The following is a 72,089-nucleotide window of genomic DNA, read 5'->3' on the forward strand; positions in this document are numbered from 1 at the left end:
CTGTTAATGCCAGAGATTTGCTTTGCTTAAATGTCAAGAACAAAACCCGTCTGAAGACTAGGAAAGGTTAAAAAGGCAGTTTAAATCCAAATGAATGAAGTGTCTGCAGTAGAAGAAATAATAGGAAAAGAAGACCAAACTTAGGGAAACAAAAATGCTAAGGCTAAGTGAAAAAAAAAACCAAGATGTAAAAAGATGTTATAACAGTGGAATATGAACCTTAGAAATAAAATAAAATATATATCAATTAGCAAATTAGCCTGACATTGCACTTAAGCATTTGGGGCCCAGTCAGTATGGAATTAAAAAATAATAGCATTTAATTAATATTAGTCAAGATGGTACAACATGTATAATTGCTAATATAAGCATTATCATAGAATCGCGGAATCATAGAATAGTTAGGATTGGAAAGGACCTTAAGATCATCTAGTTCCAACACCTCTGCCATGGGCAGGCACACCACACACTAGATCATGTTGCCCAAGGCTCTGTCCAACCTGGCCTTGAACACTCCCAGGGATGGAGCATTTACCACTTCTTTGGACAACCTGTTCCAGTGCCTCACTGTCCTCACAGTAAAGAACTTCTTCCTTGTACCTAATCTGAACTTCCCTTGTTTAAGTTTTGACCTATTACCCCTCATCCTATCACTACAGTCTCTAATGAAAAGTCCCTCCCCAGCATCCCTATAGGCCCCCTTCAGATACTGGAAGGCTGCTATGAGGTCTCCACACAGCCTTCTCTTCTCCAGGCTGAACAGCACCAACTTTCTCAGCCTGTCTTCTTACGGGAGGTACTCCAGCTCCCTTATTGTCCTCATGGCCCTCCTTTGTAACTTTCTCCAACAGCTCCATGTCCTTCTTATGTTGAGGACAACAGAACTGTACACAGTATTCCAAATGGGGTTTCACAAGAGCAGAGTAGAGCGGCAGGATCACCTGCTTTGACTTTCTGGTCACGCTTCTTTTAAGGCAGCCCAGTATAAGGTCTCTTTCTGGGCGGCAAGCACACACTGCTGACTCATATTAAGTTTCTTATTGATCAACACCTGAAAAGCATATTAATCCTTCTTTTATTTGTTTGGTTTTTTAAAGTCCAGAAAGTCTTAAATAGATTCAGATTGTTCAGTACACATCCAAAAGTTGCAAGGATGGAATTGTCATCGTTTAAAGTTGTTTCCTGGGGGAAAAAAGGTGAATCAAAATTTCTTAGTTTGTAGCAGTTGTCTGGAAAAAAATCCTTTTTAGGTTTTCAGATGAATGGAATAGAGTATTACATCATAGCGCAGATAAATTTGTTTTACAAACTAGTCTGAGTACTCTTGCTAAGCAAGTTCATACGGACTTTGTGTGTTTAACATAGCTAAATATAAGGTCTTCTCTCTAGGAATTCACCTGTGTTAGCTGTACTTATGAAACAGGAGACCTTACTATGAGGTAATAATGTTGCCTAAAGTAATAATATTAAACTTTAGGGGAGTGAATCCCAAGATTTGGTTTTTTATAGTTCATGCAGTATTTTTAGAAAATAATTTTTCAGTAGGATTTAAATATTTCTAGCAGCCCAATAAAAAGGGATACTGCAAATCTGATCAGCACTCAGAAAAGTAGAACTCTGAGTAGGACAGGCAGCAAATACAGACTTCAAATTTTACTGCAGAAGTTATTCCGTGTCTTTTTCCTATGGCCTCTGTTGATCAATGTGAGTCACAGTTTCAAAGTTTAGTAACACTGTTAAATGCTGGCCACACCCAAACTTCAGATCTTTGCTGTTAATTTAGTTTTGTGGAAGCCTGTAAAGCTCACTGCATACAGCCTCCGAATATACTTTGCTGTCTTTGAAAGCTATGATGTTTTAATTAAAGCTTTAATATGTCTCTTTCTGTTGCTGCTTGCAACTCCTGCAAGAAGAAAAGGCTCAAAATCAATGCTGTATTTCAGATATACATTCTCACTTGCACTTGTCATTCCATATATGAAGACTTCCATGTAAACAAAGATGGAAGTGTATGAATATTATTTAAACATCTTGGGTTTTATAAAATCAATGTGAAAAAGAAAATTAACAAGTTGCAAAAGCAAGCATCTTAGTTCACTATATTTAGTTCAGGTTAATCTTATATTTTCTACTCACTAAAAAAGGTTCATCTTAAACTGTTCATAATTACTGATTTTCACCTTTTGTTGCTAAAAGTGTGCTGCTTATCTGTATTGAACTTCTGTAAATACAGAGCTCTTCTGGCTGTAATTTATGTTAATTTTACAGATTTCAAATAGAGTTTTCGTGTAATGGTGAGCCTGGGAGTAAATGTCATGCAAGCTGGATCAAAACTGGGAAACTCATAGGTGGAAAATGTTTTACAAAGAAAGATGCACCCCTGCAGGTCACTACAAGTATGTTATACTCTTACAGATGGAAGAATGGTTATTTCAAATAGTGCAGGGAAAGAGAGTGGAAACTAGGAATGGTGGCCAGGAACAAAACAAAAACAAAAACCAACCAACCAAAACAACAATAACAACAACAGCAAAAAGAAAAAAAAAAAAAGAAAAAGAAATAAAGTAGCTTTTTTCAAAATTAGCTAGGAGTTGAGATGTAAGATACAGTGTTTGAATACAAATCCAATCACACCTAATCTCCGCATTTGCCTGATCGGTGAAATCCAATTTCTTTTAGACTAAAATAGCTTTGTAAATCCCAAACATTAAAGAATATGCCCACTAGAAAAACAGAAATGATCCAGATGTCTAAAACAGAGATAAAAACAAAGCCATATGAAGAAAGTAATGGTTCTTCACAAAATTGAGCAATTGAACAACTTGGGGATTAGAGTTATGGACTTTTTAGTTTTCTATTTCACAAAGGAACTCACCCATAATGAATAGCACTGATTTAACAAAAGTTAATGAGTGGATAAAAGCTAGAGATGTCTATTTTGCATTACAAAACATTTTAACATTTTTTTCCTGGTTTGGAGCAAAACCAAATTAAACATTTAATGTTTCAGAAGTTTCCATTATATGAGGATATCATCACAAAAAAGGGCTACATTTTTTTGAAAATGAAATTTTCCCCTCTGTGTGTACTTTTCAGTTGTGCCTAACTTTTATTATGCCTACAGTATTTTATGGTATATAGTAGGAATCAAAATATTAAACTAATTTCTATATTTATATAGATCTCATTTAAGGACAGATGTCTTTCATTGAATTCTCTTTGAAACCTCTTACTATTTAGATTTGTGTATCTTGTGTTACATTAAAAAACTTTGTTGAAATTAATACATGAGGGTTTAAAAGTTTTCAGGATAAATGAAAGAAGTTTTACACAGTAGCATATGCTTGAATATTTCAGACTAAAACTTTCTAAATACTGAATTTATTTTTTTTTTAATATGAAAAAGAAAATATTTCCCTTGGGAAAAATCCCCAATATATATGGGAAAACAAGAAAAGTAAAAATCTGTACAAATATTATTAAGGGAGGAAAAGCTTTAGTTGGCCTCAGTGGAATTTCCTGACTGAAATTTTCAGTACATAGATCGGTCAAAATTAATTTATATTTGGATGCCTATAGCATCAATGGATGTTCTCTTTGGAATGTTCTCTATGTAGAAAAATGTATAACATATTCACATAACTAAGAAAAATGGTGACTTATCCCTCAGTGGAAAAGTTATGGTCCTGGTGCAACCATGTTAGTAAAATACCATTTTTACATTACTCACTGACGTGTTAAGTTACAGCTTTAAAAGGTACCATCATTTCAATCTCTGTGTAGATAGCAAAAAGCTAATCACGAGTTAAAAGTATTGGAATATTAATATCTGGCTGCACAAATCATAAATAACTTGACATCATAAGTTTAATGTTTTCCATAATTAATCCAATGGCTTAGATTATTTATCTCATGAGTCCCACAAGGAAAAGAAAGCTGAAATACCTGTATCATAATATTTCTCATAACTGATTAATGTTTGCCTTGGGAATTACATGATGTTCAGTGTATTTATTCTTTGCTACCTCTAATGCTAGGTATATTTTTCCATAAAAGACAAATGTACTCTTGGTCCCTTCATCAATACAGAAAGAGTAGGTAATATGAGTGTGTTACAAAAGTGTATAGTCATCCAGATGTATGCTATGTTTTCTATTTTCCAAATTAGTTTTCAGAGTCAATTGTGTTAACAGGAGAGCTAATATTTCAAGAAGAGTTTAAACAAACTGGTTTGTTAATTTTTCCCTGGGAATCAAGAGTGGGAAATAGGGAAATGGCAAATAAGAGCAATATAGAGCTAGTGATACTGTGCTGATAGAAGGAACTGAATTAACTTAAATGTGTCCCATTGATTTAAGATGTATGCGATGCATTATAAAATGTGCTCTTGCCCTGCATACGGCATTGGAAAACAAACTATGCATTTTATTGATGTAGTATCTTAAGACCTTGGTAAAAGCTTAGCAAGCTTATCTTTACTGTCTTGTGTGTATTTGCTCTAGATTAAAAAAAAAACACCCATAAAATAATTGTAGGAAATGGGTAAAATACATAAATGTGTAGTCTTCTGTTTTCTAATCTGTCGAACTTCCTGTGTTTTCCGATGCTCCCCTTGTGCATCATCTGCTGAATGCAGGCAGTGTTCGAAAAAGGGACTCAGGGAGCCCTGTTTCTGCACTTGTTTGGTCCCCTCTTGAGGAAAAAGAATAAGTGCTTCACCGCATCGCTAGGACATCATAGAAGTTCTTCACACTACAGGTTGGATGCAGCTACAGAGAACTCACACCGCGTGGCTTCCAAACCCATGGACAGACTCTGCAACATGCCCCAGAGAGTCTGGAATATGGTTGGTTAATGGGTACAGGCTTGTGACCAAATACAAAGCAAAAAGCATGAGAAAGAAAAAATTACATAGTGCTGCTTTTCTTCTAGTGTAATTATAAAGCAATACTTGATATTCCTCTTACTTATAGGTATTATTGTCACCCATACACATACTAAAAGTATGAGTAAAATGTTACTGAACCCTGATTAAAGTCCTTATTTCTGTTTTATTTTGTATTCTACTAAAAATAGAAAAGCAAAGTTAAGTTGACCAAAGTTATGTTGACCTTTGTCTCTTCCCTCACCTTAAAATTTTTAGAGCCTTGTTTTGAAATGTCACATTGCCTGTGTCTTATTTACTATTTTTATTATTGTCCTTTTCAGTCCTTTGACAATAAGGGTTGTGATTAGAGAAGAATAAAAACATGACAGCAAATCTAGACATTTCTTCCCAGCTACTTTACTTCTATGGTGAACTTGGTGTTGCTGCCCATCAAGGAAGGACTAGCAGGTAACTTATCTTGAGTTATGTGATGTGCCAGGGTGAATGTGGACATTACAGAAATAATGGCCAGATTGGTATGGGAGGACGTAAAACAGGCACTAAAAAATTTTCAGGTTAAACCTTTCAAAAATAATGTCAGGTACCATTGATACTAAGCAAGAAAGCAAGGAAGAAGAAGGCCTAAGAGAGTCATTGTTGGGCACTGCACAAATCATCCTGTTTGGATATCATATAATATTTTTAAACAATAGCATCCACGAGTCTCCTACACTATTGCTTTCCTTACTCTTAGGAGCTCACAGTAGAGCTAACATGCTAACTGCTAACACGCTAACATAGCTACTGCCACTGTAGTTGCACTGTCTGGCATGTGGTGATCAAGAGAGCTAGAGTTTAAATGTTTTCTTCAATGCACTGAGTTGAATGCTCCATTCCTCAAAGCTGTGAGTGAATTAATTGTCTCATCTCCCCACTCACAAGGCTATTGTTGCCTGTTTCGTCATTGTCATGTTTATATTTCCACTCAAGAAATCTTTCAGATCAGACTGTTGGTTAGTTTTAAATTCCATGGTCTTTCCTAAATATTACATCACTCAAATTTAGGTGTCACAGAAAGCAATGTAAGCATTGTTCCACTTACTGCAAATCAAAAGTATCCAAGGGGAAGATTAATATGTTCTATGGACTTGGAAATGTGATGTCACATGTTTTGACAAAGACAGAAAAAGCAGTAAGTCAAGACTGAGTATGGCAGTCCAGAGTAAGTATGCCATCAGAACTGGTAATTTAGGAAACTTTGGTGGTTTTTTTAACTCAATTTCATTTGCCTCTTGTCTACTTTTATTTCATTTATATGTATTATACTTTCAGCATGCAGTTTAAATTAGCTACTGAACATAGCACATTCCTGCTGCTGCTTTAGGCTGTCACCTGCCACAAGGCTGGGGATCTTTACAAATGCTAGTAAAACTGAATATGTTAGATTGGCCTGTATATATTATAATATCAGAAAGAGAAGAATGGTTTTCACTGGGCCTTTTACATGCACACCTTTTCTTCTCACTCCTCATTACTTCAGTGTCTCTTTTCCTTTAGTTTCAGTTGTACCTACATAAACACAGGAATCTCAAATATGAAAAGTAAATTCAAACACTTATTCCACCCTGGGATTAGGCATGACATTTGCCACAAGACTTGCTGTGTTATACCCTTTTTTCCAGCCATAGTTGGTCTTTCCTGTTGAGGCTGTAGGGTTTTTGTCACAGTTTTTTTTGCTTTCTGTTAGTAGAGCCCAGCTTTTGGGATTACCATTTTAGTCCATAGTAGCTCTTAGGTGTTGCCATAGTAAGTAAAATTACAGTCAGGAACAAATTATTCTCATTTTGATTTTTTCACTGGTTAAGAATTCGGATTCAGTGATATATTGCAGTACTTGTGATCTTGTTACTTTGTTCTACCTTTCTTCATCTCATTGTCATTTTGGTGAAAATAACTGGAGAAAAAGCCAGAAACTTTTGACTCATTTATTTGGACCTGTATGCTGAAATCAGGACAGGTTTGTAATTTTAAATATGCATTTCTTAGCATTTTCAAAGCTCTTGTTGGCTTTGGAAGGAATCTTTTCTATACACACTTGCTAACACACCTAGTCAAAATATTCATTTCACATTTACTGAATTTGTCTCCTACTTTTAATCCTTTGGGGAATTTCTAAACAAAAGTCGTGCAAGTAGTTTGAAACAAATACCTTTCCTAATATTAATATACATGCCTTCGAGGCCTCTAGGAGTTATTTACATCAACCAATGATATGAGCTTCTCTGTATAGCCTGAAAAATAAACCAAAACACAAATTGTATCCCACGCAGGATCTAGCCTCTTTCACATCTCACCACCTGGCTTACAAGGTTGTATATCTTTCAACTGAATCATATATGACAAGAGAAGCTGTTAAAGTTTCTTTGGCAGACTGTTTAGATGTAGCTGCCAATGAAAAGACATTAATAAATTAGCTATTGCAGCTGTGCTTGGATGTACCCAAGGCAGTTCCAATTTTACTATTACTCAAAAAATCAGGCAATTCATATTGTTCCCTGTTTGTGCTCTTGAGCTGGGCTCTTCAGGTTCATCTGGTTCCAGACTTAGCTTTAGTTTCTGTTTGGTTTAGGGACAGCCTTTTTTAGAGTGTGACAGAGCTGTTTATTGTGCGGTGTTGAGTAATAGGTTCATCAGATGTCAAGCTATAACAGTGCAGGGGTCTCAGAGTGACAGCAGTAGTTCGCAAACCAGTATTACACTACCCAGATATGGCTCAACAAATACACTTTTGCCTTGGATTTTCTAGTGTAATTCTAACAGCTTGTTTTTCTGTCTTGCCCAGCTGAAGAAGGTGATAGTGCTTCATGTATGTGTGATGAAGAATGCAGGTTAATCATATCCATTACGTCATATTTCAGTGACAGAAAGGCAATCTCTCTGCTGAAGTCGGTGTAATGTTTATATGTGTTGCCTACTTTTATCTGAGTTACTGCTTAAGTCACTGTAATGTTTATACACGTGTTGCCTACTTTTGTCTGAGTTACCTAAGTGCCACTTACATTAATTTTTTTTTTTTTTTGTGTGTGTGTGACCAAGTCTTTGAATGTCCTGCTAGAGAATGCAGAGATCACTGAAGTGAAAAGCTGGCACTGGTCAGCATTGTATTGTCATGGATGTTTCTGAGAGCTTTTGTGTTGTCTGTCAAAATGAATAATTATTAAGAGACGCATTAATCACCTATATCTGCTGATACATTAGGATAGATGCAACAAAAGCAGAAATGAGAAACATGTCATCATGATTTATCAGCAGATGCAGAAACAGTTCAGTGAAGCTTTTAAATACATGCACCAAAAACTTCTCTAGAAAGGATGTACTGCTTATTCATAATAATTTGACTAGAAAGACCTGTTGTATGATAGTCTTGAAATGCTGTTTCCTTATCTTTGTCATCCTACCCCTGGCAGGGCTGTTTCCTACAGGTTGTATTCCCATACTCTGTCCAATTTAATTCTGCCACCTTGATGACTGCTGAAAAATGCACTGCAGCACTGACTTAACACGAAATGCCAGTTAGTACCAAACTTAGTTCTGCCCAGTGTAACAATTTTTATCATCTTCCCTTATTGCCCTACATGCCTCCTTTCTCCTAGATGCTCTGCTGCATCTGCTTCTGATGCTGAAACAATAAGCACCAGCTATCACGAAGGAGAAACGTGACTGCTACTGCTGAATCCAGGACAGGAGTGAAAAGAAAAACCAAGATTCCTAGAATTATCCAGCTGTCATAGAATCTGACATAGCTCTTTCATATTTATAAAAATTTGCCTATACTTTTCATGCTATGAAGAACTAAATTTCAGATCCAATAAATGCACACAGCAAGCACAAAATCTGAGCATCAGTACATACAGTTTAGAAGTTCATGATTTACTTTACATGTGCTGTTAAAGACCTGATACTAGCTTTTTTGAGTGATTCAGTTTTGGGAGGATATTGGCTTTTTTTTTTCCTGCAAAAATCAGACCTTATTATTAGATGGGTTTTGCTTTCCAGTTTAGGCTGTAAGAAATGTTTATGATATGATCTGAAGCCCTAAAATTTTAATTATGCACTGAAAAATCAGTTGAAGTGCAAGCAAATATTTACAAGGATCCACAAATATCTTTGGTTTTGGTCTCATTTAAGATAAAGTATGTTTGCCTCTTGCTATCAAATCAAATCACTGATGCAGTAAGATGTTTAACTGCAGAAGTTCAAGAGACAAGTCATGTCATAACAGCTAGACTCATGCCAGGTTGAAGCAAGATGTGCTGTTTTGCTCCTTGGCAAACAATATTGGCAAACAATACCAAGCTCTGTACCAAGCTGAGTACAGAGTTTCTCCCTGTTAAGAATCACTGTTAACAGTTGCTACTTCTTATTGTGCAATACTATTACTGTATCTAAGAACAATTCTTCCTAGGTCCTTACTAGTTAAAAGTTCCAGGGATACCTCTAATATTTCCTGAATCTGCTTTCAAAGATCAATAAATAAAACTGGAAGTTTTCCTTAGTTGGGGGTGCTTTTCAGCTGATGGGTTGTTTTTTTTTGGTTTTTAATATGTTTTCTTTATGCTATCCTGAATAGTATAAATTTTCTTTTAAAGAACTCTGAGCACAATATTGGATAGTTCTATCATATTAATTTCAAGAAGAATGCAAAAGTAGAACAGGGCAAAACACAAATGTTCTCTTCTGCCTCAGAAATAAAAGTAATAAAGGTCTAAGGGCACTCTACTAATATTCTGATAACAAAGATTGAAGTCTTATTAATATTGACTTCATCTGTGGTTATACCACATTTGACACAATTATCTTGACAAATTACTATTAAATGGAACAGTCTCCTGTACAGATGTTTCTATACCAGCCTGTCTATTAGCCTGGCTATTTATACATTCTGCTGTGCATCTTTGTGATGGATTTCAAAAGAGCTAAATTGAATATTTTTGCCTAACTAGAGTAGGTTCTAGGAAATGTGGCTACTTGTCCTCAGAGTGCGACAGATGATACAAATCACCACAGTATGCCCTCCATTAACTTGAAACATTTGCCCTGATGTCCTCTGCAAAGACTTGGTGCATCAGAAAATTAATGTGCAAAGATTGTACCTGTTGCAAAGTTTTTCTTCACTTAGAAGTCTTTATAGGTCAAAAGAAAATAGATTTAAATGCTCTCTACTCAAATATAGTACTTAGAGTGCTACACAGTCAACCCCTGGTGGGTGCCTTTTACACCCTCCTGAGTGCCTTTCTTGAATTGATGTAATACTGACTCTCCTTGAAATTTTTTCATGTTATTGTAGTTGGGAGTAGCAGACTGCAATCACTGGTGGTGTTTAGTGGTTAAAACTACCTGCAAAAAAATGTTCAGAAAGTAGCATTTTTACAGGAAATATAATTGGGCTAAACATGGTTTTCTGCTGAAGTTCACAAGGTATGATTGCTGAATGCAATTATTTGATAAGGCACAAAAAAGAATAGGCAAATATCTAAAAATAAGTTCAAAGAAGTAAAGAATCAGAAGAAAGTATGAAATATTTATCGAGGTTTTTACACAAATGGAATGAAAAATATTAATCAACATAGATCATCCCAAATAAATACTCAAAAATGTTTGCAAGGATATAATTTGTCACAAAAATCAGACAGATGATACAAAAAAATCCTGGTTGTTTTTATTCAAAGGCCCTGTGCATGGAATCATCTAATTACTTGAAGCAACTGCAGCACAGCATATGTGAATATTATTTTCCTCTTTTTTTTTTTTCCAGAAGTATAAAGTTCTCTTAATACAGTTCCATTTCTCTTCTATAGCCTTGTTGTTTATATGCTTCAAACAAAGATCATAGTTCCTTTGTTAGGTTTTTTTACAAACATGAAAAACAAATGCAGTGTCTCTCCAAAGATGATGCAATTTAATCACATAATGAGAACAAGAGTAAAAGAAAATTTTAGAGATAAATAGATAATTTTTAGGAAAAGTTATCTGGAAGAAATGTAGGAACTAAAGAAGATAAACTAGGAGTAATCAGTAGGCGATTAATCTTATGTGCAAATATTTAACATAGTAATTGCAACATAGGAACCATCTTAAATAGGTTTAAGTATACTCTTTGTCACCATGAAGTATATGAAATAATAGGCTGAGAATTATACTATATATATAAAAAATGTGGTCCTAGTACTGAATCACTGTAAGATGAATTTGAAGGAACAGTTATAACTGAATTAAAAAAAATAGAATGTAGATTGTTTTTTAGAGTCCCAAGTTGAAATTTGCTGCTGCCAAATCATAGAATCAGCCATGTTTTCCACTTGTAAACTGAACAAATTTAAGCTGTTGAGTAGGAGACACATATATAACCCCATGATGATAATTGAAAGAGAATAGATTCACTTTAATGGGAAGTAATTGATAGCTGGGAGAAAATATCCTCATCAGTATTTCAAATGTAGGGCATAGAGAGAGTACTCTGTCTCATGGTAAGAGTTAATGTTCTTTATTTCCTGACTCTGTTCATTCTGATGTTCTAGAGTTTGGCTAACTTTATATGTACATCCATATGTACATACATATATACCATAATAAAAACATGTTGAATTTCATTATCCTTTCAAAGAAAAGCAGAGCAGGAATGTCATCTTAAGTTGACTTTGTTAAGAAATATTTACGTTCTGAGTCCCTAATTAACCCTGTTTTTTTAGGCAGTACTTGTTTGTGAATTGATGACAGTCCTATTCAACACAGAGTCAAAAATTCCATCCTTTGTGGGACTGACGTGATGAGAGAATGCACGTCACTGTGATGTGACAACAGGTCCTGTTCTCTAATTCACTACTAATTGGTCCTCACTGAGGTCAAGTTTCCTGTCAGTGCAGGACAGAGTAGAATATTCCATCTATCATTTCTTTATCAGCTTTTAAAATTCTTTTGACAACAAACCACTTCAGACCATTACCTCTAGCACAGAATTAACATCCTGCCAAGGTCCCATGTAGTCTTTACCAGTCTCATAACAGAATTTATTCCTTATTGCAGTCATTTCTCTCTATCCCAAAGATGAGTCAAAACTAATCCTGGTTTACCGCTGTTCCCCACCTCAGAGGAGAAATTGAGTCATTAAATCCACAGGGGGAAGAGAAACTAAGCATGAGTGAGAAGTGTGTAGGTTAAAAATGAAACTGAGAATTTTCCCAGGTGCATATTCCTTGTGAACAGTTGCAGTGTGTTTGTTTAAAGCACAAGACAATTTTATAGAACTCCTTAAAGTAAGGAGTCATCCCATGTAAAGGCAGTTGTCTACACTGAAGAGTAATATACAGCATAGCCACAATTTGACTTGTCAGTACTGTATCAGAATGTCTGTATAATTGCTACAATATGGACTTTGCACAATTTCAGTGCGTTGAATTTTTCTCATTTATTCTCAAACTAATCCTCCTTTAAATGTTCCCTTTCTGCTGATGTGAATTGAAGAATTCTTTAGTTAACACCATTAGCTTTTCATGGTATCTAAATCTCTTCTGCCATAAGCATCAATACTACAGTGCTGCTGTCTTCAAGCAGTTCTGCATCAGTGATTTTAGATGGAACACGACAGATACAGTAATGTTCTCCACGTAAATTGCTCTCTACATATAGGCAACAAGCAAAATAGCACAGAACATTCATTGCCCTGCGACTGAAAAAATTACAACTGTATTCATTGTATGCTGGTTCAAATGCCTGAACCAATCATCATATACAGCAGTTTTAGAGAATTTTAAAAGCCATGTTCTAAGTCACAATGTACTGACTTGCTCCCATGGGGTTCCTCGAAACAAGGATTTAAGTTGTAGGCAAATTTCTTCCTCTTTTTTTCTAATAGCATAGAATTGAAAACTGGCTAAATAACTTTGGGTTACAATCTGATTATTAGGCTGATGGTCTTCATTGTTACTTATGGCTATAATATGCAATATATATACTGACTTAACTATTCTAATTTTATGCATACATTCCAAATAAGCAAATTTAATTCAATGAAATGCATAAACTTACTGCAGAACCAAGTGTTATATTCCTTATAGAGTTGCAGCCATTCACTCCAGCCTTCTGGCTTATAGATCCAGCTAAAGATGGCAATGTTATCATCTGCAATTTGAATTCCATTTTTTCCCTTTTGGAAGAAATGGGTAGCTTTGCTACATATGTTAATGACAACATAATTTTTACCTTTACCCCCCTTTTTAGAAAACCTTATTCTTATAGCAAAGGATGTGTTTTAAAGCAATTGTCTCATTTTTAAAAAAGCTGTGTTATATACTGTGCATTAAATGTACTACAAAAAGTGGGATATTCTTGGTGTGTTTGTATGGTGGGTAGCTTAAGTTTGTTATACATATTTCTTTTTGCATCTTTTTGCATCTTTTTGATCAGTTTATCAGGAAAATGCAATTGAAGCTGCTACTATGTTTAAGAAAATTAAGACAGTTATGAAACATAAAGTATTTAACATTGAATGGAACGGCATTTTGTAAAAACTTACTGAAACTCAGTTAATGTAAGAATACTTAATATACTGTGTGTTGCTGAAGTTACTGCCAACTAATAATCAAGCAGTTTAGTAGCAGAGTTCTTTGAATCTCAATCTGCAAACAAGTTGTAAGAGAAAAGGCCTGCTTCAGGTTTTGGACAAACAGAAGGGGCAACTTAGTAATATCCCCCTCTGAAGTGACATCTCTTGTCTTTATGAAACTACATCCTTGTCAGATCAATTCTGACAAGAACTGTTACCTGTGATTGGTTGAGGTTCTTTGTGGGAACATTGGACACTCTGGCACAGAGTAGTGCAGGCTCCAGAATATTTATTTTCTATATGCTAAGAAATTATGGGATCTGAAAAGGAAAGAAGGAAAGTTTATTTGTACTTTATTTTAAAGGCTGCATTAATGGAGGTCACACTTCTAATCCTGTCAATTTTCTTCCTATCTCCTTCAGATGTTCACTCATTGGTACTTCATTCTCTTTCAGAAGTTTGTGTATGATTCCACTGTACTCTGATTATCTGCCTGCAACTCCCATTTTTTAAAAACATGCCATATTTTCCTCAAGAGCTGATTTCATATTTGACAGTATTCTAACTGTCAATTTTCAGCCTCTCTACTCCCTACCAGTACGTCACACTACTTTTACCCAGATTATCAATGTCGTTTCATACTTAAGCATGTGATTGCCCTCACTGTCTCAGTTATCTCTTATTCTTCATCTCTGTCCATCAGCTTTCATGAATCTCTCCTTTCTTAATTCCTGTACTTTATCAACTTTACTAGCACCTGCTGCTGCTGAAAATGTTTGTAGTGTTTGTAACTTTGAAATATTTTCCTTCGTTTACTGATGTTTTTCAAGTTAAAGAACTAAGATTATTTATTTTCTTCTATCTCCATATGACATTGCTGATTCCAAAATTTTGGCTTCCTCTGCAACACAGAGAGTCTCTAATCATATACAAGACACTTTTGCTGCTCAAATCTTCAGAGCTCATTATTTACAAGTATGTTCTCTGGGATATCTGCTTGCATTTCAGATGAGCACTCTAGAAATGACTGTCACAGTTCAAAGTGTTGATGATGCTCTAATCCAGAAAAGAGTAAAGATACTTTGAAGATTTAAATGATGGAAGATAACAACTGAATAGCCAGCCTTGTACTCAATCAGAGATGGCAACAGTGTAAGTCTTTCTGAATATGAAAATAAATGGCTCCTCTGACACAGTAAGGAAGAGCAAATTTTAGTGAGATGGAAGATGATGGGGATGGTCTAATTTAAGCAGTTATACCAGCATAACATTTCCAGCCACTTGAACCGGTGCAGGAGGGCAAGTTTTTTGTTTAAGAGTACACAAAAAGTGTAGCAGTCAAATCATGTGGAAGTCATATCCTAACAGTTCAAGATCAGTGGGAGCCATTTTTCTACCTGAGTAGATGGATTAGAGATTGCTTTCTTCACCCTGCTGTAGAAAAAGAATGTGAAGTATTTAGCCATTATTTCTCCAGGTGGACCTACAAAAATGTAAAACTGGAGATCTGTCCTGGTGTTGGCTGTAGCACTATGGAGGATGTCATAGTGATCCACAGATGACATACTGCAAAGCGCTTATGGGGAGGATTAAGAGTCCTCTTGGTTAAGCTGAGCTTCTCCTAATGGCTAAAATGTTTTGTGAAAGCACTAACAGAATTGTGGTTAAATGCTGCTTGTTCTGCAGGATGATATCTGTATGACATTGACTTTTCTATTCTGCTGTTCCAGTAAGGCATAGAACCACTAGTGAATGTCTAATAAGTAAAAGATGGGATGCATTTTGGCTATAAAGAGGTCATCAAAGACATTGACAAGAACAGGTTAAAGCAGATGAAACAGGTTTAAAACATGGGCTAGAACTGGGGGAGGAACTTTTAGGTACTGTGAACTGGTCATTTGATGAAAGCAAAGTTGGACAGGAGGTGGAGGCATTGTAGTAGTTACAGGAATCCAAGCTTATTTTTAGAGTACAGGCCCCTCACTTTTATCACAAGGGACATGGCTAGAAGGGAAGGATGTAAGATTTGTTGGGAAGTTTTATTTTCTAAATATAATTAAACTGCAATTTAAATCTAGCATAAAGTTTACTACTGCACAGTAACTTTTAAAAATATTTCTGCTCCAATCAAAAGTATGCTTACAGTTTATGCAATCACAAAATGCATTTACCTAATGGGTTAAACTTTATTTTACTATGCCAAGTCAACAGGCTATGAGTCAGGCACAGTGGAAGATACCTATATAACCTGCATATTGTATGATATTGCCTTTCAGGAACTTCAGAGACATGTATTCATGCTAACAGACTGAATGAAACAAAAGTCTTCTGTAGTTCTCCTTCTGACTTCTGTTCCTTGGAGGTAAGCACAGCTACCAGAAACGGAAAAAAAAGGAAGAACCAAACCCCAGCTGTCTGGTGTCATCTAAGCTGTTTGTGCAAGTGTGTTTCCTCTTTGATGTTCTTGGCAATGGCAACTAACCAGCTGGGACATATGTCAGCTTTTTTCCCGGGAACAGAGAGGAGGAGGAACATTCATACACAGACACTCTTGTCTCTGGTCTCTTTTGGGAAGCAGCAATTAACATCTGAGAGGTAATTAAATATGTCTTCCTAAATTGCATCTTGTCTATGGTTTGTGCCTTTATAAGCAGTATAACAAACCTTGATGAGCAGGGCTCATTTTAAGACCATAAGACCAGAGGCAATGATTTCATAAGGAAACAAATCATAACTCTGGACCTCTGGCCTAGGTGATGTAGGGCTAACTTTAAACATAGGCTAACCGGGTCAGATAGCAAACACCATGAAGCCATGGTAGCACCCACCATAGGTTTACCACCTGGATAATCTGTCAGCTTCATGATTTCTGGGGCTGTTGACTATTCTGTTATCAGTCACCTAAATAAGCTCACAGCTAGCATACCTGCTATGCTTACCCAAAACCCAGTCACATCTGTGACAGCAGCATAAATATGACTTTTGTCTGAGCTCGTGATTTTTTACTTTTTTTTTTCCTCATTTTTTTTTTTTTGTTGGTTGGTTGGTTGGTTGGGTTTTTCTTTAATTAAAAATAAAAGGCTGTAGCTGTAAACCTTTAAAGCTTGGACACTTTACTGAGACTTACATTAATGTGCTGCTTTGCATTCCACACTGTTTATAAGTTCAAGGTTATGGCTCTTAATTTTTTAATTCCTCTCTTAGAAATGTAGGGTTTATGAATTTATGCAGTTCTGAGAAAGTCAGAATGGCAGTAACTTTCCCAATGAACAGTTTTGTGCAGACTCTGTATCAAAATTTGTCAAGGCCATGTAGGGATGTTCAGTAGCAGTCACTTGTCGTTATCTTCTGTTTCCAAGAAATAAACATTACTGACCAAGTAAACAAAATGTTTTCTTCTCTTACATCTTTTGAATATAGAAATGCAAAATAGATAGTAGGCCTGCATGAAATAGTAGATACTGTAATCAATCTATTTGTACATCTCCTCTCCTTCTCTCATTTCTTAAACCCTAGCAAAGTTGTGCCATTGCATCTTGTTCCTCAGTTGTGTTATACCTTCTAATCTATCAAATTAATCAGGCATCCTAAAGTTTTTTGTCAATTTATCAATTGCATCAGACAAGAAGCATTGGACTAGCACACACCCATCACAAGTGCGCTGAAAATCAGTGGAAAGTAACCCTGTTTCCTGCAGCATTTTACACTGAGTGTCGTTAGCATCCTGTCGTTCGGTAAACAAAGTACTTTGTAATGTAGAATATATTAATTTGCTATAAGGTATTTCAAAATAAGGTGACATATTTCAAGACTTTTTTAGTGCCAACATTACAAATATGAAGAGACTGGTTTTTGATAGATTGAGCAGCACACAGCAAATCAGAAGTTACTTTTGGTGGTTGCTCCTTTAATGAGATGTATCACACAGCTTGGATAAATAATCTGCTGTGTGAAGCAATTTATCATGCCAGAATATACAGTATATTGTCATGGGCTTTTTTTTTCCTTTTCCTTTTCCTTTTTCTTTTTCTTTCTTTTTCTTTTTCTTTTTCTTTTTCTTTTTCTTTTTCTTTTTCTTTTTCTTTTTCTTTTTCTTTTTCTTTTTCTTTTTCTTTTTCTTTTTCTTTTTCTTTTTCTTTTTCTTTTTCTTTTTCTTTTTCTTTCTTTCTCTTTCTCTTTTTCTTTTTCTTTTTTTTTTTTTCTTTTCCTTTTTGATTCTCTGGTATTCTGATGAATTATTTGCAGCATTTCCCTTTCACTGCTGCTAGAATAATCAAGCTATGTTTCTTGAACATCAGTCTATCATTTTCATTGACTTCCTCCCTTGTCAAAGACACAGGGAGGAGGAAAAATACCCCACTGTTTAATTTCACAAGGCATTCTTTTATTTCCTTTGCTCCTTTGTTTCTTTGCTTTCTCTGCTTTCTTTGTTACAGCTTTTAACTTGCAGAAGATTTTCAAGTTTCTACACTTCAGTGTAAGCTAATGAAGTCTCATTATTTATTTATTTTTTAAATGAACTGTAGTTTCACCACCATGGTCCTCTGAGCTTTAGATGCTTTCTCATTGTTGCATCAATTAATCATCTTCAAGATTATATTTTTCTCTACATACAGAATATGCTTAAGAATTTTTTGTAGGGGTTTTTGGTTGGGTTTTTTACTTATTTATTTATTTATAAATGTTATTTTATTTTTGGCAAACAGAAAGCAACCGCTGCAAACTGACACAGGGGAAGTTCAGGTTAGATATAATGAAGAAGATCTTTACTGTGAGGATAGTGAGGCACTGGAGTGGGCTGCCCAGAGACATGGCAAATGCTCCATCCCTTGCAACGTTTAAGGCCAGGCTAGACAGAGCCTTGGGTGACAAGGGCAAATGCTCCATCCCTTGCAATGTTTAAGGCCAGGCTAGACAGAGCCTTGGGTGACATAGTCTAGTGTGAGGTGTCCCTGTCCATGGAAGGGTTTGGAACTAGATGATCTTAAGGTCCTTTCCAACCCAAACCATTCTATGATTCTATGACTTCAAGCATAATTACTGCAGAGTCCATGACCTATTTCAGCCTCATTTTCCTAGTTTAACAAAGTGGTAAAATCATTTCTTTATAAGCAGCTGTGGCTGAAACTATATATCTCTACTTGAAGAATTAAGATCATGATGTACATGTAAAAATTTTTTTATTTTAAATAAACATACCAAAGTCACAAGAACCAATCTGTAACAGGTTTCCTTACAACATGGTATCTTTAAAGTGTTTTTTGCTGATGTGTTAATTTCAGGAGAAATTAATTTATGTTTTAAATTAATGAACTTTACTGATCTCCTGGAACAGTTCTTACATCCAGCAGTGAAGTCAAAAAGATGTATCATTATTCCTTGGAAAAGTATACTACACATCTCTCTGGGTCGTTTCTGAAGCTCAGTTGCTTCCAGCTTACCCAAGCCTTGTAAAACCTTCATGAAAAACTCAAGGTCACCTCTGAGTGAAATTTCTTAGAGTTCAAACTATGTTTGTATGATCCTACTGAAGTTAGCAGGAGATATTTCAGTGAAATATAATAATACACTTACTAGTCTGTACGCACTCTAGATGTTTTCCCCATATTCATCTCCTATGTCCTTTGGAATGGTTCTCTTTCTAAGAATTGCATTAATATGTTCTAGCCTGACCAGATTAAGGTTTCACTTTTTTATAGGTAATTCTAACATTATTTTTTTTAGCTTTACTTATAAATATCTCACTTCATTGATAAAACTGATCTTTATATTCTGCTTAATGTTATAATTTTACGCATAAATTGTCACCCTTTCTTACACAGTTGTCAAGATATCAACCTATTCTCGAAAACACAGATACAGGACCTAAACACAGCTGTGGCACTGTGATAATTTTCTAACAGTTGAGGATATTTATCGATGGGCAAGTCAGACACATATTGCTTTCATAGTCTTGCAGGCAACAAAGACCAGTTTTACTTTTTTTTTTTTGCACTTTTAATATATATTCAAAATGATAAAATAATTGCTGAATTATGCAAATTATATGATAGACCAAAAAAACAAGTAGATTTTTATTTAATTGCCACCTTTTGCTGATTCAAGTATGTTAATCACAGAGAGTCCTAATAGTTCTAGCAGGCTTTAGTAATGTATTCAAGTAAAATGAATAAAATAATTAGATGTCTAAATATTGATTTAAAGTGCTCCAAGTATTAATGAAGTTTTGCTCTCTACTTAACATGGGTTAAACTGTAGTTTGGATACCTTCATCCTTTTGCATTGCTGCTTGAGACTGAGAAAACAGGATCTAATTTAAGCCCCATGAACAGAACTTTCAAAATGGTACACGGCCTAAGAGGAAACATTTTTCCATCAAATGTGAAATACTAGACCATGCAGTCCTACCCACAGAAGTGTGTTAGTTCAGTAACATAATAAAAAAGCCTATGCCATTGAATCCTCAACTGTGCAATTTACTAGAGGTAAATTTACTATATAGGTGTCTGGTATATAAATTAAGGGAGGTCTTTACATAAGGGAAGTCATGATTACATAAATTTGGACCAAAACCACCAGGTTTCCTTTCTCCTACCTTCTACCCCATTGAATTGGCATTTCCGAAAATACTCATTTATTTCTAGAAAAACAAACAAGTAAATCTGTGGGAGAGAGAGCAATTGTATATTTTTCCCTCCTCTTTTTTATAATGTTCTTTATAGAGGATCGCTTATTTTCCACTGTCTTTTAAGCTCATTTTGGATATTAGAATCTTAAAGAAAAAGGTGTTTACACGGTTGGAACACTTTGTGTAATTGCCTGTAATTCTGTGTTGTTCTTCCAGGCAATTAAAGAGTATATTTGCAACAACAGCTCCAACAAAACATACTGGATTTATTGTTTTCTGTATGCTAGTATGGTTAAGGGTAACTCAGCATAGCATATTCCTTTAGTGTCATGTACATTTTATACATTAATTTCTGTAGTTATGTCTCCATTAGCAAGTAGTGCAGTGCAGTCAGAGTGCATCTTCAGCACAAAACATTTGTTGCTCAGGACACAATGTACATTTTTATATATCTTTCAGTGTGATTTACTTTGAATACCCATTAGCATCTGAAGCATGTTAGGTGTGCTCCTGGACCATGACTTTCAGTTTGTTCCATTGAAAAGGAATTCAGATTTCTGCCTAACCTTACACTAAATAAAGGGGAGATGCTGTACAAGCACCATATAACTCACTGCATATTCCCTCTGACCTCTGTATGGGTCATGTAGGTTAGTTTGCCTATTTCATTATGCTTTTAATGCTGACATCACCATTTAGGGTTCAAATTGGTCCATTTGTATTAGAAATCTTGCCAACATGGACATACCCAGTTTTGAAGCGAGACTGAGGCCAACAAACTCTTTTGCTTTGGGCCATAATGCTAATTTCAAATGTGACTGTTACTTAGGCATCAATTTTCTGAACCGCAGTAAAAGTTAACACAGATAAAAATGCCTGTAGAAATACTCTTTCATAAACAACTTCTCTTTACATGCAACTTCCATGATTATTTTCTCACTTTGTAAACCACAGATTGAACTAAAGATTATGATAACAAATAGCAACCTTAGTGATCAGAAAAGAAAGTTTAAGAAAGGCTCTGTGGTTAGACAAAAGATGGTTGTTCAGGACACTATCTGATTGGAACACATTTTTACAGAAAGAGACTACAGACAGGAAATATAGTAGTATTATGATAGACACTATTCTGATCATACACTCAATATTTTGATATTAAAGTTCAAACTAAGAAGTCATTGTTGTGATTCAAAATCATTTGAAGTGCACTTCCGGGGATATCCATTTGTTTCTATCTACTTGATAATCCATATTTTTACAGCATAAATCACTGGTGTGCCTTAGTCTTTGTAAGAAGCACTAAAATTATGTACAGAAGGAAGTCTCGTTGACAGAATGTGGAGTTAGCTAAATACTTTTCGAGATGCTAGAAAAATAATTATCCCCCCAAAAGCTCTAATTTACAATATAACCTGTAAATATCTCTTTAATGAACAAATCACAAATCACGCTTAATGATCTTTGAAACATGAGCACCTATTGGTGATAGAAAAGACAAAAATTTAACAAATTTGAGCCAGCCAAAAACATTTTTATAAGTGACTCAAAATATATTCATAAGGCAACTAGAATTAAAATATGTAGAATACAGCTTACAATTAAAAAACAGAAAAACACTTTTAATATATATTCAAAATGATAAAATAATTGTTGAACTATGCAAATTTTATGATAGACCAAAAAAACAAGTAGATTTTTATTTAATTGCCGCCTTTTGCTGATTCAAGTATGTTAATCACAGGGAGTCCTAATAGTTCTAGCAGGCTTTAGTAATGTATTCAAGCAAAATGAATAAAATAATTAGATGTCTAAATATTGATTTAAAGTGCTCCAAGTATTAATGAAGTTTTGCTCTCTACTTAACATGGGTTAAACTGTAGTTTGGATACCTTCATCCTTTTGCATTGCTGCTTGAGGCTGAGAAAACAGGATCTAAACATGATACTGGAATTTCTTCAGCCTAGTGTAGAGAAAATATATCCTCATTGCCATGTTTTTTGCAGGATTCTTACTACTTTTCATTCCGGATAACCTCTATAGGATAATGGGCTGTAATTTTCAAAAGGTTCTACGTATTGCTTTATGGGTGTCAGTTTAGAAAAGTTTGGCATGCATATGCTGTTCAGTGAGGTGGGTGAAGAGTGGAAAAAGAGGTTCATGTTTGTGTTTGGTACTTGGACATGGCTCCAGGAGAAGGAGAAAGACTAAGACTGCTATCCCACCATGGACACTGGAAGACCGGACCCAAGAATTATTTACTTTTGTGTGACTGGGATTAGAGAGGTTCTGATACCTTCCAACTTAGCTCTGTGAACAAAATCCATTTTTTTCACTCATGTTTTTTATCGTTGTCCTATCTCCAACTTCAGTATATGACTGTGGCTAGTCACAGTAGCACTTCTAGTGCAGTCAGTGTCCTTGTCATTTTATGCTGCCTTCACTTCTGTGTTAAAATTATTCCTTTGCTATTCATTACTAGGATTTCATTATGGTACCATTTTTGGGAGTCAAGTTAGAGTATCTTTTGTCTGGAAATTTTGGCACTTGGATGCTTAGGAACCGGTAGCCCCAGTGACATGACTTCTTGAGATGATGGAAACTGGGAGAACGTTGATGCTTCATATAGGCTGCTTCCCATGTAGCCTGATCCCAGTGCAAATTTTGTGCCTTCAGTCCAAGAATACTGCCATGTTATACTGTGATGTCCATGCCCATGTTATCTCTACAATCAGTGAGAGGAACCAAATTTTCATTCTGATACAGTAGTATGAAAGGAATATTCCAATCGTATGTTATATTGATAACTAAATACTAAGATATCCTTACCAAAAATCTTGCATTGTGCTGATACCTTTGACATGAGGGATTTATGTTGCCCCAGAATCTTACCTGTTTCTACTTAACTTGAATTGAACACATTACCTCTTCTAAGCTAGATAATTTTGTATGAAGGTTATGAAGGCTTAGGGTTTTTTGTCTGCTTCACAGCGAAGAACTAATCTCATTTCATCCTTCCTTGAGGAAACAACTATTAGTAATTGTCAATCCAGGTGTCCTGGGCTCAGCTGTAGCAGTAATTTTTCTCCTCCTTGCCTGCTGGTGTAGTGCTGTGTTTTCAACTTCAGCCTGACAACAATGCTCATAGCACACCGATGTTTTTAGTTATTGCTCAGTAACGTTTACCCTTATCCAGGACTTTTAGTCTCATGCTCTGCCAGGGAGGAGGGGAAGCCGGGAGGAAGCAGAGACAGGACACCTGACCCAGACTAACCAAAGAGGTATTCCATACCACAGCACGTCATGCCCAGTATATAAACCTTAGGCAGTTACCCCTAAGGGCTAGACCACTGCTTGGGTCGGGCTGGGTATTGGTCGGTGGGTGGTGAGGTGTTGTATTGTCTTCCCTTGTTATTTCCCTTATCATTATTATTATTGGTGGTAGCAGTAGTGATTTGTGTTATACCTTAGTTACTGGACTGTTCTTATCTCAACCCGTGGGAGTTACATTCTTTCGATTCTCCTCCCCATTCTCCAGGGAGCGGAGGGAGGAAGAAGGGGTAGGGGAGTGAGCAAGCGGCTGCGTGTTTCTGAGTTACCAGCTGGGCCTAAACCACACCACCAGGGATGTTCCAGATTCTGTGCACAACTTACAACCTCAATGGAAAATGAAGAAAATACACTCAGTGCCATCTCAGCCACTAGCACTTAATGATCTGTGTCTTGATCATGGCAAGATAGACCCTGATTCAGGAAAGCATTAACTCCTAGACATTGTGGGCACCCATTGCTAAGCAAAATGTTGGTGCATGCAATTAGCTGGTCAAATGGGGCATTCCATAACTAGATGTGCACATATGTGTGTTTGAAAGTATACAAATAAATTCTGCAGGTGCAGCCCTGTCATTTTTTGATGTTCATCATTTCATTTTATTAATTGTTAAAAAGAAGGGAGCACACAGTCCTTCACCAGTGGAATTGTGAGTGTTTAGAAAAACACAATCCAAAATTCTGACTCTGGACCTCTCTAGAAGCACTAGTTATTTAAGAAATTTGGTATTTATATAAAAATATGAATTATTTTCATTCAAATATCTATCCTTTTTCCTTCAAACTGTGAATGAAAACAGTGAAGAATTTTTTTTCTTCAAGAAGACGGAAAACAACGAAGCACGAATACATGTGGGCAATGTTATTATAGCAATTCTTTCTCATTTCTTGTCCTTGTGTTATATTTTTGTTTCTTTAACATTCTAACATCTCCTGAAAACGTAAGACTGTCTGTGGCCTACCAGGGCTGCTATTCTTCTTTTAATTTTATTTTTATTTAATTAAAGGCAACTGCAGTTTGTAGTAATGCTTTAGGAAGATGCTGCATGGCTTCAGCTCTGAACAGTTAAAATTGTGGTAGTAATAAGCAATGCCAATAACCAAAACATTTCTTAGTTGAATCTGCATAGCCAACAGATGAGGGCCCGCTTAATTCAGGGAATTACCTTATAATTTTCTCATAGTATGAATTAGAGAGACAAAACCAAAATTTATTGAAAGCTACACAAGACACATTAACAGTAACCTTTAAAGAAGAGTCAAGAGCCACCGAGGGAGCCTCAAGTCCTCGACAGGACTTGCCCAGGAGCCCAGCTGAGGTGAGCAGGGACTCACAAGGGGCGGAGCCAGGAGGGGCGGTACCAGCCCTCACTGGTTAAAAAGCTGTGCCAGGGAGCGTAAGTGACTAGGTTGTGGTGCGCCAGTTCCTGCGGGCAGGCGAGCAGGGTGGTGAGCGCTCCTTTTATGACCAGGGCCTGGTCGGGGAGCTCTGCTCTGATTGCCCTGGCAGTGGCAGCGTAGGCACCCAGACAGAGCAGACAAAAAGGGAGGCTGCAGTGCAGAGCTCGGAGTGCAGAGAGTGCCTGCCCTGGTCTGGTGAGGGGAGGGTGCACGATGGGCAGGGCTGCACTCGGTGCTCCCTGGTGGAGGTCGTCCTGCAGCAGGGGCTGAGCTGCGGGATGCTGTTAATAGACTGTGAGATGTCAGGGAAGCTGAGAGGAAGCAGGAATGCTTGCTCCCGGCCCAAACTGTGTAGGGGCCTCAAGCGTCTATTGTAGCTTATGCAGGAAAGAAGGAGGCCACTAACCCACGAAGCTGGGAAACAGCAATAAAACAAAAAAAAAAAAAAACAAAAAAAAATCCAACAAAAAAAGGAGGAAGAAGACAATTAAAAGCAAGGGGCTTCCTCTTAAATCTGATGTCTCCATGCAATTCTGCAGGGGGCTAACAAGGAAAAACACTTGCACCATGAACAACCAGCTGATGCACTGGTAAAGAAGATCTGTACTGGTGCTGCCAGGAAAAAGCGGCAGGATGTAGTGGTAGGGGACTCTACCTTGAAAGGCACAGAGGCACCCATCTGTTGGCCTGAACCTGTCTAAAGGGAGGTTCATTGCCTACCAGGGGCACAGATCAGGGATGTTGCACAGGGGCTGCCTGCTCTAGTAAATCCCATGACTGCTTCCACTTCTAGTTGTCCATGTGGGTGCTAGGGATATAGAGAGCGGTAGCCCAGAGAACATAAAGAAGGACTCCAGAGCCCTGGGAGAGGTGATGAGGGGCTCTGGAGCTCAGGTGGTCTTTTCATCAATTCTCCAGGATACAGGGGAGAACCTTAAAAAGGCTGGGAGGATTGGCCAGGTTAATAAATGGTTAGAATAGTGGTGCCATAGTCAGGGCTTTGGGTATCTAGAACATGGGACTCAATTTGAGAGGCCAGGTCTACTGGAGGCTGGTGGAGCTGCTCGTGGTTTTGGTAGGAGGCTTGCCAGACTGGTCAAGGAAGATTTAAGCTAAATGCATTGGGGGAGGGGTGCATCATTCCATCCCAATACACCCAGTCAGTTGCCAGCACCCATAATAAATGCTCGGAGCAATGTAGAGATATTCCACCAGACACTCCAGCCAATGAGCCAGCTTCATTTGAAGCTCGGCTCAGATGCCTCTATACAAATGCCCGTAGTATGAGGAAGAAACAAGAGGAATTAGAGATGTGCACATGTCTACAGGGGTATGATGTAATAGGCATCATAGAAACATGGTGAGATGGCTCCCATGACTGGAATGATGGAATGGAAGGTTACAGGCTCTTTAGGAAAGACAGGCCTGGCAGGCAGGGAGGGGGAGTTGCCCTTTATGTTAGGGATAGGCTGGAGAGTATGGAGCTCTGTCAGGGGACAGGTGAGCAGTCGACAGAGAGTTTGTGGGTCAGGGTTAAAGGGAGAACAGTGATGGGAGACATTACGGTGGGGATGTTACAGACTACCTGATCAAGAGGACTCTGTAGATAAAGCACGCTATAGACAGGTAGGAACAACCTCATGCTCGCAGGACCTTGTCCTCATGGGGGACTTCAACCACCCTGATATCTGTTGGAGGGATGGTACAGCCTGGCACAAGCAGTCCAGGAAGTTCCTCGATTGTATGGAAGACAACTTCTTTCTGCAAGGAATAGAGGAGCAGACAAGGAGAGGTGCCATGCTTGACCTCGTGCTCACCAACAGGGAGGGGCTGGTTGGAAATGTGATGCTCCAGGGCAGCCTTGGATGCAGCGATCACGAGATGCTCGAATTCGAGATCCTCAGGACGGTGAGAAGAGCGTGCAGCAAGCTCACTGCCCTGGACTTCAAGAGAACAGACTTCTGCCTCTTCATGAACCTGCTTAGTAAGGTTCTATGGGATATAGCCCTAGAGAGCAGGAGGGCCCAAGACTGTTGGTTGATATACATGCACAAGTCCATGATCTTGATGAAATCCATCTGTGGGTCCTGAAGGAGCTGGCAAATGAAGTTCCTAAGCCATGTCCATCATATTTGAAAAATCATGGCAGTCAGGTGAAGCTCCCGATGACTGGAAAAAGGGAAATATAAGCCCCATTTTCAAGAAGGGGAAAATGGATGACCCAGGGAATTACAGACCAGTCAGTCTCACCTCTGTGCCTGGCAAAATCTTGGAGCAGGTTCTTCTGGAAGGCGTGCTAAGGCACATGAAAAACAACAAGGTGCTTGGTGACAGCCAGCATGGCTTCACTAAGGGGAAATCCTGCCTGACCAATTTGGTGGCCTTCTATGAGGGGGCTACAGAACTGATGGACAGGGGTAGAGCAGTTGACATCATCTACCTGGACTTGTGCAAAGCATTTGACACTGTCCCACACAACATCCTTGTCTCTAAATTGGAGAGACATCAATTTGATGGATGGATCACTCAGTGGATAAAGAACTGGCTGGACGGCCACACACAAATAGCTGTGATCAATGGCTCAATGTCCAGCTGGAGACCAGTAACGAGTGGTGTCCCTCAAAGATCAGTGTTGGGACCGGTCTTGTTCAACATCTTTGTTGGTGACACGGACAGTGGGATTGAGTGTGCCCTCAGCAAGTTCAGTGCTGACACCAAGCTGTGTGGTTCGGTTGATCCGCTGAAGGGAAGGAATGCCATCCAGAGGGACCTTAACATGTTTGTAAGGTGGGCTGATGCCAACCTGATGAAGTTTAACCATGCCAAGTGCAAGGTGCTACAGCTGGGTCAGAGCAATGCCAGGCACAGCTACAGGTTGGGCAGAGAAGAGATTCAGAGCAGCCCTGCAGAGAAGGACTTGGGATGCTGGTCCATAAGAAAATGAACATGAGCCAGCAGTGTGTGCTTGCAGCCCAGAAAGCCAACCGTATCCTGGGCTGCATCAAAAGGAGCGCGACCAGCAGGTCAAAGGAGATGAACCTGCCCCTCTACTCTGCTCTCATGAGACCTCACCTGGAGTATTGTGTGCAGTTCTGGTGTCCTCAACATAAAAAGGACATGGAACTGTTGGAACAAGTCCAGAGGAGGGCCACGAGGATGATCAGGGGACTGGAGCACCTCCCATATGAAGACAGGCTGAGAAAGCTGGGGCTGTTCAGCCTGGAGAAGAGAAGGCTGCATGGAGACCTCATAGAAGCCTTCCAATATCTGAAGGGGGCCTATAAGGGTGCTGGGTAGGGACTCTTTAGTAGTGACTGTAGTGACAGGACAAAGGGTAACAGCTTAAACAGGGGAAGCTTAGATTGGATATAAGGAAGAAGTTCTTTCCTGTGAGGGTGTTGAGGCACTGGAATGGGTTGTGAATGCTCATCCTTGGCGGTGTTCAAGGTTAGGGTCGACAAAGCCTTGGGTGACATGGTTTAGTGTGAGGTGTCCCTGCCCATGGCAGGGGAGGTGGAACTAGATGATCTTGGGGTCCTTTCCAACCCCAACTATCCTTTGATTCTATGATTCTAAGAAGAGAAATGGAGTCCAGAAAAACAAAAGCTAGTTGTAGATATAATTTTGGTGAAGGAGGGGTCACTTTCTCTCTACTCCTGAGATTCACACTAGGCCAAGATGTTGTTTGTGATCAAAACACTGACATTTACTGCCTGCTACATTAATCTTCAAATACACTTAGATTTTAGATAGAGCTGTTATTAGATACATGTCATCATTTCAGTTTTATAAACAAGCAGGTTATTATAGAGTCCTATGTTTTCCAACTTCCACTACACAATGTTCTTTGTATGCCTCAGACAATACGCTGACAGCTCTGTGGAGATTCCTTACAACATTCAGTAGTCAAAACTGTTATAGAGCTCTCTAGAAGAATGCATAATGCATTGAAGCAATGCTTTAGGCATTTATATTAGACTTTTAATTGGAAAATTAAAAAGTAATGCTGCTTTGCATTGCGGTAACTGTACATCAACAGTATGTCTTCATTTCTGGCACATGAAGGGTAGTTTCCATAGCAGCAGCATCTAGCAGTGAGCAACATGGAAATTGGATTTTTCTCTCTTGTATTTCGAAGATTAGAAAGGTAAAATATATGGAAATAAAGGAAAATAGATGTTACAGAATTGAGATCTTTAAAACCTACTTTTCCTTTCCAGAATTCTGAAATCGTAATGGAATAAACAATTCTTGCATGTCATTCCTTCTTGTTTTAGCTTCTTATATGGCTTAATAAATGTGTGTAACAGCTATCTCATTTTTTTTTTAACTGATAGGACTAGAAAATTGTAGAACTACCTCAGTCTACATCCTGGTATAGTATCATTTATTAGCTGGCAATTCCTTTACTACTGGCCAAAAGTGAGTAATAATTAAGGCCTATGTTGCACTGAGACTGTATTTTTATATTTCATTCATTTCTGTACTGATAGCACTGGAGGTATGCTACATATGAGAAATCCTGTGTATGAAAAATGTGTACTATTTACTCAAATTGATGATGGTTTTTCTGTCAAGTTGTTAAACTTAAAGCTGGGAGATATTCTGCTTTTGTTATGTGTACACCTTAACAATTCAAATGCATATTCTAAATAAAACACATTGTTATTCTCCTAGACAAAGAAACGTAACAGAAATCACACCAGAAACAAAAAGACTGAAAGGTATTGCAGAGCTAACCCACTTCTCATAGGAAAGCTTAAATCAGAATCAGAACAAAAAAAAACTTGGTCTCACAGTTGCTACTCTCTAATTTAGCAGAAAGTAGCTCAGTAATTATTTTCTTAATATGTAATGAGACTTTTATTTTCAGTATTATATTGTTTTTAAAGGGAGTGAAATGGTCACAGTTGCATAGAACACTTCTGAAGCTCCTTCCTGGTGGAAGAACATGAAAGAACTTTATAAAAACTATATATTGAAAATATTATTTAAAGCACGTATCATAAGGCAAACTTACTTTCTAAGCATTTTACCATAAACTGAAAAAGAAGCTGTACAGTACTGCAGACTGGTATGTTAGGAAAAGCATACAGTTCACCAGTGAGCAATTCTTTCCAGAGTATTTTTGATTTTCACGTTTTGGCCAAATGCCTTGTGCAGATACTCCTCTATGATGGTTATTATTTTAGTAGGGAATAGCAATTTTGAAGTTATCATTTTATTAGGAGTTTGGTTCCTAACTCCTGTAAGCACTCCATAAAGTGCTTCTAGTCACGCTTCTAAATTTTTTTTTTGCATTTTGCAGTCCTTCCTGCAGGCTTGCTCTAAAAGTTTAAGCAGCATCAAGTCTATAACCATCTTACAGCAGCATTGCCTTGCAGTGTTTAAGGATTTTAAGGGATTCATTAATAAAGAATAGCAATTAGCTAATAACTATTTAAAGGATAAATTTTCTTTATTTTTTCAATTCAGAACAAGTTCCATGGAAAAGGATCTGAGCGGTCCTGATGGACAGCAAGTTAACCATGAGCCAGCAAAAGCATTGCCAGCAGGTCAAGGGAAATTTCATGTTTGCTTTTAAACTCAAAGGCTTTTCTGTAGTCTTAAGCCTCCGTTTTACGAGCAAGGAAGTGTGTTGGGTTGCATAAAGTCAAGAAAGCAACATGAGTTTCCAGCACTGATACTTTTTCTCTATTTAGTTTATTACAGACTTTCTACTTGCCTTGTAGAGGTTTTATACAAATAGCTTATCATTCAGAAAAGAATAAAGACATTTGTTAGTCTGAGTTCCTGCTATGATTTGTGGCAAAAATGTATGACCAAGCCAAATATGAAGCTTGACTAACTCTTCATTTGAATTTTTTACACATCACTTATAGCTAATAAAGCTAATAGTCCAACGCCTTGTGGAACAAACCACAAAGCTTGTCTGCCTGTTTTACAGACAGGGGACTTCTGTAGTGCTTGTTTAACATATATTGGTATATGCATAGAAACAAGAATTTCAGTCAGTGAACAGGACATGCTGTATGCATCTGAGGCATGGGAGAAAAGGCTTTACACATTTGATGGTGATTTAGACAGTATCTTCCATTGTTTGGTAAATTTGTATTATTATTTCTTTCATGGGAATTCACGGTAGGAGAGGCGAGAATGAGTTTTAATTCCATTTTAAAGACCATGGCTTAAATTTTAGATTATACTCAGAATGTTCAAGTAAAATTATATTAAGTAAAAGAGTTTTATCATAACTATTGTGTTCGCTCTCCCTCCTTTTTCCCAAGCTCTCTTTATCTATGAATCTGATAACTGAGTATGTCAAAAGATATTTGCAGGTAAAGTATCATTCCAGAATCACTAGAAATGTTTTTTTTAGTGCAGAATCTGAATATAATATGGCAACATTAAATTATGACTACTGTATTTTTTTCATGCTTCATCATTTATGTGCTTGCCAGAATATACACTTAGGACATAATGTGGCAATATTATCCCCAATTACTGTCAAGAACTTATCAATACCAGCAAAGATGAGGTATGAAGTTTTATGAGTGGTTATTAGTCCCTGGCCTTTTATAACATACTAAGATAATACTTCAGTCTTGTAAATTACATTTCTGGTGGTCATGGCTCCAGAAGGCTTAAGTATCATCAAATAAGTGGCTGTGTGAAGTTCTACTTTTCTTCCACCTTCTCCATTCCTTTGGAGAATGTCTGACTTTGGCATTATTCATACGCAAAGCAGGGAAGAGCTTCAGGAAAAGGCACCTGTTATAAATGCTTGTACTGCTTCAGATTAAACAAGGCCAATAATTCTGACATTAGTGGTTCCATGCACCAGGCACTTTAATGAAATGCTGTAAGGACAGAGGAAGTGCACAGTGATAACTCCCCACTTTTTCCCTTCCACCTTCTGGCAGTCTGCAGTGGAGATCGGTATTATAGCTGTACCTTTCTGTTTAATACTCTTTAATAAATGCTTTTTTTCATGAATTTGCCTAGTAGCTTTTCAAAACCATTTATACTTTTCAATTCCACAATATCCTTTGGTGATGAGTTTCACAGTTTAATTACATGTAGTATATGTAAAAGTGCTAAGTTGTGTTTGTTTAAAATTTGCAGCTGAAAATTCCATGGGATAGTTCTAATTTCTTACACTGAGTGATAATTTCCAATTCCCTCCTGCATATCATTTATACTGGCATGTATCTCTACAGTATTCCCTCTTAGCCATTTACTTGCAAGTTAGTCCATTTACTTTCTTTTCAAATGGAAATAATTTTTGATCTGTGATCATCCTCTTACCCTTCTTACGTCTTCCTTCGTTCTACTGTATCCTTCTTGAGATGGGGTGACCAGAATAGTATAAATGCCATGATTTTCTTTAATAGCAATAAGGTTTTCTGCCCTAAGCTCTTAATGCTTTTCAAATAATTCCTGATGTTCTATTTGTCTTTTTAGCTGCTGCTGAGCAGAGCTGACATTTTCGTAAAGGTATCATTGCAAGATCTGCAGTGACTTCAATATCTCTTTCCTGACTGGTTATAGCTAAATTAGCATCCATCACAGGGTAGGCATAGTTAGGTTTTAGGGCTTTTTCCCTTCTCTGTATGTATCACTTTGAATTTATCAAATGGAATTCCATCAGGCAGTTTATCATGCTGTCGTTCCATATTGTGAGGTACTTGTGCAATTCTTTGCTATCTCTTTCCTCATTCTTCTTTTTGTTATTATGAATATTTTTTTACTATTAGAAAGTATCTAGCTTATCAGCAATTTTCCAGATTTTCCAGGAATACATAGAGAATCATACAACTCCACAGGATTCCACTAGTAACTCTAATACATTGTGAAAACTGGCTATTGAGCTCTGTCTTTCACACTCTCTGAAATTTATAGATAGATAGATACCTACTTTCCACTTATTATTAATGCTTTCCTTTTAAGAAACAGCCTTTGGTGAAGATCTTTGCCCTAAGGTTGTAAGACATTCAGGTGTATAGTATATATCAATGGGATTACTCCTATCAACCCCCTCACTGACTCCTTAAAAAGCTGATATATTTGTGAGACTTGACTTTGATTTACAAAAATGTCTTGTTGCCCACCTTAAAATTTACTTACCTGTCTTCCTATTCTACTCTGTTATATTTCCAGCAATATGTCTGTTGATGAAATCAGATTTACTCTCTATAGCTTCCTAAAACATCCTGGATCTCATATAGAGATTTTGCTTCATATTTATTACCTTTCATTTCGTTATCTAAGCTGATTTATGTTAACCATCAAAATATACGAAATTCATACTTTTATTTCTTTAGAACTCTTGGATGAACGCTGTTTGTTCAGGACAATTTGCTGTTGTTAATTTCATGATGTTTTCCTATTATCTCTTATACTGGGTCTTCAGTTCCAGACAAATCCTCTGATGCATTCCTCATACAAAAGGGTCCTTTATGGCAATCTCTCCAGCTCCTTCCTTTTACATTATGGTGCAAATAGTTACTTTAACAATTCTACTCCAGCCTGAAGTTCCTTAACTTCTTATTATACTTCTCACGTATAACTCCTAAAGGATCTTTACTATTTTGTTTGAGGTTTGTTCGTAATAATTCTGTTAACAATTCCAGTAGCTTACATGCATTGTTTCCTATTTTCCTCTATTTGATCATTCTAGGTATTTCTGTGGATGTTAAACTTTGATGAATTTCCTTTTTTTCCCTTAATCCTCTATAATAATGTTGCCTAAATAAATAGTCTCCCTGATATCCTTAAAATTTTTGTGCTTTTCACTGCTCCTTTTAATAAAGAAATATCCTTTTAACAAACTTCTTTACTTTTACATAGCTTTTCCTTTCCAAAATGAATAACCACTGCAACAGAATTTTTTGTCTGGATGTTTTGCAGTTCCTTTAGATCAGAAAAACTTTCCCTTTCACAGCCTTCCAGACAACACATAGGAAAGCAGACTAACTTAGATTCAGTCTCACAATCATGTATTAAAAAATATTCATAGTGATTCGCTTTGGAATATGTCATGACTTCTAAAGTACCTACCAACTGCTGAATCTGAATCTCCACTGTATTGCAACTTCTTTATATCTATAAAGATGAATACATAATGGTAGCAATTTATTTTACAATGTTTAAGGTTCATTTTCCATGTATAAAATGAGACAGCATAAGGTGGTAGACAACACAGAAATAAAACCCCTAAATTTATTAAAAGAAAAAATTATTTAGTATGACTGGAAACATGTTACATTAATAAAAAAGACAAAAATGACTGTCACTGTTCAGTTTATATCTTGAACAGAACCAGTGCTGAATAACAGTCTATACTCATCCTGTATACCATTGCTATCGGTTTTGAGGACAAAAACAAAACCATATTCCATTCTATTAGAATGTCTATTTTATTTTGGACTTACCTGGAATATAGTTAAAACATTATTTTGTTATTCTTTTGCATAGAGAAGTACTTAATTTCTTATTCATTGTGTACAGAAATATGTGTCTTTCTGGAGGGGTGGAATTTTATGGATCAATTTCTGTTTTTTTTCTGGTATTCTTATATAAGCTTCACAAAAAGTTACACTTTTTACATAAGTATTTACTCCTTCCATCTGAAGATTGAATGTACTGGCTTCTGTTAAAGCCTACCTGTAATATTTGCAAGGTTTTTTTTGTTTTGTTTTTTTTTTCAATTGCTTTAGTATATTCAGAAAATGTCAGAGATTTATGAATATAATTGCAGTTATTTTTATTTTTAACTCTCTTCTGAGAGAGTAAGAAGCAGGTTTACCATATACAAGTAGGTATATGATTCTCTGAATACCCTTCTTGCACCCCTCCCGTCTCCTTTCTTTTCCTGTCTTTTATGGATGTGAGAAAAGTGGGTGTTGGATAAGAGAAATTATGAATTTGGGAAATAAAAATGCTTACTGGATGGAGAGAGGACTGATTATTCAGAAAAGGTTGTTGATTTGATCAGGGAAAACAAATGAGTTATATGAACAGTAAGGGCAAGCAAAGATAAGAGCTGAATGGTGGCCTAGAGTGCAAAGCGCTGAATAAGCAAATAAGTATCCAACTAATCCAAAGGTTAGGCACTGTGTGTCAGTAAGTATGCAGCTCTCTGTGACTCTGCCACTTTTACTTTTTTTTTTTATAATGTTGATATGGACATGCATACACAAAAATGTTCTTACACATGTATTTTCACTGAAGAACATGAAATGAGTGAAGGAATGTGTTACAGTAGTCTTGTTTCTGTGTCCCCATTCAAGAGCAGATACAAAAGCGCTGATGCAGTGTTTGTATGCTTACAGATAGACATATCGTGGCTGTTAGTGTTCCTGCAAAGGTGGGCTACCAGGCACTTTTTTGAATTGGTAAACTTCTTGACAATTCTGAAATGTTACCAGGCATTTTAAATTCTTTGTAAAAAAGTAAAGGATATTTAATGGAAAACATTCTTTTAAAGCATTTTCTAAAAGCAAATCCCCCAAATAACCTGTAAGTATCACATTTTTACTTTTACCCCCACCTAATGTGATACTTTGGCAAGCCAGTTGTAATCTTTAGCTAGTAACTAATTTGGTCATAAAATACTGACCCAGATTTTTCTGGATAATTAACAAGTCAGGAAAATCAGCAGAAGCAGGTGTAGTATATTTTCAGTACCAGTGGAGAAAAGCAGTTAGCTGGTGTTTTAGTTCTCATTTCCAGTAATGAACTATGTAACATTCTGGCTGGCTAATGCAATTAGCATTGTCTCCTCCACCCCTTACTTCCTCACTTTAACAAAAAGGAAATTCAAACCAGGAATTTATAGTAGGCCAAATATTACTGAGCCTTTTTACACTCTTCTTACAAACATGTTATTAACCTCCTAGATTGAGCCTTTTGTAGAACAGTAATAAAAAATTTATACAAATATGTATGATGTTACAAGCTCAGACAGAAAACAATGTTTCCATTCTTCAAGCAATTCATTATTGTGATTAATGTATTCCCCCTTCTCTAAGCACAATTCTGCCAGACCGAACCAGCCCATTGACATATTGTAGAATTATAATGCATATCTAATTAAAGGTGACCTGAAAAGGCAGGGTGTTTAGCCTTCCCTGTCAGGACCACGATACTGTTAATCAGAAAGTGCTTGCTTTCCACCCCACCCCACCCCTCCTTTTTTTATTTTTGTGCTAATTTCAAATCTTCTCCCTGCATCAGTGAGCAGATGAGATCTTCAGCCAGCTTTCATCTTTCAGAAAAATGAATAGTGCAGAAAGAACATTATCAAATGAGCTGTTGAAGAAGTCAGTGAATATGTCATTGACTGTGACTGCTTCCAGAATGAATTTAGATTTATCCCTGTTATCTTCCCTCTCCTGACTCACTCTCCACACTCTGTACTCAGTCCACATGTCAAGCAGGGTGGGTCATAATGAATCATGAGGGACAGTTGCTTGTAGTATAGTGACAGGTCCAATTGTGGTACAACTTGTTCTGGAATTAAGTTTGTTAACATTATAAATTGTCTCATTTGACCAGAGGTTTAAACACCTAGAAGCTTTTATGCATGCAATTTCTTAAAGTATTTCATTTCCATTAGGCAGCTGCTACTTTACAGTATTCCACAAATGAAATTGTTTCATCACATCAATAGCTGCACAAAACAACTGTGACAACAAGAAGACTGGTTTTGCCCCCATCTTACAAACAAGTATCATTCAAATCAATAAACTCTGGCAACTGGATAACACCAAGAGAAGATATTATTTAAACTTCATTTTAAGCACATATCCAAATGTGTATGCTGATGCAAAATTCTGATACAATGAATCCTCATACTATCCTATCCAGTTTCTGTAGAAATAACCCACATCCTAAGAAGAAAATTGAAAATATTTTCGTTTTTCTTCTCAAAGCCAATAGTTACAGTTTTTTCTATATGTGATGCAAAGTTGTTGTCATAACAGGTTTTTTTATGTGCCATGGAAAGTGGCATGACTGAATTGCAATATTTTACCCACAGGGAGAAAAAGAAAGACTAATATTTTTCTTTTCAGATATTGTCGGTATTACCATGTAATAGAATGTGTTATCAAAAAACATGCAAAGTCAGCACACCTTCTGAATATACTGAACATCATTCATCATAGTATGTCCAACCATTAGACACAAACAACTGCTTTTGTATTCTTCTGAAGTATTTATAGCTATGTAAGAAACTCCTGTCGTAAGTGGATTTCTACATAGGTTATCTTAAAGCATTAGAAATTCTAATACTGGTTATTTCTAAATTCAGAACAGCTGATTTCCAAGTTATAGCATACAAAGAAGAATGTATATTTTCTCTATTTTTCTTTTCCCGATATTTTCCTCAAAATAACCAGAAGGTAGTTCTAACATTAAGCCATCCAAAAAGAACAAGTTTTGTCATCTCGGCCACAGTGTTAAATATCAGTTTCTTGTTTCATACAAGTACTTTGTTTTAGATTATATGTATGTGTGTGCATATATGCATACATGTATATGTATGTACATGCATTGTTGACTGTCTTAAATTTTTCCCACCAAAATATGATGAACTGATGAACACGAACCATACCCTCACTGCTGACTGATTTTTTGCTTGCTCTTTATTTGTCTGAGCCAGATTACTCATATGATTTGCCTTGAGGTTTTGAGTATCTCCTTATTTATTTCTGTTTTTAATAATCTTTCCCCCCATAATAAATTCAAGTATGCTTTGGGGGGGCAAAGTTTTCTGATCTACAAAGGCAGATTATAACCCTTCAGTCTTCACTGAGTTTACGTGCAAATAAGATTCCTATTAATTTCAGTGGGATTTTTGCTTGATTAAGGACTAAAGATTTCAAGATTCTATCCCGCAGCCTCAAAAAACATCAAGTAAAATGTTTATTGCAATTTTGCTAGAAATAAAGCCTGCAGGAAATAAACTATCACACTCACTGATAAATCACAAAACTAGAACAAAGCATTTGAATAGATCAGGAGACACTTACATAAGAATTAGATGTTATTTGCATGAGACATGGAGTCAGCAGCAATATTTTCCTTTTGTCAGATAGTGCTACAATTGATCGTTTTGAAGGTCTTCTAGCTTTATGGTATAAATGAGAAATTTTACAATTCTGCCTAAATTTAAGACACAGGAGATAAAAAGTTGACACTGAAGAATGGCAACACTTTTGCTGTTTGTAAAATATCTTACCTGCGTACTTATTGATATGATACAAAACAGAAAATAAAGACATTTCCAAGGTAATTTATACCCCTCATAAAACATAGGGGTTTTTAAATTAGTCCAGAATTCTGTTACAGAACACAGTTCCAAATTCCAGAAGTTAAATCCCAGAAGTGATTTTAAAAAAATATTTGCCATTTTCCTTATTGCAGGATGGAAAAATCTTAAAATACTGGGACAAAACCAAGGAAATGCTGAATTTTTGCCTTTTTTTCTAAATCTGCTGCAGGGGAAATATTAGGAAAATTTTTGGTTAAAATTTTACAATGTATATCTACCCCAGACAAAAAACTCTTTATCTGAACTCTTATGTCCCTATTAGTCCTGAGAAGGAACATGTTACCTAAAAGATGGACCTGTTCAGGTTAATGAGTGATTTCATGGAACACGAAAATGTACAATGTAGCCTATGTAATCTTGATTAACTCTGGCATGGAGTCTCATTTCTTCATGCAGTGTGTACTACTTTCACCTGTCATACTACGCCTTAAATCAGCAGGGTTTTAATGCAATAAAGTACCTTAGGCAAGCACTAAACCTTCCCAATGCTTTAAGGTTAGGAATCATCCACTTAAATACTGCATGCCAGTCGATATTTCAGTTCATATATGAAACAATGACTGATCATAGCTTGAAGTAGCACTCAGCTCCGAATCAGGTCCTCTGTTATTGGCAGCAAAAAATGTAAAAAGAGGAGTGGGTTTTGATTTCAGTTGTGCGTATAGAAATCTGAGTAATTTTATTTAATTTTGAGAAGTCACTCCAGATTTACACCAATGCTACTGAAAATCAAAATCTGGCCCATTGTCTTAGCAAAATACACCAAGTCAATATCAGTTCATTACAGAGAGGGAGAGAGAGAAAGAGAATGAGAGAGAAAACAAGGATTTCGTTAGCAATGCATTCTGTAGTATAAAAGATAAAAAGGAATATCCAATTAACACACCACTATAATTGCTTGCAGACATTCTTTTTTATTTAAAGATGAAATAGCTAAGAGTTCTCATCAAAACTAGGGTCACAGCCTACATATTAAATGAAAGAAATTGATTGGGCTTTATTACACCCTGACTACTGCAAATGTGCCTCAATCACTGATTGCTATAAATTTATTCTTATAAACTACTAATTGCCCAAGTCATAATGGTAACAATGGTATAATGAAATTATCTTGATCAAGCTGATGCACAAATTTTGCTTGACAACATGAGCAGTGTGAGAAAAAAGGGAAGAAGACATGCATACAAATACATAATGTTTCATTAAAATTAAAACCAATGTTAAAACAACTGTTCTCTGAAGTATACAAAGTTCTGTATTAAAAGGGTTTCCTTTAGAAAAATCATTTAAGAAGACAGGCATTTACATTTATAATAAAATGATCTTGAATTTTTTATTTGTCTTGAAAATTAATGACTTACTTAATCACATTTGATCAAAGGAGATAAGTTGATGTAGTCATGTGTTTCTGATTGCATTAAGCTTGATCCAGAGTGGCAGGATGGATATTTAATAGTCTTGCTGTCCTTCTGTATCTTGTCACCACTTCCTGATATGCATGGATACTGTAGAGTACACCACAGCACAAAACTGTACTTTTAATAGAGCACACTAAGTTTAGAGAAAAGGAAATTCTGTTGGAGCTTACGTGCTGGAGCTTTTAGAAGTAGGTTATCTAGCATCAAAATATTTTTATTTAAAAGACAAAAAGCTTAGGTAACTCTCGAAATGACTTGAATAATTTTCCCCTTTTAAAATCTCATTTTGCTTCTATGCTGCCTCTATTTAAAGCTATTGCTATAATAGGTTTCAAGGACTAGGCAGAGAGAAAGTATGTGAAAACAAAGATAGCCATCCAGAAAATGTAGGAAATTTCTAGAAGCTGGAATGCAGAGCATTGCGTAAAATGCGAAAATTGATGCTATTTATATTGAGCTAATAGCTATTTTTGCAAGTGTCAGCTGAGCCATTCAGAGGGAATGTTGGTATATATGAGAAATTATTTCTGAGTAGTTCAAGTGTAGTCCAAACTGCTTCAGAATTAATCTCACCAAAATTTTATTTAAATTCATCCCTAATTCTTTCTCACTGGAGTATTTCATCAGTATGAAAACTGTCTTTATTTTTTGTTCATGAGCATGTCTTACTTCAACACAGGTCCAAACTTTTATGCAAAGCTACAGTATATTAATTCTTTAAAATAAATTCCTGCTAAAATTGGTGTAGCTGACACGATCCTATAGAAACATAAAATACTCTGGAAAAAACTCAGATTGGAAGGGCCCAGGCTGGGCAGTATGTCTGACTGGCTGCCCCACACTTTAAATTTGTAACTACTGCAAAGTGTCTGTCCTGTTGCCAGAAAGCTTTTTGCTAATGGCTAATCCAAATCCATTTTGCTGCCATTTATACTTGGTGACGCTTATTCCATGTATAAGGACCACAGAAAATGGTTTATTTCTTTGGTCTCTGCATTATCTTTCACACGTGCAAAGCCTGTAGATCTGTCTCTCTCAGTGCCCTCCACATTGGCGTTTAAGCCCTCATACGATGAAGACTTTAAAAATACACTTACGGGGGGCAACGCGTAGGAGACACAAACACTAAACCCGCTAGCGTCTCGGGGGCAGGGGCTGCAGACACTGGCTGCTGTGGTCGGTCCCGCAGGGGGGTGATACGGCATCGGCAGCACCTAAACAGCCTCTGAGTGATAGCTGCGGAGCACAACCACGAGCCGTCACCGGCCGCCATGCGCCCTCGAAGCTTCACGAATCCTCCCGGCCCCTCGACCGGCCCCGTGGGAGGGGTGGGGGAAGCCATGAGCTCATCGTTCCCCCAGCGGTCAGTAAGGGCCCTGCGGTAGTGGGGAGTCTGTTGGAAACTCGCAGGCGGGTAAAAGGTAAGATGTTAAACACATTTAATGTTTGGGAGTGATGGAAAAGTATTCTGCTTTTGTTTTTTTCTCTTTGCTCGTGTGTTTCCCAGGCATCCCAGTGTATAACTCCCCTATTCGTCAGTAAGGGTACCCTAAATACATGATTTCTACAAGTTTTCTTCAGCTGATTTCTATCACGTGGTGGTGGCGGCTTTGGGGAAAACTGTAACTCAGCTCTTGCACTAACCTAGAATTCATCAGTTTAAATGGGTTTTGCATGTGCGCATCCAGCCATTGGGAGTTTCCTGAACAAAAGTAGCTGCTGCTTTTTTGAAATGTTTGTTTCATCTCTATCCACCTCGTATAAACTGGATTTTCCCCAAAGTCTTCACCAGCTGTTTTTATCTTTACTGTATGATAGATGCATAAATTTCTTACTCTGGAGAGCTTGATTGGAAGCAGGTTTTTAGGATTGATTTGGTTTTTTTTCTTTCAAATGTAGTTTGTTTGTTTCCATGAGTAACATGTAACATTCTTGGGAAAAATAAATAAAATCATTGATGCCATAAATGTATTGTTAATTCTGAGGCACTAATTTTATTCTAACCAAGTGTGTGGTAGTATCTTAAAAATATCTTGCTGAATCACATTCATGTGTTTAGTGAAGTATTGGGATGTGGTGGTGTTGAAGCAGTTGTCTATAGGATTGGCTGGTTTGTTTGAAGAAGAAAAGCAACCTTGGCTTTAGTATGCAAACCCCTGGACTGGTCTTGGCTGCTCAATGGAGAGATGCAGTGTTATAGAACAGGGGAACTTAAAACTGATTTCTGTCACTAAATATGTTTTTAAATATATTGGTAGGACAGCCTGCAGGTAACTTTCTCTAGGTTACACATTCTGTGTATTTTAGTGTTTACGTTAGACCACATTTTGTGTTTTGCATCATAAGCACGCTGCAGTTACATGAGCAGTGAATAGTAAGTAATATAACTACTGTAAATATTGATAGTTACTATGTGCTATTAGATTTCCTTTTCTTATTATTTTACTATAGATTGCTTTGTTGTTATTATTTAGCCTGAGTGGATGAAATTGCTTTAGCTTTTTCTTAAACACTGTTAGATGGGACTTCCTGAAAAAATACATTTTCACACCTGGAAGAAAATGTTTAGGGCTTTTTTTCTTCGTTTTTCTTTTTTTGTTTGTTTGTTGTTTTTTTTTTTGTGGGGTTTGTTTTTTTTGGTTTGGTTTGGTTTTTGTTTTCCATTGTTTCATTGTATTTCTTTCTTATAATGTTGCTGAATTTAGTTGCTGGGTTTGGTTTGACTTGTTCTATGACCAGCTAGCATTTCAAAAGTTGTGTGTATCTACAGGTAGACATGTTTATAGATTCAGACTGTATATGAGGACCTGGCCTGTACAGGAAGTAGCTGGCCTTAAATTGACAAATCTCAGAACTGATGTTGGAGAGCAAGAAATAATGTAACAATACTTTCAATGTTTCTGAAATGTTAAAACTGTGATTTTAGTCTGGTATCGACTGAGAAGGGTTAGAAAGTTCCTTAATCGTCTTGATTTGTCAGTGAATGATACCTGGAATGCTGTGCTGCGCAATAATACCATTATTTCAGGAACTTGTAGAGCAAGAGTGCAGAAGTTGTGTTTTCAAAATAGCCTGTTCAGACAAAGTTGTAATACTTACTCTCTGTCTTACTTATCCATTTCTTTATCTGTTCATCTCTATATCTATCACAGAATGACAATCCTAACTTACTTAAACTCTCTAAAGGTATATTCTTAAATTTTAATGTTGGGAAAGCTTCATGATGACTAGTACTTTGGCTTAATGTGCTATAGCTTCTGACAGCTGCTGCTGTAAGAAAAGCAAAGGATGACTGCATTACTGTCAGTTTCTGTCACATTCTAGTTGCCAAACTCTTGCAGGGATGATGACAGTGAACCACACAAGAGTGACAAAGGGACTTAAAGCTATGATTTTGAATAAGGAAGAGTGGACACTTGAATTTCATTTTGTTTGTGCTGTTAGTTCTGTTCTGCATGTGGATTTCTTTGTGACATGGTGCTTGCTCCCATTTTTAAAAATAATTTGCTCTTCAGGACTTGTACCTGCTTTTGACACTCTCGAAGATGATAATAATAAGCAACCCTGAACTGCTGGCAAGCACAGAGTAGGTCAGAGTATGCACAGAAGAATAGCTGTAACTGTGGAATATACTTGAAGGAGAAGGCAGTCTCTGAGGCATAACCCCGAAGTACAGTGAAACCTGTCTGGATAGTAGCTTGCAGTTGTAGGTACAATGAAAATGTGACCTTATGTCGTGGTTTAAACCCAGTCAGGTAACTCGTTCGCTCACTTCCCCCCCCCCTTTCTTGCCCTCCCCCTGCTCTCGGAGGGACGGAGAGGAGAATCGAAAAGAATGCAACTCCCACGGGTTGAGATAAGAACAGTTTAGTAACTAAGGTATAATACAAATCACTACTGCTACCACCAATAATAATAATGATAAAGGAAATAACAAGGGAAGAGAATACAACACCTCAGCACCAGCCGACCGATAACTCGCCCCCCCCAGCCCCGACCAAGCACCGACCGATACCTCCTCCAACCCTGCAGTCTCCCAGACCTTCCGGCTAACTCCCAGCTACATCCTGGGCATGACGTGCTGTGGTATGGAATACCTCTTTGGTCAGTTTGGGTCAGGTGTCCTGTCTCTGCTTCCTCCTGGCTTCCCCTCCTCCCTGGCAGAGCATGAGGCTCACAAAGTCCTTGGCCAAACCAAAACATCACTATCAGCTCTGTTCCCGAGCCGAAAGTCAAAACACTGCACTGCACCAGCTACCAAGGAGGAGAAACATGACTGCTACTGCTGAACCCAGGACACCTTATTTTCAACCCAAATAAAATTGGGGTAGGGTTGGGGTGTGCTGTATGTATTTTATTAATAGACTATCTCTGCGTGGAAGACCAATTCATTTTCTTTTTCAAACTAATTTCTGTATCTTCATTTATCTAAAGCTTGTTTCCTGGATGAGCTTCTGAATAAAATAACCAGTATACTTCTGTGTGTTAGAATAGCTGCAAGTGCCATTTAAGCACAGGACCATTATCTGGCTTATACTTTTATTTCCAAGATTTTTGACTCTGTGATGACAAAGTAGCAGAGCAAAGGCATAGAAACAACCTCATTTTGCATATTGATACTTTTTTTTGTAGTTAAGTAGAATAGAGTAGCACTGCCTTAGTTTGCAACTAACTGAAAATTTGTTTAAGTGTCAGTGATTGTCCGGATTAAGTGTGGAGTTGAGACACTTGCCTGGATGATGGTTACAGAAGTCCAAAGGATGCAGTGAACTTTTCTTGCCTGTTTGTATTTCCCAGCTTTCCCCAGTGTCCTCTAGTCCATGTCCTTTCCATCTGTTCTTTATCCTACACCTGTAATGAGTGGGCTGAGTGGGGGATAATGACATATATACGTTTTGTTGACTTAACACAGCTTTTACTATGCTTACTTGCTATGTGAGGTTTCTGCAGTGGTAGCTGAGTTTCTGGGATTGACAGAAATACAGCTGAGCTACAAAAAGCTCTATGCATAGTGTTTGCCATTTTATGGATAGATAAACCAGGAGGGAGTACGTGGAAATTAAAATTAATCAGTGGACAAGTACTGCAACTTGTAATAAGAGAAAAATACTCTTTTGATAGTTATTTCTCATAATCATAGAATAGTATCCACACTAAGATAACACTGTTAGTTCAGTACTCTGTCAAATGCTATGGAGAGTTAGTACCTATGGCTTGTTTTCTAAAGTTAGATGGGAACATCACTGGACTAAATCCAGTGCATGTTTTGTATTTTGTGTCATTGTTCTTCAAAGCTGAGATTCACTGTTTCCTGTGTGTTCTCTGGTATTGTCAGCTGAAACACGCAGTAGCAGTCACAGGAGAGAATACTGCGACAGACTGCAAAACAGTGTTGTTTATGTTTCAACTTCCATTAGGAATGAGCTGTTTTAAAAATCATATCAACTGTGATATTTCAAATTCTGGGAAGTGTTTTTCAAAAGGCCTTGTACTGGGAGATAATAAAAGATTTGTTCAGTTTGCTTAGATTTGAACTGGAGAGAATTTTATAATGCTGAAAGTGGAGCCTAGGCAAACCACAAGTCTGATCTAGCTTGATGTCTGTGTCCCTAGTTCTAGGGCAGCATTCAAAAGGGTTTAGACACAGGGATTTACCGAGAATATTTCTTGTCATTTATTCTCAGAAAGCAAATCTATTGTTCTTCCCAGTATGTACTCCTTTAAGAAATGTGGCTTCAGAGTGTTCTGTATTCCTAGGAAGAATACGTGTAGCAGCTGAGTTCCATGGAAACCTTGTCCATGGCCAGCTTTAGTTTATCAGGTCAGAATTTGCAGTCAAAGCCTGACTGCGTACAACAGAAAGATTGTTCTTCTGTAGTTTCCTTTAACCATGATACTTATGTTTAGGCTTCTCTGTAGCAACAAAAACCTATGTGTGATGAGTGGTAAGTTTGTTTTTGTTTTACTCTCTTTGATTGTTGTAGCCACAGAAGAGCAGGTCAGAAGAGTTGTGCTTTAAATTCATCTGGAGTTTTTGTACGATCTCAATGTCTTATAAAGGATTGCTTGTATGTTAGAGCCATGATGAAGCTTTGTAATATGACTTTTAAAATCAAACTATTAAACATAGAGTACCATAGGAGTATTACAGTATCACAGTATCACAGTATGCTAGAGATTGGAAGGGACCTCAAAAGATCATCTAGTCCAATCCCCCTGCCGGAGCAGGAACACCTAGATAATGTTACACAGGAATGTGTCCAGGAGAGTTTTGAATGTCTCCAGGGAAGGAGACTCCACAACCTCCCTGGGCAGCCTGTTCCAGTGTTCCGTCACCCTCACTGAGAAGAAGTTTCTTCTCAAATTTAAGTGGAACCTCCTGTGTTTCAGTTTGTACCCATTACCCCTTGTCCTATCATTCTTTGCCACTGAGTAGAGCCTGGCTCCATCCTCGTGACACTCCCCCTTTATATATTTATAGACACTAATAAGGTCACCCCTCAGTCTCCTCTTCTCCAAACTATAGAGACCCAGCTCCCTCAGTCTTTCCTCATAAGGGAGATGCTCCACTCCCTTAATCATCTTCGTTGCCCTGCGCTGGACCGTCTCCAGCAGCTCCCTGTCCTTCTTGAACTGAGGGGCCCAGAACTGGACACAATATTCCAGATGCGGTCTCACCAGGGCAGAGTAGAGGGGAAGGAGGACCTCTCTCGACCTACTAACCACCCCCCTTCTAATACACCCCAGGATGCCATTGGCCTTCTTGGCCACAAGGGCACAGTGTTGGCTCATGGTCATCCTGTCATCCACTAGGACCCCCAGGTCCCTCTCCCCTACACTGCTCTCTAACAGGTCATTCCCCAACCTGTACTGGAACCTGGGGTTGTTCCTGCCCAGATGCAGGACTCTACACTTTCCCTTGTTGTATTTCATCAAGTTATTCCCTGCCCAACTCTCCAGCCTGTCCAGGTCTCGCTGGATGGCAGCACAGCCTTCTAGCGTGTCAGCCACTCCTCCCAGCTTAGTGTCATCAGCAAACTTGCTGATAGTACACTCAATTCCCTCATCTAAATCGTTGATGAATACATTAAATAATACTGGTCCCAGTACTGACCCTTGAGGCACTCCACTAGTTACAGGCCTCCAACTAGACTCCGCCCCATAGACTACAACTCTCTGGCTTCTCTCCTTCAGCCAGTTCGCAGTCCACCTCACTACCTGATCATCCAGTCCACACTTCCTCAATTTAGCTGTGAGGATGCTGTGGGAGACTGTGTCAAATGCTTTGCTGAAGTCAAGGTAGACCACATCCACCTCTCTGCCATCATCCATCCACCGTGTTATTTCCTCATAAAAGGCTAAGAGATTGGTCAAGCATGATTTCCCCTTGGTGAAGCCATGTTGACTGCCCCTCATAACCCTCTTATCCTTGATATGCCTTAAGATGGCACCAAGGATAAGGTGTTCCATCACTTTCCCAGGGATGGAGGTGAGGCTGACCGGTCTATAGTTACCCGGGTCCTCCTTCCTCCCTTTTTGAAGACTGGAGTGACATTTGCTTTCCTCCAGTCCTCAGGCACCTCTCCCGTTTCCCAAGACTTGGTAAAGATGATGGAGAGTGGTCTCGCAATGACTTCCGCCAGTTCCCTCAGCACCCGCGGGTGCATCCCGCCTGGACCCATGGATTTATGGATGTCCAGATTGCTCAACTGGTCTCTAACCCATTCCTCATCGACTAAGGCAAACCGCCCTGTTGACCTGACTTCATCTAAGGTTTCAGGGGTACAGGGCTCTTCAGGACTGCCCGCAGCAGAGTAGACAGAGACAAAGAAGGCATTCAGTAACTCTGCCATCTCTGTATCTTCTGTCACCAGGGCACCCATCCCGTTCCTCAGTGGGCCTACATTGCCTCTGGTGTTAGTTTTATCTGCCATGTATTTGAAAAAGCTCTTTTTGCTGTCCTTGACCCTTCTCGCCAGGTTTAATTCTAAGGAGGCCTTAGTCATCCTAGCTGCCTTCCTACATCCTCTAGCAGCAGCCTTATATTCCTCCCAAGTGGCCAGCCCCTCCTTCCATGACCCGTAAACTCTCCTCTTCCACTTGAGCATACCCAGCAATTCCCTATTTAGCCATGCAGGTCTCCTGGCCCTCTTCCTTGACTTCCTACGTGTTGGGATACTCCGATTTGAGCTCGGAAAAAGCAATCCTTGAATGTCAACCAACTATCTTGGGCCCCTTTACCTTCAAACAGCCTTGCCCATGGGATTTCCCCTAGCAATTGCTTGAAAAGGCCAAAGTTTGCCCTGCTAAAGTCCAGGGTTGCAATTCTACTTGGTATTCTACTAGTCCTACCACACAAGATCCTGAATTCCACCATCTCATGGTCGCTGCAACCAAGGCAGCCCTCAACCCTTACAAAAGGTTTGAGAGTACAAAGCATGCAGTGGGTATTATTTCAAAGAAACATACTCTTGCTTTTAAACTTTCTTCAAGCTTAAAATAGGTGCTTCTAGTCCCAAAACAAGCGTGATCGAAGGTCACATAGTAATTAACTCTTGGATACAATTCATTGGCATTAGAAGGGTATTCTTCAGTTGCTTTGTGATGCAGAACAAATGCTTCATTAATCAGAAACATATCAACCTGAGATTGAAAACTAATAAGATCAAGTGCTATGATTTGACATTGCTGGAGACACCACATAATAAACATCTTTATTTATGCAATTTTCAGCATAAATATCTGGATTTTTTTCCTTGAATGTGAGGATTTTGGAAGACCTTTTTAATAACCCAAGACTTGTGAGAAGATGAAACCAAAGCTATCTTCAAAAACAGGAAAAGAAGGGATGAGAATTTTTCAGTAAAAAATCTGAATCGCGCGCAAATTGCGGCCATTAAAACTCCCTTCAGTACTGTGGGGGAAAAAAAATATAGATGGTTATAAAAGGCCATAATGAGGTACATAAATGCTAGGTACATTTTTTTTACTCTAGTGATAATTCTCTATGCACAGCGGTACTGGGTATTTTGTTACCTTTTTGTTTGAAAGGAAGGATGCAAAAAGGAGATTGAGAGGTACCTCTCTTTGTCTTACTAAGGTAGAATTTAAGGAGCAGATCCCTTGAGGAGGTCAGCTCCTTGGTCACCTTGCTGTTAGAGCTGGGCTCTGAACAGAGATGGTCTATAGTGTGAAAAAAATATTTTTTTTTTTTTCCCCACTTTGATACCTGAGATTTTTGTGAGGCAGATAATTTCATTCATTGTACTTTGCGATTTCACTGTGTTTTATAATTTTGGCATGCATCACTTTTTTAAGGAAAAAAAAAGAGTGTACCTAGTAACAGGAAGAGTCTACATATTCTTCATTTGGAAAATTCTTAATTTATTTTCTCTCTCTGTATCAAACATGTTAAGATATGTGGAACTGAAATACTATTAAAGTACTTTTTTTTCTTTTTTCTTTTTTTTTTTTTTTGTGGTCCTTGCTGTTGTTTGTTCTGTTTATTTTAAGAAAGTGTTGATAATTATGCCACTTTAAAAGCAGAATTTTCTCAACTGCAGTACTAGTCTTGAGGGAAAAAACAGACTGAACAAAAAAGTCATAAGAGCAGCTATCATAAATGATTGTTGGCCTAGAGCACTACACAATCACATTATGTTTTCTGTTTTGTTTCTTGCCACATTGCCATCTTTTGAATATGTTACTATTCAAATATATCATCACAGCACAAACCGTCATTTGTGACCTCCCTTAATGTTACCATCTGACTAGTTTCTGTGTTCCTTTATTGCATTCTGTGTATTTCAAAGAGCAGATTGTTATTGCTATCACTGTCACATTGTTTTCCACTTTTTCTGGCTAGAACAGTGGCAGAAACAGCTCTAGGTATAATGTAAGTGGATACATGATTAAGATATCTTATAAAATAAATATTTAAGCTTTCCATCTGTTTCAACAATTGGAATGTTTCATTTGATGCTTGTTACCTAAGTTTAAAAGATTTAAAACTCAAAAATATTGTTAGAAGCTTCTAGCAGTTTCTAAAATTTACTTTTGAAAATGTATTTGATCTGGAAGGAAAAATATTGCAAAGACAGTGCCAGTACTTTTCTTTGCAAACATTCTTTGTCATGTATAGGCCAACTCTTGAACGGCAATAAATGGATGAAAGCAAAGCCAACCGAGATTTCAAGGGTTTGATTTTTGAGATATTAAATTCTAAACTTAAAAAAAAAAAAAGTGCTGAAATTGTATTACCGATTATATTTCTTTTTCTGTTTTTTTTTTTGTTTGTTTGTTTTTTGGTGGTTTTTTTTGTTTGTTTTTAATCATGCAGGAATTAATTTTTGAAGACAAAATTTAGGACAGAGCTATGTGATAGTCCTGAGCCTCAAACCCTTTAGATGTGAGTCTGGGAATTTTGTCTGATGTATTTGGGAACCATAAGGGTACATGTTGCAGAACCTGAATTGGTCAGAGTTAATTTTATATAAAATTTACAGCAGACATCTTTTCAACTTAACTGGCTGCTGCTCTTGCCTTTCTTGGGAAAGCATGAAATCACTCTTAAAAGGGCTGCTTTAAGGAAATGTCATCTCAAGGATTGCTGAGATGCTTATCTTAAAGGTCACTGTCAGACCTAAAAATTCAGTTATCTTGGAACTTAGATATAGGATCTTTGCTGTCATTAGTTCATTTATCTCTCTGCAGAGCAGAATACTGAACTTTATGAAGAGAGAGGAGATTTTGCTCCTTTGTGAAGATCTTAAGAGTATTGGAAGAGTTATTTCTCTAGACTCTGGTAGATAGGTTGTCTGAAAATTTCCTTATGTAATAGATGGAACAGATAACCGTTAGAAGATGTCAGACTTGTGATTTCCTAATGTCCTGGGTTCAGCAGTAGCAGTCATTTTTCTCCTCCTTGTTAGCTGGTGCAGTGCTGTGTTTTGACTTTCGGCTCGGGAACAGAGCTGATAACAATGTTTTGGTTTGGCCAAGGACTTTGTGAGCCTCATGTTCTGCCAGGGAGGAGGGGAAGCCAGGAGGAAGCAGAGACAGGACACCTGACCCGAACTGACCAAAGAGATATTCCATACCACAGCATGTCATGCCCAGGAGGTAACTGAGAGTTACCCAGAAGGGCTGGGGGACTGCAGGGTTGGAGGAGGTATCGGTCAGTACTTGGCTGGGCTGGGGGGGCGAGTTATTGGTCAGCTGGTGGTGAGATGTTGTATTCTCTTCCCTTGTTATTTCCTTTAACATTGTTATTATTGGTGGTAGCAGTAGTGATTTGTGTTATACCTTAGTTACTAAACTGTTCTTATCTCAACCCGTGGGAGTTGCATTCTTTTTGATTCTCCTCTCCATCCCTCCAGGAGTAGGGGGACGGCAAGAAGGAGGGCGGGGGGGGAGTGAGGGAGTGAATGAAGGAGCCCTCTGCCTGGTTTTAAACCACGACACTTAATGAAATGTAAAAAGAACTCTGAAAATGTAGACCAAGTTGCTGTAAAAACTGCAAAAGAGGTTGTGGGTCATTGAGAGTTGTGCAGGTGCTTCTTAGAGAAGCCCACTGCAAGGAAGTTAGGAAAAGAAGTGTGGTAAAAAGTACATGACACATACTAGAAAGGCATTTTTATTTGTGCTGTGTAGTAATAGAACGCTTTTTTTAAAATGTGGCAGAGGAGAAAATACAGAGTACTGGAGTATTCTATGACTAAATGAAATGTGGGTGGAGAAAGGGTGCTTGAAACAGAAGAGCCAGAAGGCAAGAGTTGTTAATAGGGTTGGTCAATGCTGTAGATTGTAACAGAGCATTGGTATAATTACTCATGATGATGTTTCCTTTTTTGCTATCTAGTGTCTAGTTTAGCAGCCTCAGTACTATCTCTGATTCTTAAATGAGAAATTCATTTCATTAGCACAAATTTCTAGAGTGAAACTGGACTCATTTCACTAAATTCTTGGAGAATCTTGGGCTCAAGGTATACGTTCAGCACTGAGAAGTCTGAAGTCACTGCTTCCACCAGTTCAACTGCTCAAGGGGAGTTAACTGTTATAACTTTTCTTTTTTTACATAGTCACTTCTTTGCGCAGAGAACTTCACAAGCAAGCAGTTTTGTTCTTTATACTGTGATCTGTATCTCCATCCTCTTAATCTCTCTCTGTGCTGAACCTAGTCATCATGTGCTTCAATAGTTTTAACAGCCCATAAATTACAGACAGTAAAATCCCTTGCATTTTCCCATCACACTTTTGCCCCCTTTGTGTCCTTCATTGCCTTCATGTTCTGTTCTTTGCTTTCTTCTGCATCGACAACTCTGTCTCAATGGGGTTTATTTCTGTTTTTCAGGCTTGACTCTTCGGTATGCAGATTTCACAAAGCAAAACCTCTGTAGGGCTGACTTGGCATTCAGTGTCATTTGTCAATTTCATTGATCATTCTCTCACCAGTAGTATGGAGACTTGCAGAGTCAGCAACTAGCAATGGGCTAGAACCTCCAACCTAAAAATAGTGAGCTTTCTGATTTCTCTGTAGTGGGACTTTCAAAAAGAATATACATGTATATATATATATAAAAGAATTTCTGTTTCATTCAACTGTATTTTGTTCTTATTAAATCCTTCTTATTTTCCAAAAGATGATTCTCCTGTGGAAAATTGTGCTTTACAAGTTTAAATGATTTTACATTTTATTCTGTTTCTTACCTCTACATCCATAAGAGTCAAACAAGAAAACACTTACATACAAGAGTACATGTCTGCTCTCCAGTTTCAGAGGGATGTGACCTAAGTTTAATGATGTATTTTCACTACTCTCGCCCTACCTCTCCCCCCCCTTGCCGCCCTTCTTTTACTTGCATCAGCTCTGTAATCCATATAGGGAAGTTTATGTTTGAAAGAGAGAACAAATGGTTGAGTTGAGGATAAATGCCAAACTCTTGACAAGCTATTTTATTTCGACTGAAGAAAAACTTAATATTTTGGCTGCTACAAATTCTCCCTAGACTAAATTATTTTCTTAGAGGATCCAAAGTGTTTGAAGCATGAAGTCTTTCCTAGATAGCTCTTCAATGAGTATTTCCATAGAGTGGGATTGAACAGTCCTTTTCCTGCCTTTCTGCGCCACCTTTCCCCACATATATGGTCTAGACTTATCTCTTTGTCAGCAAGAATACGTGCAGATTTTCCAGGAAAGTGTTATAATTTTGTCACAGATAGAGAAGCGAAAGATTTGCACAATGGACAGTCATGTAACTGTGTCTTTTTCACTTCCTGAATGCTACTGCACCAACAATTCCATGTGAAGCAAACACAATTGTTTGTAGACAGTACATAGACCCTATGCATTCCCTTCTCCTCTCCACTGCTTGTTGTCATCTTTTGCTATTTAATGGGGCTCATACATGAAAAGGGGTGGAGTGAAGATCTGGTGTTGTGTGGGCATTATTTGTATGCCTGATTTTGTACAATGTAGTGATAAAGTATTCCATTGTCATTCTTGGCATTGATATTTTAAATTATTTAAATGTTCACTTAATAATTTTCCACTGTTGTTCTCTCTGAAGGCACCATAAGTCTCAAGCCTGCAACCGTTTGTTCAGGGACTTGAACATACATAAACAAAATTATTTTCACTGTTGAATTAAACAGTCAGGAAGATGCTGTGCTTCGTGGATGATCAGAATACCTTATTTGCCTTTTTTCCTGTTCATATAATACAGAACTGTTTTGGAGAATCATCCTGGTGAAGTTCAACTTACTGATGTTTGCTTACCAGGCTTATGTTTGTGAATGTGGTGATAGTGCTGCTGTTTTGAGCGTGACTTAATTGAAGGGGTGGCTCTAGCAACAAATGAGTAAAGGAGTCATATATGGTGTAGCATCTCACAGAATTCGCTGAAATCTAAACTCTTTTCATTCCAAACTAAATTGTAGCTTTCAGTATAAAAATTGAAAGAAAAAATAATTTTGTTTTAAAGATGACAAAGCCCCCCCATTCACTCTATAATGTTGTTCATCAGTGTTTACAAAGAAAAGAAACACAGGCACAGGGAAATATTACTGTGTTTTTTTTGTTGTTTATATATATATAAATATATATATATATATATAGTCTGCTCTGCTCTTTACCTGAGCAATAATAATGTGAGCATGTTGCAAAGTGCCTACACCTCTAGAAGTTTTGAGTACTATTTCATGTGGATTTTGGAGGTTTGTATGTTCACTGTGCTTCTACATTTCACAAAAATAAAAATGTAACAACAATAATACTAATAGTATAATGTCAGGCTTTCAAATGACAAGGGAATCTAGTTATGAAAAGCTGCTATTTTTTTATTTAATACATATTTTTTCCTCTGTTTTGTGTCTTGGAAGACTTCAGAAGGAAGGATAGGGAAAAAGCAAAACTGAATGTTGACAGTAATCGGTATACCCTGAACTCAAAGTCTGAAGGTCATATACTAGATATGGCTCCTATAAAACACTTGTGTTGGCCTCAGCTTGGTACTCGTTACAGTGGAGCCTGGGACCTTTGGAAAACTGAGGTCTAAGGGGAGTTAAGGTGCTCAGTCTGTATGAAAATGACACCATATAGTACTCTTAAGTGTGTGATCACTTTGTCATGAAATAGGAAGGTTATAAATAATAGTTGCTTGCTCAAGTTCCAAATTGATGCAGATGTTTTCTTTTTTAATACTGAAAATAGTCCTGTTGAATCCATGGCAAACCAAAATGTGTTTGAAATGTGAATCTGGCAGTCCCATAGTTTATTTTCCCCCAACTTAGCCTCTTTTTCAGAGACTTAAAGGTACTTGTTTCCCAGGTGAACTCTACAGTATTTTATTCAGGCTGTTGAAGGTTGTCACATATTTAGTTTCTCATTTGCTCTATATTCCTGTGACAATATTTCTTTCATTAAATGGATGTCCTAATCAGAAATAATATTTGATGTCCAAATTATTGATAATGTTTGTTTCTTCACCACTGGTTGGACCAGAATATCTCCTTGAATATATGTACACTCTTACTGTTTTACTAAACCCCATCTCTGTACCTTTCCTGAATAATAGACATCCCTGCTATGTCTTTGTAACTGAAAGTTGTAGGGAGTTCATCTGTTGACTTACGGTGCAGGGGGGGGAAAGTTTGGGTTTTCTACTGCTGCTAAAAATGAATGAATATACAACATACGCTCCAAATATTGCTGGTTTTGTGAGTGACTTCCTGCTAAAGAAAGGTTAGCACAGCTGTTTAATGCTAAATTAACAGAAACTTATCCTCAGTTAAACAAGGAGATTTGATCTCTTTTTTCATAAAACTTTGGCTTCTGCGCTGTGCGTATGACATACCTGTGCCTTGTGCTCTTAGATACTGAATGCTGAGTCAGAATCTTACACAGTAGAGTCACTGAAACAAGAAAATAATCTGCTTTTACAAATGACGTTTAATAAATTATTGTGTTACACAATCCATTGTGAAAGGCCAGATTATGTCTAGATCTTGTGAATACTAAACAGCAGTAGAATTGAAATGCCTAGAAAGAAAAGGTCCTGGGGAAAAGGGCACCTTTGTAAGAGCCTCTGTAGGAAAAAGCTCCCAACAACCAGCCAACCAACCAACCAAAAAAACATGAATGCAAAACTCTTCACATTTTTTAGCTTCTTTCTTCCTGCCCTGCGCACTTGCAAAAGCAACTTTAAAGAAAAAAATCCAAACCAAACAAACAAAAGAAAGCCAACCGTATCCTGGGCTGCATCAAAAGGATTGTGACCAGCAGGTCAAAGGAGGTGATCCTGCCCCTCTACTCTGCTCTTGTGAGACCTCACTTGGAGTATTGTGTGCAGTTCTGGTGTCCTCAACATAAAAAGGACATGGGACTGTTGGAACAAGTCCAGAGGAGGGCCACAAGGATGATCAGGGGACTGGAGCACCTCCCATATGAAGACAGGCTGAGAAAGTTGGGGCTGTTCAGCCTGGAGAAGAGAAGGCTGCGTGGAGACCTCATAGCAGCCTTCCAGTGCCTGAAGGGGGCCTATAAGGATGCTGGGTAGGGACTCTTCATTAGGAACTGTAGTGATAGGACAAGGGGTAACGGGTTAAAACTTAAACAGGGGAAGTTTAGATTTGATATAAGGAAGAAGCCCTTTACTATGAGGGTGGTGAGGCACTGGAATGGGCTGCCCAGGGAAGCTGTGAATGCTCCGTCCCTGGTGGTGTTCAAGGCCAGGTTGGACAGAGCCTTGGGTACCCGGTTTAGTGTGAGGTGTCCCTGCCCATGGCAGGGGGGTTGGAACTAGATGATCTTAAGGTCCTTTCCAACCCTAACTATTGTATGGTTCTATGATTCTAAGAGGTTTTTACATGCTAGTGTAGTTTGGCAATGAGTAGCAAAGAATAAAAATTCCAACAGAAGTTACATGCTTCATGAATTCAGGCTTGGCTGATGCAACTAAAGAACCTGTGATACCCATGAAACTAAAGCTCTTGTTACAGGTTGTGGCCTTCAGCATTTTCTGTAGTTGTTTCTCTACAGTTCTCATTCATTCAGGATTCAGATTAGGTTCTTTGTCATTGCAACTGGGTGGAAGAAAGAAGAGTTGCTGAACTGTAGAAACTGAATGAGGCATCCGCCGTTTGTTGGTCCCTTGTCTATGCTGTTTTTGCACTTTTACTCTCCCTGCCCTTAGGAAATACGCCTCCTGTCATCTTCAGGAATGTTTACACTTATAGCAGTAGATTGTCAGTTGCCTTTCTTGTCTTGATACTGAAATCTCAGGGAAATAACAGATAATCTCTCAACCATGAAGAATTCTTCATCTGTGTTCTGTGATCTCAAAAGCAGATCCTTCCTTCCCCACAGAAACCTTCAGATAACAACAGTGATACAACTCATACACAAACACACACAGAAGTAATACATGTTTTATTTCATGAATGTTTGCATTAAGGTTGAATGTTTAATAAACTTCTACTAGTTGCCTTTGTTTACAGTAAGGCATTTACTGCGCTTTTTATCCTCTTCCCCTTCTCCCTCCTCTCCCCCCCCAGCAATTTAATTATGTGGCAGAACTGAAAGCATAAAATGTGCTGCAAGTTTCAGTTGCTTTTTATGTAATCAGAATGGATCTTAAAACAAGTGTTTTTTTGTATAACAAATACCAATGCCAAAAAGCTATATAAAATATCAATATTAGAAACTTTAGGTGAGCAGAAATTCATCTGGGTTCCATGCAGAGTTCAGTCCCCAGCTTTCTCCCACTGAAATGAGTAGCCAGAAGCCAACTGACTACTGAGATCAGTCCCAGATGTACACACAGTCTGCTGTGTTACTGCAATGCCTCCTTCTAATAACAAACGATAGGACATGCAAAGGTTGATAAAATGGTATCCTGACATATGTGCAGAGAGGAAGATGACGGAAGATGGATATTGCAACATGGCAACTGCGAGGACATAGACCATGGTAGAAAATAGTATTGCACAACACCCTTGCTCTTAGTTTTTGCAGGCTTTTCTGTGCTGAATGTTTCATGTTTCATTCTCCATGACAAAGAATAGTAGCTGCAAGAGATCTCTGGGGTCCTTCGGGGCTCTGGTTTCAAAGGCACAATTCACCATTGAATGGTGAACTGAAGTATAAATCTGGAAGAATACAGTGATAGCTAAAGGTTACTATCAGTGTTATCCAAACCTGTATATCTAAGTATGGATTTTCATCTAATTTCTTATTGCAAAGTAATTTCTTGATACAGAGTCACTGCATACCTTTAAATAATATTTCAATTCTCTGTTAATATTACGGAGAGTTAAATAGAGTTTGAAATGCTGATAATCTTACAAATTTAAATAGTAATATATATTTAGAAAAAAAAAATCTGCTGACCCAAATGTATTAGAAATAAACCTATATAAAGGAACAGTTAACCCAGAACTATTGTGAGATATATTATGTATTGTTTGACATATTTTTGTATGAGCAAGCAGAAGTACCCCATCGTTTACACTGCAGTAATGTGCCTTATTGTTAAATTCAACAGAAAAAGCTATTCATACTGTAGTGTGATTGAAAAGAAAATTGAATCCTTTTGATGTTATGAATGTGTCTATTACTGCATGTGAACACAAATTTTCCATGGAAATTATGGTGAAAGTAGTGATTCTCCTGGAAAAATGCATTAGTGTTGACATGTTCAATTGTAGCCACATCAGTATATAAATACCCTTTAACCGTGGTCAAATTGTTGGGAATGTATATAGTGCATCTACATAAGTCAGTTGTCTGTCTAAAAATATATTTACCTGTAGTCCAGTTATGTTCTCTGTTTCAGCTGAAAGGGTAATAAAAAAGTGATTCACACATATCCTTGTTTTCTAAAAATATTGTGTTTTAAAATAAATCAGTATGTGATATATATTTTATATAGCTGTTCATGATTACTTTTAATTTTGAAAAAACACAATATACTTAGCAGGATTTTGGTTATGAAGCAAATTATGTGAGAGGTAGACTGTCCATTCACTTGCATGGCAATTGGTTCTATGTAAGAAGTGCTAAATTTTTCTTGTAATGGAGATAGTCTGCTCCTTTGCACTGACAGTTGAATTCAAAAAAGTGTATCCAACAGCTGAAGATTTATGGTAGTGGCACTTTGAAACTTTGCAATTTGTCCAGGTTCATAAGTAGAAGAGCCAAATGTTGGGATTTTGTCTTCTATGTATGAAGCCTACTGTATGCTGTTAACTAAAATTACACATATTGTTTTAAAATGTATTGCTGAATGTACGTTGTATATTAAGGTTCATTAGGTTATATGGCATAATGCAATAAGAACTAACCTGACATAAGCAGGCATAAAAACAGTTATGTATACTGCATTGTAATTATACAAAACTGCCAGTATTTTTTAGGAGGGAAAACTAATTCTTCAGTGCTCACTTAGTATAGCTATGGCTGTACTACTTCCTCTTGTTTTAAACCAATAAAAAGCACACAGAAGATGTGGCTAACTTGTTTCTTTGGTTTGGTGGTGGCTGGGGTTTTTTGGTTTGTTTTTTTTTTTTCAGGCATTGTGAACAGAGATTTACTATGCAGAGTATCTAGCAAAACTCTTAAAATGATAGAAACCTAAAAGGAACATGAGAAGGTCTTGCAATTCCATATTTAGATGACAGACAATTTTATTTAGTACCTGTATAGTTAGAATCTGTCCTAGCATCAGTTTCTTGTGTTACTACAGTGTGATTTTTTTTTTTTTCCGCTGGAGTAATGGAACTAGGTACGTGAAAGAGAGAGTTCCTCTAAAAAGCATCTCCTCTTGAGCACTTATCTTGAATATTTTTAATTAAGGAGTATTTCTTTTAAGGTAAAAATGTATATTGCTGATTTATTTATTTATTTATTTTCTTCTTGGAAGGCTGAAGAGCCGCATGCAAAGGTAAAAAAAAAAAACAAAACCATTTAAGCCCGTGATTTCCTATGTTGGACCCTAATACAGTTGTTGGGGTTATTTCAAGTGAATTATCGATCTCCAAACATTTAGGACCTGTATATGAAAAGATCTTTTCAACTTAATAGTTATCCTGCTAACTTTGGTTGTCTTTTAGGGCAGCAATTATACAAGGAATGTACGGAGAATGGAAAGGATCAATTTATTTTGCAGCAAAATGAATTCTTATAATGGAATGCAGGCTGCTTTCAGTGTTTCAGACCTTTGTAAAACAAGAAACAAGAAACTTGGTCACTAAATTATTTTTAACACTGTAACCTCTGAAGCATGCTTGTGATTTGGATGGTGATAACAACTGAAACTCAGTTTATTGCTTAAAACTCAGTGGAGTTATGTGTATGTGAGAAAAAGGGAACCTTGATTCACAGAGATGACTTTTTCTGCATTGCAACAAATGATTGTAATTGCAGTTGCAAAAGAAGAGGGAAGATGGTGAAAATTACATTATTAAATTTATTAGCTCATTGATATCCTTTGTTCTAAATCATTGGGAAGCTATAGTTTAGCTGGTGGATGAGAAGCGGAAAATACTTGTGGCTACTTTTTTCTGAAAACTAAGCGAGGATTTTTAGGCATCTTTTAATGACTAGGGAGAGCAAATTCTTTTGATGCTTAATAAATCATGTGCTCTTAAACACTTGGGAGTTTTCCATAATAATACTATTCTTCGTTTCCTCTGCCCACCCTGATCTATCCCTCTGTTCCTTCAGTTTCTGTTGCCATAAATCTCAACAATAGTACACAGTCTTAGCAGCAGGTGACAAACCATTGCTGAACACAGATGGGGATATTGACAATGATTTTAGCTGTGCAAGTCTAAAGATCCTCCTTGTTTTCCGCTTCATGCTTTATTGCAAGATGAGCTTAGAGGTTTATTTAAGTAAATAAATTGCGATACAGACTTCAAATTAAATTTCTGAATATGCATGAAACAAATTTAAATTAACATAAAATAAACCTCAAAAAATACTGTAAGCAATAAATACAAAGGATTTGTTCAACGAAAGAAAAACTTACAACTTGACATTAAAAACTTGAGCTTTGTATGCATATTCTGAAATAGTACCATATTTGCAGGTGCAACCCATTGGGGTTTTGTCATGTTTAAAATGCAGAAGTCCTGGTCTTCAAATAAGGTACGCTCTAGGCTGTTTCAGAGTGAAAGTTACTTTGTACCATCTGGTGACCTGAGTTTGCTAGGCTCTCAGTACAGCTGAAGTACTCTGTTACTGTTCTGAAATACTGTTATCCCTCCAATGGAATGCTGATTTCAAAATCATCTGTAGTCAGTTATGTATACAAATTTTCTGCTGTAGTACCTGAACACCTTTCAAGAAAATTAAAGCATGTGAATTTCTGGTTTTCGATCCTGCCAGCATGGACAAACTATAAAGTTGTTATTACCATTTGAATGCAAAATATGTAATATATACCCATCAGTATAAACCTTAAGAGTGATAATATTTTTGAAAATAATTCTGAACTTTTCTTTGTTTCCATTCTTCAGCTCCTCCATTTCCTGTCTTTCCATGCTTGTCGGCTTAAGTTAATGTATCTTTTCTAAATTTTTCAGAATCCAAGTATGAGTGTATGTATTTACACTGAATTATGGCTGGATGCGTTCCTATGTCAACATGTGCCACATTGATTTCTTATAAAATAGATCATTATTCTGTGTGGCATAAATAGTACTACCAGAGTGATATGATTAAAGTCAGTGAGTCATTAATTAGCATCTAATTTAAAGAGATTAGTAATGTGTTCATGTATACCATCTATTGTGTTTTATTTTCCTTTACAAAAAAAAAGTTATTCAAGCTTGCATGCATGATAATGTGCAAGTTACATGTCTTTTTATATATTGTATATAATATAATAGGTGGTGTGTGAGTCTGAGTATAATCTTATCAATTTTGCTGGAAAATTCCGTTATATTTGCAGAAATGAAGCCCTAGATTATATAGAAAATACACTTAAGGGATATTTGAAAATGCAAAACTACTTCTGAACGCATTTGAGGTAGATGTTTTATTGTGGTATGACTATACTAACACAAGTGATTTAACTGTTAATACACGTGGAATAGAAACAAGGTCTTTGTGTTCCAGGATATTTGTGAAGTAAATTCATTGTGGAAAAGGGGAAGAAACTGTGAATACAATGAACCTGCTTAAGCCTAGACTGGCCCCTTACTCTCCACTGTCAACTGATTAAGTCATAGTGGTGTTATAGTCATGGCAATTCAGATGAATTTCATGTAGATGAACCACAGAGGATGGAGGGTTTGAGAAAAACTGTGAAGTGTGGGCAATATATGCGTACTAGGCCAGACTGATTATTTCAGTCTGACAGGTTTGCTTGAACCTTTAAAGAACTGTGTGGTACATGTGCATGATTTTGTAGTAAATTGTTTGATTTTTAGTCCTCCGTTAAAAATGTCTATTACTGCATGTTCAAGACCATATGAACGAAACTGCAATTGGAGTATTATTAGCATTGACAATTTCAATGTCAAGTCACTGCTTTAAATTTGGTTTGACTGTTATATTTTGCAGCCCACACTTGACACATCATAAAGGTCAGTGTGAAGACTGGAAGATTTTTTTTGTAAATACAGATTTGAGAAAAGTTCAAGGAATCATGATTCCTACCAGGCTTTGAACTCTGATAATGATGAATCAGAAAAGGAACTTTGGGAGGGAATTTGTCCTCTGTTCAAAACAGAACACAGTTTTATTTTGCACCACCATCCAGATTTTCAAAGAAAATAATCTTGCCTACTGATTTATAGATGCAGAAAACAACATATAAAAATTTGATAACCAAGACCCGTATGAATTATGCTAGTTCCCACAATTTAGGCATTAAACCCACTTCAGTGGTTATCTTTGGTCATCTTTGTCCCAGATGTTTTTTTTCTCTTTATTGTTTTTTCTGTCATTCTCTGCTATGTCTAGGTTTTCCCTTTCACATTATGAATGACTTGGAAAGTTTCTGTGAAGTCTGCAATTACTAATGTTGTAATTTTGGACTAGTAAACATTTTGGTCAGGGGTTCTCAATGTGATTTCCAGGCATTAATTTGAGCTCATTAAACTCCTGCTACATCTAACATAGGTATATTAATTCCAACTTATATTTTCACACGTATAATTTAAGCACAAACTTTGAAGACATTAAGTTTGAGCTCAATACAGTACTAGGGTTTAGGTGCTTAAGTCTAAGATCTTGATGTTCCTTCAGGATTTTGATACTTTGGTTGCAATAGCAATGAGTTATACCTGTCAGTTTAGTACAAATTGCTAGCCTCAGGGTTAGTGCCTAAGCTTTTTCCTAGTTGTAGTGAATTAGACACACTTTCCTTTCAGAAGAAGAAAAAATAAGGGGAGGCACTTGCCTAGAAAGTGGGATAACTTAAGGTCACTTACTTTTACAGTCTGAGGTTATGCAGTCCATATCTTTGGTCTCTTAGGTTAGTGCCACACTTAATGGGCTCCAGGCTGGGTTGAAGAGGTTTCTCACAGAAGTCATTCTACACTGTACTAGCAAGAACAAGAAGTCTGCTGGGACAGAGAAATTGCAAAAGCAAGCATGATCATGTAGCTTAATGGTCCTGGAGAACTTTCTGTATGTTCTATAAAAATGTCTTACATCTATCTGACCAATTATCTGTTTATATAAAAAGATGAGCACAACCACATCACTGTTATAAAAAAAAGAAGTAGTAGGAGCAAACGCATTTTCTGTGTGTCCTTTCCAGGCTTATTAGAACCACAGAAGACATTTGTGCTGTTGTAATCCTCAGTTAGGCCTATTTTCTGTATCCAAATCATGCTCAAACAAGGTGTAGGCAACAGAAAAACAGAAATAGTGTCCGACTGTTTTAAAACCAGAGAAAAATGTGGGGTGGATTGTTTTGGCTTTTTTTTGTAGGCTCCCGCCCCCCCCATTAAGACATTCCCACAGTTAAACAGTTGTGAGAGGGTTGGTTTTGTTTGGTTTTTCTTATTCCTTAGGTGAACACCGCATTTAGGCAACTAAATTTACTGTCAGTGCCATAGCCTTTGACTGGCCTTAATTCTTAATTACTTCTAAAAAGCAGGACAAGGGGGCAGGGGCATACTTTAAACTAAAAGTGTCTTGACCTCTTAAATCTCTTTCAAAGACCGCTGGAGTATTTCCATTCTAAGTCTCCAGTTCAGGTCTTTAATTATTAAGCCATTGTAGTTTTCCCCTCAATAGATTTCAGATTATGAGGATTAAGGCTGTGATCTTTGTCAGACATCAGTTAGGCAGAGTTGTCTGGCTCATAGCCACCTTATGCCTTTACAAAGAAAACAATAGTTCCATTATAGCCAGACTTGGAAATTTGTTATTCTTTGTGGTACTGGCTTGCTTGTTCTTAAACCTAGGAATTAGATGACTCTTCTGACTTCACATTCCGGTTTTCTAGCTTAACCCACTGTAGCAACTTTTTTCAGTCTCTCATCTGGAAACTATTATTGTTGGCCAAAGTTAACCAGAGACTGTAAGAATCCTGAAGATACTGAGAAATTTGGCAAATGGGTCAAAACCCAAACTTGGAAACTTTGAATTCAAGTGGGTGTATTCCAGCATTAGCGCTTGCAAAATTTGTTGCTGAACCTCTAAGTGAAATACTCGGTTATGTCCAAACAAGCACACATTTTAACTGTGCTGCAAAACATGTTGTATTGGTTTCAGAAGAATAATAGCCAAGTCTTAAAAGAAGTCATCTAGTGCAGACTAATATGCTTACCCAGTTGTCCAAAAATGAGCATTTGAAATCAAGTGGGAGTCATTTCTTGTCGCTTTTTTGTACTGATTTTTATGTTGTCAACCAGAAGGTTGAAGGTAACCATGAAGGGTGTAAACCACAGAAACAAAATTGGCAGTCTTCATATAGTCTTCATATATCCTCACTTCTGAGATGCAATTAATGGAAGCAGTAGATCTGGAAGTACTGCCAAGGTAGGCTTTAAAGTAGGTATGTATATACTTGCCTTTTAGAAGGGGGAAAAAAAAAAGTGAAAATAAGGTGTTGGAGGTGGATGCTTTCATGAAGAGCACAGAAAGAGGCCTGTGTTTCAAGTATGTTATTTTAAAACTTGTTTGATCTATGCCTACAATGTAGTATGTTAGATTCTGTCACCTATTGAGTTGTGATAGACACGTAAGTTTCTGTGGACTAACAAACATTAAATATTCTAACTTAATGCCTATGTATATGTCTTTGCCCCCAGCACTTTTATAGTAGCTGTACAATAGCTCTGCGTCTTCACTGTAAGATTATGTGGCTTGAATTATTTTATATTGTGGTATAATATACCACAGGACAGAAGAATGCTGGCAGAGTTATGAAACAGTGGTCAGCACTGTGTCTTGTTTGCACACAAAAACTTGCACTCAGTCCATATACTACCTTTTGCTAATGATCATACTTTTATTTAGTCTTAACTAATGGCACAAGAAATGACTGAGGATAGCTGAGCACAGCTTACTGTGTACAAGTAACATGCAGGAAAGTTGATATCTAAAAATGTTTAATAAACTTTTCACAGTTGTTGTAGTGTCAACAATTTGAATAATAAACAAGAGATTAAACCAGCTACTCCCGTTATTTACCCTGGGGTAAGGCTATGTCTGGAAGGCTGTAAAATAGGTTATGCTTGTTCAAAGACCTATGGAAAGATGATGTGAGAATTTAATTAGTCCCAATGTATCCCTAGAGTGAGGAATATAAGTGGGAATATACATTGCTTGTTGTAAGAAAATTAATCTCCTTAAGTGTCTTTTTACACTAAATTTGGGAGACAAATTATAGTCAGTAAACCCAGTGATAAAGCATAGTTGTATTTCTAGGTCTTGTAAGGTTCCAAGGAAAATTCATTCAGGGAAATATCCATTAATAACCATACAGATGCAGTTTTTCCATTGAAATCCATGAAGCTGTGGGCACTCAGCATCTCATAAAGGACTGCACTGCCACCTCACACGGGAGGGTGCCTAATTGCCTTTCATACCACTGAAGTTTTAAATAGAAGGAGGTACAAATTACTTTGTTTTTCATCAGTCAGCAAGCTACTTATTGCAGTAATGAGTCCTGTCCATGTATTTCTGCCATACTGGTTCAGAGGTCTACAGGTGTGATACCAACAAGCGGAGATCTTATTACAGCCTGTAGGTGTAAAATTATTTTTCTTTCTTTGCATTCCTGCATGGATTTAATTTGCATTTCCTCCAGCATGCTTTCATATCAATCATCAGAAGTTCTCAGTAGTGATTACCAGCTTTTGTTGTTGTATGTTGCTTTTCTGCTATTTGGTAGAGTCTATTTTTAATACTGCTTCTGATGACTGCATGTGCAGGCTTGTCTCAGCAGTTCAATCCTGAGTGTCAGGCATTCAATTAAACAGGATATTTTATTTTATTCAGGGAGACTGCAGTGTGTCTAGTCGAGTAACTATCTGAGTTAGTAAGAAGGGAATGCAGGCAAATATTTCTCTTGAAAATGGCATAACATCTGCAGCCAAATGTGAAAAGATCACAGGATTAGCTTTTCTTTAACACTATTATTTCTTTTCAATAGAGTGTAAAATTTTGAGGGATGAAGTTTAATACTGGGTGTTATTGCAATAAGATTGGTTTTGCATGTGTGACATAGAAGCAATAAATTTGTATATAGGATTCGAATAATACCACTTGGGTGTATGCTTTCTCAGGGTTTTTTTTTGTGAGTTCTTATACCATTTTAAGAAAGACCATTTTAAGGCATGTATTTTCAGGTATGTATATACTGATCTATGTGTAATGTTTTGAAAATTTTACATTTCAAGCAACTCTTCCACCTGCCCCTGTATTTGAAGGTTTTTACTTGGGCATTGAAATTTGAATGCAAAAGAATTATTCAGGTGTGATTAAGAAGAGGTTGAAATTCCATACTTAATGCTACAAGTATGGTATTAACAAAATATGATCACATGAATAGCCATTATTACATTAAGTTCATTTACATGATCTTAAGACCATGTAATATATTTATGCACTTAAGATCATAGCTATGTTTTCATTTTAACTTTAGCTAAAACATGCTCCTGAGGCTCATCGTCAGCCTTATCTCATCATCTTGCCAGTGTTACCAAGCTACTGAAATAAAACCAAATGGATTTGTTTTAAATAGTTTAAATAACAAGGGTTTGCCATCTTTAGTCATGTTGGTTTAAATTGCTAATTTAGTGTTCCCAGGAGAAAGCAATTGTTAGAGCAGCAAGGACAGAACTTGTGCGGGAGTGTATTAAGCAGCTGAGAACTCATGTTCATACTCCTGCACCTACCCCAGCTAAAGATGGAGGATTGCATGTGCTTGTGACATAAAATGCGTTTGCTTTATTAGACACCTAAAAAACCTGTAAAATCACTATTGAAAATAGGATTTGGAGTACTGATTTTTCCCACAAGAAACAGTCTTGCTACAAGAGTTAGACATCCAAGTGGGACATCTATTGTAACATATATTAAAATTTAAATTTTGAATGTAAAATAATAAATGGTCTAACCAATAATTTACAGGTGTTTAGAACATTGACAACTTACAGTACATTTAGATAACATACAGTATATGTTAACTACGCTCACAATCTGAGTCTGCATTACAGTTAATTGCCATTCAGTAGTAGTACTTTCCATTGGAATTTATTTGCAGGTCAAATGGCAGGAAACTGATGTAAAGTTCACAGGTCTAGAAAACCTAAACAGAACAAGACAAGCTTAATGTCTGCATACAGGAGTAGTCAGATGAACATTTCTGATACGAGCTACCTAAGTGAAACTGACATTTCTGGGTGTGATTTCATTAAATAATGCAGCCTTACTTATATCTAACTTTCAAAGACAGAAACACAGTAAGACTAGATCTGCTAGCCTAAGCCATCTCTCATGATAAACTCTTCTTAAGTTGTACTCTATTTTTCAGCCTTAATAGAAAGAAGTCAAAAGGAATGACTTTTTTCTCAATAACAGACTGCTGCCTTCTCTTTTCTTTGCAGATAAGGGTAATGCATTGTCAAGAGCTGAACTAGCTTCTGCTGGTGTATTAATTAATACCACTACCTGGATCTATCAACAGCAAGACAGCCAGATTCACACTAGGGGATAAAAAACAATCTGCACCTTGTCAGCCATACCACACTGAGAATAGACACAGGTCTTCAGCCCGTGGTAATTACTCACCCGGGTCTTCACACTGCCTGCATTTTCATTTTGATTGTTGACATTGCACAGTACTGCCTCATCTGCCTAAAAAGGTGGGAAAAAGTGCACAAAGTATGTCAGGCCTGGTAATTACACCACTATCACCTCTCACTCTTCCAGCTATTGGACTCATCAGTAAAATGATAGCTGTCAGTCTCCATTAAAAGGGAATGATTATGTTGAGTGAATGATTTGACAGTATGAATCAACACCTTCTTGAGCAGCTGTGAAAACATTTAGAATGGATTTATATTCCAGAAGCCGAAGTAGAATGAGAAAGAAAAACTACAGGTTGAACAAATTAATAAAAAATAGGAGAGGAGGGGGAATCTTTATTCAAATTACTTTTGTGTGGTTGGAAGAATGGCCTCAAATTCACGAAAAGAAAATAAACCTGTATTTTTAAGGGTCTGCATATATTTAACAGAAAGAACCCAGAAAATAATGAATTATACCGCACTGAGAGGGATTCTCTGTGTCATGCCAGCAGATTTACATTTCTAATGCATTCCACAAGTTTTTGAGAAGTATTTGTGGTTTTCATCTGCTGGTACGAAACAGACTGTTTGTTTCAAGAGCGGTGAAGAAAACGTCAGTAAATTCTGCATGAAATGGAAGAACTGGAAAAGACTATGTCAACAATTCTGACCCATATTTAAGGACTGACAGCATAACTCAGTGCATGCACTTGCTGCAGGCTCCACAGGATGAATCTGCAATGTTCATTAAAACTCATTTTGATTTGTTAATATAGAACGTATAGTATCAAAACTGATTTACGGTATAGTTGACAAGCTGGTCTGGGAGAATCTGCCAGCCATATGATTAGAGAACTTTGGACATGTTTCCATTTTGTTTACCTGAATTCTTTTAAATTAATACAGAAGAAACCTGTAAAGAGTGTTGATACATAGAGTGAGAAGACATATATGGAGAGACAGATGTTAATGGGGATTTTGTTTTAAGGCTGTGAACATCTTCATCACTTGCGGGATATTGGAGGAGATAGGGAAGGAGGTCTTCGTGAAGCAGAAATCCAGGATAAGCTTGGTATATTTATTTTCTTAACATAATGAATTGTGAGGTGAAGATCAGCTATCAGTAGTTTAGATATATGTGGAAAATGCAGCCTTGCATGCATCATGAAGATAATGATGGCTAAACAGTACTTAATGAGGACTTAATGGTGTTTACAACTCTAGATTGATCACCTGCTGTAGCAAGAAGAAAAGAATTTCAAATTTGTTGTCACCTTGAAGTCCAAAGTACCTCCTGCTTATGCCAGTAATCAATAGGATGTGTGTATTCTGTTTATCAGAGGAAGGGTAATAGAGGTATTTACAGCCAGTTGTCCTGGTTTCAGCTGTAACAGTTTTGGGGTTTTTTATTCCCAGCAGCTCATACAGTCCTGTGTTTTAGCTTTAGTCTGGGAACAGTGCTGATAACACAACAGTGTTTTAGTTGTTGCTAAGTAATGCTCACCTTGATCAATAACTTTTTAGTCTCTCATGCTCTGCTAGTGAGGAGGGGCACAAGAAGATGGGAGGGAGCAGAGACAGGACACCTGACCCAAAACTAGCTAAAGGGGTATTTCATACCCACAGCACATTCTAAGTCACCGGACAAGGGTTCTCCTATATTTCTACTATAAAGAACAGTGACGTAACTAACCAAACAGAAGGGTTATTGTGGGCTCCAGAAAAGAATTTAGATCCTCATAATGCTAGTTTCTCATAATGGCTTTATTATTATTGTTGTTAATATTATTATGAGGCATGAATAATTAAAATTTCTGCACTAAATGTCCCTTTTGATGGTCAGAAATGCAAATTTTTTTAATCAGAACATTTCAGAAAGGTTCAAGGAGAACACCTGGCTTTGATGATGGGATAGAACTTTCTAGTAATTGCTTTCCCTGTATCATTTTTTGATCAACACTTAAATGGTCATTTTGTGCCTTCATTGCCATAGGTAAACTCAGTTTATAGAATCATGGAATGCCAGGTTAGAAGGAATTACCTGATCCAACCTTCCTTGGCAAAGCATAATCCAGTCTAGATGTCCCAGCACCCTGTCCAGCCGAATCTTAAATGTGTCCAGTGCTGGGGAATCCACTGCTTCCCTGGAGAGATCATTCCAATGGCTGATTGTTCTCATTGTGAAAAATTGTCTTCTAGTGTTCAACTGGGATTTCCCCAGGAGTAACTTGTTACCATCACCCCTCCTTTATGCCATGTGACTCCTTGCAAAAAGGGAGGCTCCATCTACTTTGTAGTTTCTTTGTAGGTGATAGGTTTCCCCTGAGCCACCTTTTCTCAAGGCTGAACAAACCCAGTTGTCTCAGCCTTTCCTCATACGGCAGGCTTCCCAGCCCTTTATGATGAGGCAGGCTGTCTCCCTGCAGCCCATGGTGGTTAACAGTGGAGTTTATATCCATTCTGCAGCCTGTGGAGGACCCCATGCCAGGGCAGGCAGATGCCTGGAGGAGGCTGTGATCCTGTGGGAAGTCCATCATCTGGAGCAGGCTTCTAGCAGGACCCGTGGCAGAAGCAGGTTTGCTGGTGGGACTATGACCCCGTGGGGGACCCACATTGGAGCAGTCTGCTCCTGAATGACTTTAGCCTGTGGGTGAAGTGAAGTGCCAGACAGTAAAGTTGCAATACTGGAAAATGATTTTAAAAACTGAGACATAACTTTTGATTTTATTTTGGTTTGAAACCTATAAAAATTAATGAGCGGAGTCTTCTCTCATCTTCCCTCATCTTATAATTGCTGCACCCGGTCACAAACCCTTTATATTAAAGTCATATAATAACACTAAGGCTTTCAGCTTGAACACAGTAGTCAGTAGTTGCGCTCTAACAGAGTGTATGAGCTGTTGTTTTTAGTTTTTTTAACTAATGTGTAATATAGCAGTGTGACCAGAAAAATAGGAAATAATGTCCTTTTCATCAAATATAATAATCACTAACCATAAACCAGTCCACAAATAGATGCATCCTTGTTATCTTGAGCTCTGCTTATTCTTTCCTTCCACCAGAGGCACCAGGAGTTCAGAAATCTGGGAGTACAACATTGTCCCTCTGTCCCTAATAATGGGCATTTTGGACAAAAAAAAATGAACATTCAAAGGAACTGGTCTACTATGCAGAACTATCATGATACTGTTTAAAGGAGGGGTTGTTTGCATTTGAAACAGAATTATTGACATAAGCTGTTCTTTTGGCCTATTGTTTTGAGTTATAAATTTACTCTGTAGGCTTTTCTGTTGTTTGTTTTTGTCATGATAAAATTTTCATTGATCAAATATCTTCTCCTGCACATTTTCCTTGTGTTTTTTACTTGCAGAATCGTAGAATCATAAAATAGTTAGGGTTGGAAAGGACCTTAAGATCATCTGGTTCCAAACCCCCTGCCATGGACAGGGACACCTCACACTAAACCATGTCACCCAAGGCCTCGTCCAGCATGGTCTTGAACACTGACAGGGATGGGGCATTCACAACCTCCCTGGGCAACCCATTCCAGTGCCTCACCACCCTAACAGTAAAGAATTTCCTCCTTATATCCAATCTAAACTTCCCCTGTTTAAGTTTTAACCTGTTACCCCTTGTCCTATCACTACAGTCTCTTATGAAGAGTCCCTCCCCAGCATCCCTAAAGATGTAATCTATTATTAAAGCACTTATTTGAATTTAAGGCTTAAAGACAGAAACTGTCTTCCTCTATAAAAATTTCTGAATATACAGGCAGGTATCTACCCAGTAGAACTACTCAGCTGAAGAATGTACACCTAGGAGCACACCCCAATTAGAGAAGTTTAGATGTTATGTTTTGCTAATTCATGCATTACTTTAATATAGTTAATGCATATAAACAATTGTAGCTCAAAAATGATCAAAAATTTAAGCTTGTATTTATACATCGACTCTGCTCATACTGTGAATACCTTCTGGAGTTCTTCATCAAAACATCCAAGATGTCTGCCAGTAAAGGCAAGCAGCCCATAAATAAAAGTCCACTATATTGTATATTTAAACCAAGCAACGATTAATGTATGCTGATTTGCAGACTGAAGATTCCCAGATTACACATATTTTGTTAGTTATTTCAGACTTTATATGTTCATACATCTAAAGAAGAAGTTACAAACAATTCTAACAGCTTTAGATATGTTCTGTTATGTTCTCCTGATACAACAACATAACTGATAAATATAAACATTGGGTATGCTAAAGACCAAATTTTGGTTTTGATAAATTGATTAGAACTAGGAATCTGTTATTTTTTTTTCCCTTTCTCTCACAGAAATTTGAAAAAATATTCAGTCATTTTCTTGTCATTTTACTCTGTTCTTGATTTAGTCTATAATGGGTTTTGTGCCTTCTTATTCCAAAGCATGTGCAGTCTATGATTTTATGAATAAGAGAAGATGCCATTTGAATTATTCTCAATAAGGCAGATGTAGAAGGATAACCTGAAAACTGTATTTATTCTGTAAAATGTGTTGCTTGGGGTCCAGTAATTTTTTTTTATTTTTTTTTTTTTCTCCCCACTTCCTCCACCCCTCCCCACCTCCTCCACCCCTCTCCACCTCCCAAGGCTACATTAGATAAGTCTGCAAAAATATGTGGTTTTAAAACTACTTATTCTTGAATATTTTAATTATCAGGAAAGAGTCAGAAAGTTCTCAGAAGGATATTTGTTTTCCATCCTCGCCACCAACTTC

Source organism: Pezoporus flaviventris, unplaced genomic scaffold, assembly GCF_033815535.1.
Source record: "Pezoporus flaviventris isolate CSIRO_AGI_PZ_B2104156 unplaced genomic scaffold, CSIRO_AGI_Pfla_v1 ptg000036l, whole genome shotgun sequence".
Classification (NCBI taxonomy): domain Eukaryota; kingdom Metazoa; phylum Chordata; class Aves; order Psittaciformes; family Psittacidae; genus Pezoporus; species Pezoporus flaviventris.